Raw genomic sequence first — 72,089 nt, 5'->3', positions numbered from 1 at the left:
AATTTGCAAGATTATACTGCCCCTTTTAAATCAATCACATATTGGTCTATATTTTCCCCGTGTGTTGGACTTCTGGTGAAAAGTTTGTGCCTTTCATACGTGACATTTCCTTGTGACGTTCAACATGCTTCAAAATTATTCTTCAAGATCTGGATTTTTTCTTTATCTGCTGCAGTATCAGACTGAAAAGTATTAAATGCCTCACTTGCTTCCTTACCTGCTACACGAAGAAATAACGCTTGTTTGTGGCCACGCACCCTTTCTGTCTGACCCACTTGCAATGCTGTATAGCTCAAAGCCTTGTTTTCACTTTCTCTTGTTTTCTGCTGTGGTTCCTGCAAACATTAACTTTCCTGGAGACGTTAGTGGGTCTGGTTTTTGTTTGGTGGTGAGTTTTTTATTTTTTGGTGTCAAATAAGGTTGATTTTACTATTATCTTACTTTTAGTTTTATTCTGACACCAAGTAATAGCTGTTCCAACTTGCTATCATAGAATAAAAGATATTGGAGATGTTTTAAATAACAGCGAACACTTTATTTAACTTGGTCCTGAGAACTTGACATTCCTGGCTTGACTGGCTGGCTCCATGAGCCCAGAGCAATCCTTCTTCTGATAAGGTTCACTACATAATAATTCGCCTCATGGGTGGCACGTGACGCCTCCGTTTGGGGAAGGTTGACACACCTAGATTGTGGCCCCCGCCACTGCTTGGCCTCCTCCGACCAAAGCCCTGCCCACGCTCCACCCCGGCCCCGCTCAGACCCTCCCGTCTGCCTCTCATGCCGCTTCCCCCCCAAGGCCTCCCCCACCTGCTGCTCGCACCTCTTCCCCTGAGGGCTCCTCAACAGTTGTGTGCATGCCTCTTTGCCCCTTCCCACACCCTGCCCACCAACCACTTGTGCCTCTCTGCCCTTCCTCTAGCCCCCGCCCCCGCCCCGGGCTACCTGCCTGCCTGCTCACCGCTTGTGCACGTTTCTTCACAGCCTCCCCCGAGGCCGCCATGCACATAAGAACATAAGAAAGGCCATACTGAGTCAGACCAAAGGTCCATCCAGCCCAGTATCCTGTCTACCGACAGTGGCTAATGCCAGGTGCCCCAGAGGGAGTGAACATAACAGGTAATGATCTAGTGATCTCTCTCCTGCCATCCATCTCCACCCTCTGACAAACAGAGGCTAGGGACACCATTCCTTACTCGTCCTGGGTAATAGCCATTAATGGACTTAACCTCCATGAATTTATCCAGTTCTCTTTTAAGCTGGATAAATTGGAGCAGGGATGTGAAGAGGCGGAGGGAGGACGGAGCCTCAGGGGGAAGAGGCTTAGTGGAGGACTCCAAAGGCAGTGGGCCTGTTGTTTGGGGAGGCTTAGCCTCCCCGGGCCTTTTATACCCACTGCCCATGATTCCCCTCCATTCAACACTGTGGGTAACTTTGGTTCCCACTGCAAAGTTCCTACTGTTGATACAGTCCAGTGAAATCTAGTGGCTAGTGCAGGGGATCGCCTCTCACACACTGCACAGTGAGACTTCGAGACAGAAGCCACTGAGCTGAGTATGGGAAGTTATTGGTAACAGGGAGATTTGGTCCCCAAACCTTCTGCAAGTTTTTAGCCATGGGTTGAGTTTTCAGTCCATCTTGACTGACCAAGACACACTCCTCTCCCCTCATTCTTTTCATGCAGTTATGAGAATGCACTAAGAAGGATGATCAGGACAGACAATCTGTCTCTTATGAGTATCTCCCTGAAGAACAAGTATAACATGAATGCCTTTCATGGTATTAAGGTCCTAAGTCAATTCCTTATCGCACTCTCAATTTCTGTTCCCATAATACATCACAGCCTTCAGCTCCAAGATGGAGTTGGCACCTCACAATTATTTGGAGTCCCCAGAATTTATCTGTCATTGCTACATCCCTTTCATTGGCATGGTGAGTAACATCCATTTTTTTCCCCTCTTTTACAGAGCTGTTGCGTGGAGACAGAACGGCCTTCAGCAAACCCTGGAATGAAGGGTGCAATGGAGCTTGAAGGGATGCGGGTAAAAGAATAGAGTTTGCTTTCCTCTATTTTTATGCATGTTTCCTCTGCAAACAGATTTTCTTCCATGCAAAGGAGCAGATGGGAGGACTCTCAGTCCAGGGCAGAGCTGTCTGCAGGCTCACTGAGGCACTCCAAAGCAGCAGCAGGAAGCAAAATCTGCTCCACAGCATAAGCTGCTTTCTCTGCTCTTTCTGGGATTGGGGGAACAGATTTGGAGACAGCCGCTGACTGTCGGAGCTCCTGGCTGCTCATCTGCCCAGTCTCCCAGTTCACCCACACCCCTGCTTTGTAAAAGTCACAAGGGGATGTTTTCAGAATAAATGGACAAACAGAAGCAGGGAGATTGCTCCTACATCAGTATTTTTACAGCTTCCCCAGGAGGCTTCCCAGACACCACGTCTGACAAACAGCACATTTGTTGGCAGTTTTCTGAAAGTAGCTGCATTGTCACAAGGTTTGCTGCTTCATCTGAAATGGATTAATCATGAGGGCGGACCAGGAAGGGGGTGTTATCAGTGACCTGCAGCTACCTCCACTACACTGATTTATTCACTCTTCGGATTTATAAAAGGAGTTCATCAAAGGCCTCTGGACACACAGGCCACTGCAACACACATATCAACTGCAAACCAGCACTGTGCCAGTGTCCAGAATAAGCCTCCCTCAAGAACAAACACAGCTCCTCACCTGCAGCATCTTGCACTGCCCTTGGAAGGCCAACAAACAGAGGTTTGGCAGAGCAGCAGGGAAGTGAATTCCAGCAACAAGGGCTCTCTGCTGAGAGTGCCCAGGCCACAGCCCCCTGACTCCTCTGGGCACAGTCAGCAGAACCCCAGTTGATTTCACTGATGGGAACGTTCATAGAAAAGCAAAAAGAAAAGGAGTATTTGTGGCACCTAGAAAAGCAAGCCACTCCAAGGCCAAGTAGGGCTTCACAGATGAAAGTGAAAACATGGATCCAAATGCCAAGTAGCCTGCAGTTTTATATGCATAGATTCCAAGATGGGAAGGGACCACCATGATAAACTTCTCCCAAATAATTCCTAGAGCAGATCTTTTAGAAAAACATCCAGTCTTGATTTAAAAATTGTTCATGATGGGGAATCCACCACGACTCTTGGTAAGTTGTTCCAATGGTTAATTACCCTCATAGGCAATAAGGCATACATTTTTAACAGTTTGAATTTGTCTAGCTTCATTTTCTACCCATTGGATCATACTATATCTTTCTTTGCTAGATTGTTGAGCCCACTATGAAATATTTGTTCCCCAGGTGGATACATAAAGACTGTAATCAAGTCTTCCCTTTACCTTCTCCTTTTTAGGCTAAATAGATTGAGCTCTTTGTTTGTTTATTATTATTTATTTGTTGTGTGCAATCTGGTCAAGCCAAACCACAGTGTTCTTATCAACGATGTTGAAGGCACAAAGACCTCCAGGAAGTGGAGTCATTTTACAATATGTGTCATGATTTGTGGCTGTATAACATTGACATAGTGCACTGTCTCTAAAACACCACTGAAATTCCGCTGCAGCACAAATTCCATGTCCAGTACAAAACCGGTTCAGAAGCGTAGCAAAGCTCATGATGAAACTGTGATATGCCACATCTACCGTTAATTAAAGACTTGTTTAATCCATCACATAGTCATCTGGCCTCATGGCCCCCATTGTGAATTGAGCTCCTAGTCTATGACTATTAGGCAGGTTTTCTAATCCTTTAATTATTCCTGTGGCTCCTTTCTGACCCCTCTCCAATTTATCAACATTCTTTCCAAGTTGTGGGCCCCAAAATTGGACACAGTATTTCAGCAGTGATTGCACCAGTGCCAAATACAGAAATAAAGTAATCTTCTGTACTCCTACTTGAAATTCCCTGTTCATGTATCCCAGGCTGGCATTAGCTCTTTTGGCCACAGCGTCAAACTGGGAGCTCATTTTTCAGCTAATTATCTGACACGACCCTCAAACTTTTTACAGAGTCCCTGCATTCCAGGACAGAGTCCCCCACCCTGTAAGTATGACCAACACTCTTTGTTCCGTGATGTATAAATTTCCATTGAGCCACATTGTTCGGCTGCACCCTGTTTACCAAGCCATCCGGATCACTCTGTATCAGTGACCTGTCCTTTTCATTATTTACTACTCCCCCAATGTTTGTGCCATCTGCAAACTTTATCTCTGAGCAGCTAGCACCACCCAGTAGGCAAACAGCCACCTTCTGCACTGGCTGGAGCTTCTGGATAGTCTTTGTGTGTAGTCCTAGTGGAACAAAGTCCAGCAATGCAGGCTGGAAGTCACAAAGGTAACTGGCAAGTTCCTTGCATCTACTTGCCAACCAGTGATGAGAAAGACACTCCTGGCTGCAGGAACCACCTGCAATTCCACTTGCCAAATGATATTTAAAGAATCTAAAAATACATTCAATACTTTCCTAACTATCCTTTCCATGTCAGCAATGGCTGCAGCTGCCACAGGGTTGTTATACAACTGTGAATGGTAGGGAATGCACATGACTGTGAATGAGAGAAGTTTTCACGGCATAGTCTCTGCATTAAAATATGGTCCACACGATGAAAGCATTCAAGGATCCCTGCTCTACATGCTTATCTCTGCCAGCCAGCATCAGTGGTAGCTTGTTCAGACTGAGCCTCTGCCAACTTGCTTTCGTTCATGCACCACTACTGGCCAGGCACTAAGAAAGCCTAGCAACCCAAATATGGATACAAGACAAGAAGTGGCATGGTCCAGTGGGTATGACACTGGGTTGGGACTCAGGAGAGCTGGGTTCTCTGCCTTGGGTCATCTGTATGATGTTGGGCAAGTTGCTTCTCTTTTCTGTGCCTCTACTGGTACCTTGGTATTGGTCAATCCAGTCTGAATCCAAAAGCTTTCATCCGAAAGGACAGATGAAGCACTTCTCCCCATGAAAACTTACCAGCTCTCTTGCAAAGCTGGGGCACCCTGGACACAGCAGTTTGTCTATCATGTGGAGCAATTCAACTGGTCAAGTCTTCATGGGATACACCAATGAGAGAGATGCTCCAGGGAGGCGTTAATGGTCAGCTGGTGAGAGAGACATCCCAGGTGAGACACTGTACTCTCTAAGGATGATTGACAGGTCTGCCCCTCTGTGAACCATCCATGATCAGGGGAGAATACGTGTTCCTTTGCCTCTCTGTGTCATTAAGAGTAATCAGTTCTCTTGGATGGCAGCTAATAATGCAGCTGCTCTGGCAAAGCATGTCCCTTATATGTGCGAGATACTGAAATCTCCACCAGATCACACATGAGAGTACACTATAGGAAGCGTATGAAAGGCTTCCAGATATTTTGGTGTGCAATGCTGTTTTGCACCTCTACAGAGCCCTTAACCTCAGGCCTGGGATCAGTCATTATTATTAGCACTGGCTATATCTCCAGAGTGCGCCTCTCCTGAGCATCCCCTCACATTTTCTTCCTTTGTTTGCGAGGCCCCATTATCTCCCTGCTACAGCACAGAGCACAGAGCATGGAGCACAGAGCAGTGGAATGACTGGCCCAAAATCACACAGCAAGAACGTGGCAGAGCCAGGAATAGGACTCTTGACTCCTGCTGTGATTGGTTTGTAATGTCCCCTCCAGGGTGCTGTGCAGGACAGAAGAGCATTGCTAGGCATGAAGCCCCACAGCTGGCAGCACTAGTCTGGTAGTACCATGTGCTGGGCACCAGGCCCCTCACGCTGCTGGGGTCTGAAGTACAGAGCAGCAGATAGGAAAGGCTAGTGATGGGCTACATGGAGCCGTTAGCTCTAAGGAGGCGGGAGGAGTCTCAAAGGCACAAAGGGCAGTTAGGTGCCATGTCCCACTGAAGACAAGGGAGATAGCGCTTGTGTGAATGGCCCCTGCTACTGCCACCCTGTCAGGGTTCCTTCCCCACTCTGAACTCTAGGGTACAGATGTGGGGACCTGCATGAAAGACCCCCTAAGCTTATTCTTACCAGCTTAGGTTAAAAACTTCCCCAAGGTACAAACTTTGCCTTGTCCTTGAACAGTATGCTGCCACCACCAAGCGTTTTAAACAAAGAACAGGGAAAGAGCCCACTTGGAGACGTCTTTCCCCAAAATATCCCCCCAAGCCCTATACCCCCTTTCCTGGGGAAGGCTTGATAAGAATCCTCACCAATTTGTACAGGTGAACACAGACCCAAACCCTTGGATCTTAAGAACAATGAAAAATCAATCAGGTTCTTAAAAGAAGAATTTTAATTAAAGAAAAGGTAAAAGAATCACCTCTGTAAAATCAGGATGGAAAATACTTTACAGGGTATTCAGATTCAAAACGCAGAGGATCCCCCTCTGGGCAAAACCTTAAAGTTACAGAAAACAGGAATAAACCTCCCTCTTAACACAGGGAAAATTCACATAAAACAAAAGATAAACTAATCCACCTTGCCTGGCTTACCTATACTGGTTGCAATATTGGAGACCTGGATTAGGATGGATTAGAGAAGATGGATTTCTGTCTGGCTTCTCTCAGTCCCAAGAGAGAACCACCATGTAAACAAAGAGCACAAACAATAGCCTCCCCCCCACCCCGGCAAGATTTGTTCCCTTATTGGTCCTTTGGGTCAGGTGCCAGCCAGGTTAGCTGAGCTTCTTAACCCTTTACAGGTAACAGGATGTTGCCTCTGGCCAGGAGGAATTTTATAGCACTGTATACAGAAAGGTGGTTACCCTTCCCTTTATATTTATGACACACCCCAAGGAGGGGCTGGGCTATAACATGAGGTCAGGGTCAAAAGGAGCCCATGTGGGGTGTGCTGAGGGCCCCAGTTGCCTTTATCCAGCCCTGCCTGATAGGGAAGTGACCATATCACAGTTAGAAGAAATTAGCAGCCTTTGGAGAGATGTCGAGGATTGAGGAACCCGGAGGCCGAGCTCCCTTCTCCCCTGTGGATGTACCATGAGGTGAGGCACACTGAGCAGGGTCCAGAAGGGAATGCTACAGCTTCTGCTGCCCTTATTGTACCTGGGCTGGAAGATGCTAGTCCCTGGGGCTTACAGAAACCTGCTCAGCTAGCCCTCCCATCCCCAGCACGCATACAGAGGGCAGGTCAGAGAACCCCTGCATGTGTTCTGGGGGTGGGGAATCTGTCCATTGGGCTGCCTAGTTCTCCCTACCCCACAGTACTTTCCTACTTTGCTGTTGTTCTCTGGGCCCTGCTGGAGTTGGCAATGGGGAGGTTTAGGAAGAGATACAGACAGCTTCTAGCATTCTTTCCTTCTCCTTGCTTCCAGGACCTGGGGTCCACTACCTGAGAGCTGCTCTGAAGAGAGGCCCCACTTCCACGGGGATAGTACCACTTAACACTGCTCAATCCTAAGCGATTGCCATGATGTATTAAATGCTTTAAGGAGGTGTCATGGGGTGTTCACCCAACACAAGGCCTGAAGGGGTAAATTAGGCCAATTAGCCTAAAGGCTGCACCTGGTGGAAAGCCAGGGTATGCTAAAACCTAATTTGCTGATGATGTCCAGCTGGGGGAGGCACTGGGCTGAGTTTATAAAGCCAGGAAGTTGACAGCAGAAAGGGGCTGTAGGAGAGTATGCTACAGTCACTCCTTGGGAGTTGGGAGGTGTGTTTTAGGCTATACTCCCTGGGAGGAGGGAGCTTCAGCTGGCACGTGCAGTGAAGGGATGAAGGTAGGAAGGTCACCAGGGAAGGAGCAGAAGGGTCTGAGGGAAAGCAGAATTGACACAGGTACAGGGTCCCTGGACTGGAACCTGGGGGAGTGAGCAGGCCTGGGTTTCCCTACTCACCACTGGGGAAGTGACACCATCTGGATGGTACATGAGAAGACTGCCTGAGACCATTGGCATAGAAAGGCTTTGATACCTTGGAAGGGGAAGATTATAGTGACCTGGCTGGAGGACCAAGCCACAAAAATAGAGTACCCTGAATTGAAAGGAGTGAGAGGGAGGGATGGCAGGGCATGCAGTGAGCAGCAGAATGGGGCATTGGACCTGAGTGGACCTAATCACCAGATGCAGCTACAAGGAGGTGCCCCTAGTAGTGAGTAGAGCACCCCACGATAGGAGGGAAGGGGTGACAGTGCCTTTCACCAGTAGAAAATAAAGCCCCATATGCATGTTTAAATAGCTGAGCCTCCAGACAGGCGGTAATATTTCACAACAAGAGCGGACACTATTTACGGGTTTATGAGGAAGTTTGACATTCTTGTACCGGCACAATGCAATCAGATGAGTTCTCCAGGTTAATGTTCTCGCACTAAATACCTGGAGGATTTATCATGATTGACCACTTAGTGAGAGACTCCACTATCTGAAAAGAATGTGCTCAGCCTGACATGGCTTATAAAATATTCTGTAGGCAAAGAGCAGTCTGATTAGTGGGGCAGATGCTCTATTCCTTGTCCTCAGCTGCCAGACTCTTGGCTGGTCCTCCTGAGACCCTTCCCTCTTGGAAGATGTACTCTGGGTGTTTGGTCACTTGTTTCCATGTGAAAAATGACTTTATTCTCTCTGACATGTAAGCATCCTCTCTCCCTATACCACCTTGCCCCGGCCCCTAAGGGCGTGGCTGTGCAGGAGCTAAAGGTGGAGTCCCCAGCTCAGGCAGACTTACCCACAATAACTCTGGTTGAGTTAACACACTAAATAGCGGTGTAGCCACAGCTGTGAGGGCAGTGGGAGAGGCTAGTGATGCTGAGTGCAAATCTAAGGTCTTGCACAGGATTGTACTCATGGTGAGTAGCCCATGCCACCATGGCTACACTGCTATTTTAGCACATTAGCTCAATCTGACCTATCTCTGATCCACTGCAGCTGGGGCCAGACATTATAATTAAGTCTCGGTGGCAATCGTCTTGGGGGTAGCTGTTTGGTCACAGGCAAGGCTGAGCCTGGTGTGCCTTAAAAGGCAAGCCAGCCTCTGACAGTCCCCCACAGATATTAGGCTATGTTCATGTTCTCCATTAGGCTATGATTTGGGGGTACTATTGGTTAACTGGTAATGTTCTGTACTAAGAACTATAATTAGAATGACCACTAGGGGGCATTTTATACCCATTGTGTGCATAGTTCTGTGTTACAGCCATCATTCCATGATTAGAGAAAGCACTCACTGACAGAGGTGTGTTAGATTACTGCTAGCCTACAGGGATCAACTCTTTGATCTCATATGGCAGGAGGAGGGATACATTTGAGACACTACGAACCAATGATCTGATCCATGTAACAACACCTCTGTTCCTAATGATTCCCATGTGTGCAGACTTTGCCTGTTCACTAAGCTGGTGATTGCCATATGAGTCTCAGTCTTGGAAAGTCATGCTTTGTAGGGATTGTGCATTACCAATATTAGACCTTGTTTCTTCCAGTGATGCAACCTGCAATTTAAAGAGAAAGCAGCCTGGCTCAGTCACTCTCTGTGGTGTAATCTAGATGTATGTTTAGTTAAATACAGTCCTGCCCCAGTGTGATAATGGGCTATGTGACGTTCACACTTTACAGTCTGAGCCATTCAGCAATAGGGATCGAGGAAAACGCAGCAGCTCAGGCAAACTGAGGAAAGAAGAACAACGGCAGGAAATGGATGGAGCCATGATTCTTTGTGTCAGAAAATCAATAAGTCAATGGGTCTTGCACTCCATTCAACATTCTTATTCTACTTACAAATTCAAGTGGAAGCCAGGCAGCTAAGGGAGTAGGTGGTGCTTCAGAGAGATACAAATGCTGCTAGACTATGTAAACATCAAAATACAGAGAGCAATTAAAATATGAATTTGATAACCCCACCTGACCTGGTGGTCATCTTTCTCCTTAAGAGTAAAGAAGAGCTCAGTCTAGCACTGTGCGTCTAACTGCATTGAGCAAGTAGGAGTTGCTAATACTCGTGTGTACACAAGGATCACATGTGCACAGAACAAAGAAAAGTCAATGAGAGCTCTGGGTGCTCAGCATTATTGGAAATGAGGCCATGTAGACACCTAAATATTGCCTTAGATGCGGGGCTTAAATTCAGCTGGAGGTTAGGTCAGCATGCTATGTCTCTCAGGAGTGTGGATTTCACACCCCTGAGAGACATAGCTATGCTGATGTAAGTTTTCAGTGTAGACCAGCCCTTAATCACTACAGGGCAGATACCCACAATAGCTGGAGACATTAAGGTCTTGGCAAGATCTTCAGAGTGTTTTCCTCTTCCTACCAACGTCAGCTCAGTGTTGCCTGGGGTAAGTTTTAGCCAAATGCTTTTCATCCAGGATTTCATGATTGCCAATATTTATGCTGGTCTGCCAATGTAATATTCAGTCACTCAGCCCTGGTTATTGGTAACACTAATAAGAAGTCTCTCTTCACTCCCCATTTTTTATTGTATAAACTGTTCCTTTAATCTTTTTATGGGCAAATCTTTCTAAGATGAAAGCTGATAGTTCTGTATGATTTCCTACTAAGCTCTCAGTAGAAATGTATCTTTTATGACTTCAGTGAGGCTAGATTTTTTTGTTGTCTCTATCTCAAGCGGTGAAGACAACTTAGGAAATGCAGTTGACTCCAGTGATGATTTAATTAGGAATTCTTCTCTTTTTCCCAGCCAACATTACTATAGTCTGCATTTTGATTTCTGGATCAGGCCTTCTTACTGATAGAAGAGCCTTTGACGGTTATTTCTGGAACAAGCATCTGTCAGCCTTCATTAAGGCTTGTTACTGACAAGATGACTTATTATGAAAGCACCGTGCTTACCAAATAGAGATATTGCTATTTTTTCTTTTCCTGGCTATGAATTGCTATCCTGTTATAGTATTCCCTTCCTTATCTGGACTTACTAATTGGTGCTTATCTTTTCTCTCTGTTAGTTTTTGATGGAATGAACACAACATTAAGAATATAAACCTAAATACCAGGTACAAAGCAAGAGCACAAAATGTGTATGTAGTGCCTAGACAAATGCCAGCTATATTCCATATCCCTTCAGCTCATGCAGTGTATGAGTATAATGATGTCTCTTTAATTGTTCCCCCTCTGCATTGTCTCCTAATTAACCAACTGCAAACACTTGACCAGAACAAATCACACCAAACATAGAAGAACTGATTGTTTCCCCAAATACTCAGCCCCTGCTGGAGAAACTGGTCCCTACTGGGTGTGAAGGTTTCAGATCTCTGAAGACATCTAGACAGGCTTATGTGTAGTATGAAGGAGGAGTCAGTGATTGTGATACATGTAGGTACCAGTGACATAGGGAAAAGTGGGAGGCAGATCCTGTAGGCCTAATTTAGGCTGCTAGGTAAGAGATTGAAGTCCAGGACCTCCATGGTAGCATTCTCTGTAATGCTTCAAGTTCCATACTCAGGGCCAGTTAGAAAGGCAGAACTGCAGTGTGTCAATGCGTGGATGAGACGATGGTGTAGGGAGGGGGTTTAGATTTATTAGGAACTGGGGAACCTCTTGGGAAAGGAGGAGCCTATTCAGGAAGGATGAGCTCCACCTAACCCAGAACAGAACCTGATTGCTGGCATATAAAATTAAAAAGGTTGTAGAGGAGTTTTTAAACTAAGGGTTGGGAGAGCCAACAGGGACAGAGGAGCACGTGGTTTGGACAGAGACATCCCTTAAGGGAAAATCTGTTAATGGGGATTCTCTATTTCCTATTAAGGAAGAGAGGATGGAAGATGATAAAGTACAGGTAGGTTTCAGAATAACAGCCGTGTTAGTCTGTATTCGCAAAAAGAAAAGGAGTACTTGTGGCACCTTGGAGACTAACCAATTTATTTGAGCATGAGCTTTCATGAGCTATAGCTCACTTCATCGGATGCATGCCGTGGAAACTGCAGCAGACTTTATTTATACACAGAGAATATGAAAAAATACCTCCTCCCACCCCACTGTCCTGCTGGTAATAGCTTATCTAAAGTGATCATCAGGTGGGCCATTTCCAGCACAAATCCAGGTTTTCTCACCCTCCACCCCCCCACACAAATTCACTCTCCTGCTGGTGATAGCCCATCAGGTACAGGTAGTATCTGAGGAGAAACAGTCAAATGAAAGAGAGTCCTAATCAATTATATCACATAATGGCAGATAGCTAAAAAGTGGCAAATTTGATAAGTGCTTATATACAAATGCTAGACGTCTAAATAATAAGATGGGTGAACTTCAGTGTCTGGTATTAAATGAGGATATTGAAATAATAGACATTCCAGAAACTGACTCTGGTATGTAACCTATCATTTAAATCAGCTTCTGTACCAGATGACTGGAGGATACCTAACATGATGCCAGTTTTTAAAAATGGCTCCAGAGGTGATCCTGGCAATTACAGGTCAGTAAAACTAATTTCAGTACCAGGCAAATTGGTTGAAACTATAGTAAAGGACAGAATTATTACACACACAGATGAACACAATTTGTTGGGGAAGAGCCCACATGGGTTTGGTGACACATCATTTCCCTTTACAAATCTCTTAGAATTCTTTGAGGGTGTCAACAAACACGTGGACAAACGTGATCCCGTGAATATAGCGTACTTAGACTTTCAGCAAGCCTTTGACATGGTCCCTTACCAAAGGCTCTTAAGTGAAATAAGCAGTCATGGGATAAGAGGAAAGAGCCTCTCATGGATCAGTAACTGGTTAAAAGATAGGGGGGAAAGGGTAGGAATACATGGTTAGTTTTCACAATGGAGAGAGGTAAATAGGGGTGTCCCGCAGGGATCTGTACTGGGACCAGTGCTGTTCAACATATTCAGAAATGATTTGGAAAAGGGCTCAACAGTGAGGTGATAAAATCTGTAGATGATACAAAATTGCTCAAGATAGTTATGTCCAAAGCAGACTGTGAAGAGTTACAAAGGGATCTCACAAAACTGGGTGACTAGGCAACAAAATGGCAGATGAAATTCAGTATTGATAAATGCAAAGTAAAGCGCATTGGAAAACATAATCCCAACTATACATACAAAATGATGGGGTCTAAATTAGCTGTTACCACTCAAGAAAGATCTTGGAGTCCTTGTGGATAGTTCTCTGAAAACATCCGCTCAATATGCAGCGGCAGTTAAAAAAGCAAACAGAATGTAAGGAATCATTAGGAAAGGGATAGATAAGACAGCAAATATCATAAAGCCTCTATATAAATCCATGGTATGCCCACACCATGAATACTGCATGCAGATCTGGTCACCCCATCTCAAAAATAGGTGTATTAGAATTGGAAAAGGTACACAAAAGGGCAACAAAAATGATTAGGGCTAGGAATAGCTCCCCATCATTTTCATCCCTCCTCATACGGGACTTTTCAGCTTGGAAAAGAGACTACTAAGGGGGGATATGATCGAGGGCTATAAAATCATGACTGGTGTGGAGAAAGTGAATAAGGAAGTGTTATTTATTCCTTCACATAACACAAGAACGGGGGGGTCACCCAATGACATTAATAGGCAGCAGGTTTAAAATAAACAGAAGTGTCAGCATGGGCTGGAAGTCCTTCCCTTTCAGTCGAATGGCTGCGAATGGCCCACTTCCAGCTTTTGAGGCCCCTAGCCATAGAAAAAAATAAAAAATTATGACACATGGTCTAATCTTCATGCCATCAGAACTGATATATTTTTATTAATATTAATGAACATTTTTAACTCTTTAATATGACAAAAGCTATATCAGTTAACAAAAAAATCATGTCTTTTACCAAATCATATCTCTTATTTGCTTAAATTTGCAGCTCTAAGCTGACAGAATGTGTCACATTTTGTTACAATAGGGATGCACATAAAAACAAGTTGAAAACTTATCAAATGCCAAAAAGTTAACAAGTGTCTAAATGTGAGGCCCCTTTGAGCTTGAGGCCCAGGCCAAATGGTGCTCCTGGCCCCCACTCCGATTGACCCTGAACATAGGTCAGACACACAGAGTTCTCTACACACCACAACCAGAGCCACATCCAGAACAGATTTCACACTCTCTCTTCCACTTCCTTACATAGCATGAATTCATGCACATGCATACACACTGCCTACAGTCCACAGGCTCCGGCTTCCAAGTTTCCCAGGGTGTGCTCAATCTCTGCTCAGCCCCAGGCCTCGCTCCCACTCCACACCTTCCCCCAAGACCCCACCTCTGCCCTGCCTCTTCCCATCCTTTCTCTGCCCCAGACCCTGCCCCCACTCCATCCCTTCCCCAACCTCCCACCCCCATCCTGCCTTGCCTCACCTCTTCCTGCCCAGTTCTCCCCCACCCCTGAGCATGCCCCATCCCCTGTGCCTCCTCCTCCTTCCCAGTGCCTCCTGCAAGCCGCAGAACAGCTGATCTGCAGCAGGCGCTGGGGTGAGTGGGGGAGGAGCTTGGCTGCTGGTGGGTGCTAAGCACCCCCTACATTTTTCCTGTGTCTCTCTCTCTCACACAAACACACACGCCCGCACGCAGAGCCCAGTTTAACTTAGCGAACAGCAACCACCCCCAAGCACCCCTCCCACCCAAACCCCCAACAGCATTTGCATAAGAACAAAGAACAGGCCCTTTGTCGTTTTCTGGGTCTCTGCAAGTGTGGAATAAATAATTATCGATCCCCTCAGGCATCTCCTTCCCTCTCCCCATCTAGCTCAACACCTTGGCTGTGGAATTAATTGAGGTGCAGAATGGATTTCTTCTTGCTATTTCAGTTCCTTTAAAAAATGCCTTTTGATTTATTTTTCCAGTAGTTGAATACAGGCAATTTCTCCCTTATTGAAGGGAAATTAGCCCATCAGAGGTGGCCTTCATTCTAGCCTTTGTGCAGTTCCAGGCTACAGACACAAAGGCAGCCTCTCTGCTTCTTAAAAACAGGGTAGAGAACAGACTGTCCATGTTAGTCTTGGGAAGGGGGGACGGAAGGGTTAGAAAGTGAGGCCAGGGTGGAGAAGCTGTTGGGGTGGTGGTTACCCATGCTGCCTCCCGCCATCTGTCCCCAGCACTCCAGGAGCAGAGTAAGCTGATTCCTGTTTGCAGGTTCCGCTTTGGAAGCAAACTCTAGTCTTTGTGGTGGCAGGTTTCAGAGTAACAGCTGTGTTAGTCTGTATTTGCAAAAAGAAAAGGAGTACTTGTGGCACCTTAGAGACTAACCAATTTATTTGAGCATGAGCTTTCGTGAACTACAGCTCACTTCATCGAAAGCTCATGCTCAAATAAATTGGTTAGTCTCTAAGGTGCCACAAGTACTCCTTTTCTTTTTGTGGTGGCAGTAACTCGGTGGCAGCAACACTGTATTTCAGCAAAAGGGCAGTCAAGGTCAAGAGACTGAAATCAGTTCATCTCCCCCCCCCCGGCCCCCAAGTTTTAAATACATCACCCTGGGGATCACACACCCATGCTTCTAAATTGCCACAAGATAAGAGTTAATTTCCTGGACCACAGGCGAAGCAGTGGAGATACTGTTACGGCAGCAGCTAGATTCATGCTGGACATCAATAAATTATTTCACCCTCCTTGTGCCAGTGTGGTGCCCAGGGTGGAAATGAGCCACTTCCATCTGCTCAGTGGTGTTCAGATCAGCTGTCTGGCCTGCCATGCGAAGAGTTCTTCTTCGGCTTCCTGCTGGGTGCCCTCATTGCCTCCCACCAGTTTGTTTCCACCTGACCGCTTTGTATGGGAGTCTGTGTTGGCACCCGCAGGACGTGCCCCAGATACCACGCCCAGTGCTGCTTAGGGTTGCCAACTCTCATGATTGTGTCCATGAGTCTCATGACAATTCTTGTTTTCCTTAAAGCCCCACCTCCTGGAGCCAAGTGGAGCTGATGATTTCAGCCTTCACACTTAAAGAAAAAGTGAGTCTCTAGCCCTTGTGGCTGTGGAGAAAGCTTCCAGATGTGGCCCCAGGGCACCCTAGGACTCAGAAAGCAGAAGGCAGATGAGAAGAATCCCCCCCATCTGCTATTTTTACCCAATCTTATGATTTTTAAAGCCAATCTCATGACTTTTGATGACGCTGACTCATGATTTTTAACATCTGGGTTTGGCTGTACTGCTTCCTTCTGATTCTGGTGGCAACAAGCTGCTGGTTGATGATTTCATGGATCTCTCTGTTAGCAATGAACTCTTTCCAACCAATGTCCAGAATCTGCTGAAGTCGCTTGTTTTTGAAGGTGTGTAGTCTTCTGTCCAGTGTTTTGGTAGATCTCCAGTTCTTGCAACTTTTTGTTAGCACTGAGATTACATTTGAACTGAAAATTCTCCGTTGTGCTGATGCTCTGTATCTTCTATTTCTATTAAATATAGTAAACTCTATGGATAGCTTTCCTATCTTTGATGCCACTTCTTTCTTGAGGTCGCTATTGGCCAGTATGGTGCTGCCCAGGCAGATGAACTGTTCTACTGACTTGATATTTTTGCCTTCTAATATGATGTTACTGCTTGACTCCTAGGTTTCAAGGATCTTGTTTCAGCATAACTAGGGTGACCAGGTAGCAACTGTGGAAAAAATGGGATGGGGGTGGAGGTAAGTAGGTGCCTATATAAGAAAAAGTCCCCCCAAAACGGGACTGTCCCTTTAAAAATAGGATATCTGGTCACCCTAAGCATAACTAATTTTGAGCCCTGTTTAGCCTGTTGTTTTTGCCAGATTGTCTGTCTATCTTTGTAACTTTTCAGGGGAGTTGCTCAGTAGAGCAATATCATCAGCAAAGTCTTGGTTTTCTTGGCATTTGCCACCTATCCATGCTATACCAGTGTTTGTGTTGCTCATATCCAATCTAGGATAATGCCAAACAGAGGAGATAAAAAGGAAGTGCTGTGTCATGCCATTTATTCCCACTGAACCATTCTGCTGTCTGGTTGTTCACTCTTACAGAACACTTTGCATCCCTGTACATAGCTTTGATGCTGTTGACAGCTTTAGCTGGGATTCTGTAGGACTGGAGAATAGTCCACAATGTATGTCTGTACAGGCTGTCAAATGCCTTTTTGAAATCAATTAAACTGATGAAGAGGGAAGCTTGCCATTCTATACATTCTTCTATGATAGGCCTTAGTGTGCACAACTGGTCCACACAGGCTCTCTTAACAGTCAACGTGTGTACATGTGTTTGTGTCTACATTATCTACACATAGTGTATCACGTACACAGAGAGAGAGAGAGAGAGCTCAAGGCAGCCATCCCCCTGCCCTGACCAGAAGTTCCCATCTGTGAATTATGAGCCTTAGAGCTGAGGCCATCTAGAGTAAGTCTACACTGCAATGTAAGCCTGGGCTCAGACTCAGGTTGAACTCAACCCCCCCTTTCTGTCCATATACAAAACTCTCCGACTTGGATCAGTACGCCTTTAGGACCCACCAAGGGTGTAGGTCCAAGCCCAAGTCCCACTGGGATTTGGGCCAAATGTTATAATTTTGCAGTGTGGATGCAGCTCAAGCCTGGGTCCCCAGACTTGTGTCCTGTGAGTCTGCCCCACTTCTTGGTGAGTGTGTCCTGACACTGAAGGGTCGTGCAAGCTGCTCACAAATCTCCAGAAACGTTGCTTTCTTCATGTGGAAGCTTGGGAATCACTGCTCGTCATCCCAGGTCAGCATGACAATGTGACCCCACGACTCTGCTTGTGGCCCTGCTCCAGAAGCGCCTGTCTACATGCGGGGCATCAGCAGCTATCCTGAGTCAGCTGGAGCCACATCAGCCAGTTGGAGTCTGACATGTCTGTACCATCCTCTTCCTCCTCTGTGATGTGCCTCGGGTAGCACAGAAAACAGAGCCAAAATGTCCACCAGCATCTCATGGATGCTCTGCCTTGCTTATGTAACTCTTCTGCTAGTCAGAGTTGGCAGCAACAAGGGCTGGCTTTAATATCTATGGGTTCCTTTTCAACGATACCACACAAAATTGAATCAAGCCCCCACCCAGTGATCTGGGACAATTACACACCACCCCCTGTGCCCTTCTGAGAGGCAATACTTCCCCTCTCGCAAGCACAGAGTCTGAATGTAGAAAAAAATAAAATAAAAGAAGGGAAGTAACTCTGCATTAATTCATGAAGACACAGCAAACAGGGTTCATAAACATAAACCATGAGCAAAAGACCCATCCCCAAGTAAGTTGGGTAGCATCCTTTTCCCCTTAGGTTCTTACTTCCAGCAACCCAAAAGTCCCTTTAACATGCCCATCCCTTCTTTCCCCCCCCCCCTCACAGCTGCTGTCCTTGGTCAGTGCAGACGCCAGAGTTCAGAGGTGCATCTTCAGAGCTCACCTCCCACCGTGGGTGGAAGGGGGTGGTGGTAAGGAGGCATCTTACTCGCTCCACTGCTCACGCACTTGCACACCACCCCTTTTTGCCAGCTGCCCTGACAGCCAATTGCTATGTCTCTCTGCCAGATACCCTGGAGGCTGCTTACTGAGATATCTTCAGGGCTTACCACTTAACAAACATTCTCAATGATTTCAGCAGGTAGTAGAAAAACCTCACTGTTAGTGCATACTGGGCAGTCTCTTACATCAGAAACATTATCCCAAAACAGATCTAATACTTAGACCTAGACATCACTGATGTCAGCTTGTAATAAGACTCTCAGCTAAGTCTAAATGAGCTCTTTTACAATGCAGTGGAAAGGAATATGTTAAAATAGTATTTACAACCCTTAAGCAGGGCCCATACTACCAGGTACAAATATCTGTCCCTATGCTCTGTCAAGTCACTGGACTTTGGAACCTATGTCCCCTACCTAGCGAGTGTTGTTTAGTTGAGGGTGAGTCCCTCCATCGGGGTATACCAAGTACAGTTCTGCTGCCCTTGACTAACACCACAAGGATAACAATGCTTTATTACTCCTGCCCCAATAACAAGGAGACTGGAGATCCAGCACCAGCCACAAGTGATCATTTGGGCAACCAATCCCATCATGCTGAGCACCTAGGCGGGGTCAGTGAGCCCATGCAAATAAGATCCGCTCCTGAAGTCCTCTTCCACAGCTCATCACTAGCTGTCAGGGGAGAGCTCATTCAAACTCTGCTCACACTTACTGAAATAGGAGGGAAGATGCAAATGGGAGAAGTTCTGCAAATGGTGCCTCATCCATGTTGCTGGGACTGTGCAGACCCAAAGACGCTTGGCTGGATGTGTTGATAGGGTGAGAACTTCTGGTAAAGTGCCATGGGCTTGAGAGTCACATTTTCTCACAGTGCACCATGACCCAAGAGCTAGAGCAACTACATCTGGAGAGGGCACTAGGAAGGCCTAGGCTAGGCTGATTTGATTCTGGGCTGGGTAGTGCAGTAAGGATCTCTAAGCGCAGGTAAGAGACATAGGTCCAGAAATTGGAAACCCAGGTTCACTAATCAGTGTGGATGTTCAATGCTAAGCTTAGAAACCCTAAGTCTCAGACTCAAGTCTTTCAGACTTATGTTGAAGTGTAGACATACCACTAGAGCACTGGTGCCCAAACTTTTCCTGTCATACCCCAACCTTAGTACTCATGGAATCTGTTTGTGCTCCCTCCACTTCTGCACAGTTGGCTTAGCAGAGGAGTTTGGGCTGAAAGTAGAACTGGGGATGGGAGAGGAGCTGGAGCTGGAGCTAGAGACAGAGCTGGCCTGGGGGCAGAGCAGGGGGCAGAGTGTAGCTGTAGCTGGGACTGGAGCTGGGCTGGGGGCAGAGCAGGGCTGGGTGGCACTCCATCCCTGTCCCCCATGGGTCTGGCCTGGTTCCTGCCATGCATCCCCCCGAACATTCCTCCAATTCCCCCTATGGCGGCATGCCCCACAGTTTGGCACTAGAGTAGTGGGTCTCAACCTTTCCAGGCTACTGTACCCCTTTCAGGAGTCTGATTTGTCTTGTGTACCCCCAAGTTTTACTTCACTTAAAAACTACTTGCTTACAAAATCAGACATAAAAATACAAAAGTGTCACAGCACGGTGCTACTGAAAAATTGCTGACTTTCTCATTTTTACCATATAATTATAAAATGAATCAGTTGGAATATAAATCTTGTACTTACATTTCAGTGCATAGTATTCAGAGCAGTATAAACAAATCATTGTCTGTATGAAATTTTAGCTTGTACTGACTTAGCTAGTGCTTCTTATGTAGCCTGTTGTAAAACTAGGCAAATCTCTAGAAGAGTTGATGTGCCCCCTGGAAAACCTCTGCGTACCCCAGGGGTACACGTATCCCTGGTTGAGAACCACTGCCTTAGAGGATGACAATGAAAGAGGCACATGATTTCCTGAGTTTAACAGTCCTCAGCAGAGTTGTACCAGCTCAGAGGAGTCTGTCATATGGTAAAGGATAAGGAATTTTTGAACTAGCACTAATCAGAGCAGAGTCCACACACTGGATTGCAGACCTTCCATACACTCAGCATCTTTGAGGATTTAAAGAAACAAGGCGCTTATCCACAAAGTTAGAAATGCTTTCAAGTCATGTTGCACTTACTCAGTCCATGAGAGATGACAACCAGCAAAAACTCAACTGTAAAGGTTCCTGAGTAGGAACTTTGGGCTTGTCAGTGTGACTTGTTGCAACCCACTTACCCCTGTGTATACTGAAATGTGGCTTCTGGCTAATATACAAATTAAGTAGGGTAGTGCAGATGTCAGTAACCCTGTAGAGTTGTCTGACTGCTGGATCTGCACTGTGCATCGATAGATCACAGACATAAGGCTGAGATGACAAGAGAGCGAGGAATTTCTCTATTAGTCTGTATTGATATGTTTAAACCTGGACTTTTCTCAAGCTCCTCTCTCCTAGAGGGTGGCTCCTAAATCCATTGTACCAGCATAGATGTGTTCAGACCAGACCTTGTCAGAAAGAAATAGGCCCCAGTCACTACTGGCATGATTTGGTTTGACTGCCTTGGAGTTAGTTGAATTGTCCTGTCTCAGATGAGTGGTCAGTTTGACTCAGACTATTAACCTAACTTGTCTATCAGAGCAACATCTGATAAAAGCAATGCTTACCCATGCTCCGAAAGGGTGCCCTGGCCAGAATGTGAAAGGAAGCTTCCTTTCAGCTCATCTGGTAGCACACGAATTAATAATGGCTGCAGTTATGACGTGCAGCAAACTGGGGTGGGGAATATTAAAACTGCTTATAGTGACACCAGCTGGCAGTTCCCACCTGCAGCTCCAAAGGGGAATGGGATTTGCGAATAGGCTGGGGTGTATGAATTCAACCCACAGTGAAGATAGGTTTGTGGACCCAGATTTAGACTGGCCCTGGCTTTGGATCCAGGTTCTTTTTCGGCCTGTCCACGACACTCAGTGTCACACCAGCCCCTTGCCAACAGGCAAAATCCCCTGCTTGCCAAAATCAGGCAGAAGTTTTATTGAGCATGCAAATTCTGCATTCCTTTGTCCTCCCACCCCAAAGCCCAGCCTTGCACACTGCAGACCTTGGGAAAGGGCAGCACCCAGCAGTGCTGGAGTAGATTGAACCTTCTACGGCATCTTTCTCCCTGAGACAGATAATGACAGTGTCAGGAGAACCTACCGCATGTGTTAAATATGGAAAAGAGCCCCTGGCCATGCCATGCCATGCCCTCCCTGCAACCCTCTTCCTCAGGACAATGATTCAACGAAAGGTACAAAAGCATCATCTGCTTATCCAGCCCCTTATCACCTTGGGCACCATCCTCTCCTGGCGTAGTGACTCACCCAGGTAACTATGGCACAGGAAGAAGCCCAGGGAGTGGGGTAGGCTCTGCTCCAGCTCGTGGTGCCTCCATTTGTGAACAGAGCATATCTCCATGGCAGGACAGCAGGAGAGCTCTGGTCAGGAAGGGTCCAGCCCTGCATCACTGAAGACAATGGGAGTTCAATCGGGGCAGGACTGGGTCCTAGTTCACCATGAGTGAGAGTATGCCTTGGGCCAGGCTGCCATGCAGAGGACTAAAGACCCTTGTTATGACCCTGCATGGCCATGACAGCCTTGCCCAGATTGTGGCTCCAGGCATTAGGAGGGGGGAGGCAGAGCAGTGGAGCCAGGGGGCAGGGCAGGAGCAGGGAGGTTTACGGAGTGGTGGAGCCAGGGCTCTGCCCCTCCCCCACCCCCGAGTGATGCTTTCTGCATGCGAGCAGCCCAGTATGCTGCACCCTGAAAAGGGATGTGGCCAAGTACACCCCTTGGAGCAAGAGGGAATAGGGTGGGGCATCAGACCTTCCACAGCGCCTCTGACTCTGAGCTGAGCCTAATGGCTCTGCTAGCCCTGAGAGTATCTGTACATATGAAACTCAGACGCACCTGCTGGAGCCAGAAATGATGCTTGCTAAGTTCACCCTGCCCCGCAACCTGCTGTGGGAGGTGAGGAATAGCAGCTGATCCCTTAATTGCTCCAGCTGCCTTTGTTAAGGAGTTTGGAGGGGGACACTGACTGCTCAGCCAGTGCAGAAAACAATCACCCTGCCCACCCACACGCCCGCCAGCCTCGGCTAAGCACGGCCTGTTCATGTGTAGCATGTGGTAATGACTGCACAAATCAACCCGGCTCAATATCCTGAAGCTCTGCCTAAAAGCCAGCTTGGCAGAATTAATGGGCTTTCAGTTTAGCCTTGGGCTCTTAAAAATCTGCTCCTGCCTACTGGTTATAACTAATTTGGAAGATGTTATTGAATTAATAATATTGATGTCCCCTCCTGAAGGTTGGGCTGGGAATAAAGTCACATGATGATATTAATGTTAATACTAAAATTAATTACCCGTCGTTTTTATGTGTTTAGTGATTTGATTATATTACTCTTTATAACTGTAATGGAAGGCCAGTGATTGATATATTCCTATTCTTTATGAATGTAATTAAAAAGAAGGCATTTTCAGGTATTTGTTCACAAATAACACACACCAAAATCCAATCCACCTCTGCTGTGCACAATCTGCACTCTTTAGCAAGCCTCGTATTTGAAATTATAGTCTCCTGCCTGAAGTAAATCAGGCCACAAGAATGTCTTGTGATCTAGCAGCAAGTGCTTGTTGCAGTTACAGTGTACCACAGCTAGGCAGAGTGTGTAGCAAAAATAGGGTGCCAGATAGCAAACATTTGTGTTATAGGCTTTTCCCCTGCTTCCTCCTGTCCGCGCCAAACCCGAAAGGCACAAAAAGACTTTACCTGTGAACTGCCTTTAATGAAGCCCTGGACACTTCTGTGCTGGACACCACCCAGCAACATAACAGTCTGCGTTGTGTGATTCTGAGGACAGGTGATGGCATCCCTGCTGTGGGAAATGTGTGGGTTTGTGAGAGAGGATCAGCAAGAACAGGGAGGTGTGTGTATGTGTGTGTCTTAGCAGGCGCTGGGAGGGATGTGTCTGTGTGTGCAAGCTGGAGGGTGATGGCGCTGGCTCTTGCAGAGAACTCCACATCCGTTGGTTGACATTGTGTGTATTGTTGTGTACTGTGTACACTGTCACCAATCCTAAATGTTCAAAAATCAAGAGTCAGCTCCCGCCCCCAGTCATGAATTTAAAAAGCAAGAGTGTGATGCTCTCTTTATTTACCTCAGGGTTGCACACGGGTCATATAGCAATTCTGGCAGCCATTGTGAGGAGGGGGAGGGCAGGCTCCTTCCCCCAGGGCTGGCCTTAGAGAAAATGGTACTGTGGGCAAACACATATTTTGGTGCCCCTGCTCCAGGACAAATTAAGCACTGGCTGGGTGGCCAGAGAGAGGCGGCTGCTGGCCAGGTGCCTGCTCTGAAGTCTGTGCTGCCTTCAAGGGTGGCTTGGTATAATATTGACACCTTTACTTCTGCACTGCTGCTGGCGGTAGCTCTGCCTTCAGAGCTGGGTGGCCAGAGAGTGACAGCTGCTGGCCGGGAGCCCAGAGGTGCTGGGGTTACGAACTGCCAAATCTTGGCACAAATTAAGCACTGCCTCCCCCTCTTCTCCCTCACTGGCCTGAGCTCCCTTCTGCAGCCTTGCACACCATGCCTGCCCCCGTCCCTGCCTCTTGATCACAGCGCCCCCCTGACTATGGCACCCTGGGCAGTCACCCACCCCTAAGACCAGTGCTGCTCCCTCCCTGTGCTGCATGGTCCCACCGCAACCATGTCAAGGTTCCTTCCCCACTCTGAACTCTAGGGTACAGATGTGGGGACCTGCATGAAAACCTCCTAAGCTTACTTTTACCAGCTTAGGTTAAAACTTCCCCAGGGTACAAACTATTTTACCTTTTGCCCTTGGACTTTCGCTGCCACCACCAAACGTCTAACCAGGATATATTATTGGGAAAGAGTACGTTTGGAAACGTCTTTCCCCCCAAAATCCTCACCAAAACCTTGCACCCCCCCCCTTCGTGGGGAAGGTTTGATAAAAATCCTCACCAATTTGCATAGGTGACTACAGACCCAAACCCTTGGATCTTAAAAACAATGAAAAAGCATTCAGTTTTTTAAAAGAAGAATTTTAATAGAAGAAAAAGTAAAAAGAATTACCTCTGTAAAATCAGGATGGTAAATACCTTACAGGATAATTAGTTTCAAAACATAGAGAATCCCTCTAGGCAAAACCTTAAGTTACAAAAAGACACAAAGACAGGAATATCCATTCCATTCAGTACAGCTTATTTTCTCAGCCATTTAAACAAACAGAATCTAATGCATATCTAGCTAGATTACTTATTAAGTTCTAAGACTCCATTCCTGTTCTGTCCCTGGCAAAAGCATCACACAGACAGACCCAGACCCTTTGTTTCTCCCCCTCCAGCTTAGAAAGTCTCTTGTCTCCTCATTGGTCATTGTGATCAGGTGCCAGCGAGGTTATCCTAGCTTCTTAACCGTTTACAGTGAAAGGGTTTTTCCTCTGGCCAGGAGGGATTGTAAAGGTGTTTACCCTTCCGTTTATATTTATGACAAACCATAAGTGCCCCCTCTGACTGCTGGCAGGTGGTATACTGCTCCACCAGGACCCCACTGGCAAAGGCAACTTTAACTGTGATTCCAGGGGTCATGTAGGCACCTGAAAACTCTGGGTTTTTTTTAAGATAACTTAGAAATTAGCTGAGAGGAGCACTGTGTCTAATTCCTATATAAAGAAAGAAAAATATATACAAACACAAATTAAAGCCATATTTTAAGTTTATATGTAAATTTAGAGCAATCAGGAGATAATACAGCAGGATATTTTCAATCTCAAGCCTTGAGGTATCAGTTTTGGAGCCTTAACACAGGTATCAGAAACACAAGTTTGGCACCTTGTACATTATCTTTAGTAGAGATAAATAAAATCTGCCTAAAACCTGCGTACTTTCTCTGACACACTCCGTGTTACTGCCCTTATCTACTCTCTTTTAGTCAATTGTTTTTCACTCCACTAAAAACGTATTTACTTAATTTTAACATAAGTGATTACATTTTTTTCTCTTTTATTAAGAACAGGGATTTATTTGACTCTGTCATTGTGTCAAGTCAGAAAAATGATTTGCCCAGTACCACGGAAGTTGCATTTGTAGTAGTAGCTGACGATATTTACAGAAAAACTTTGCTTGAAACCAGCACAACTGAAGACCCTGTGACAAAATACAAACCAACAAAGGCAAAGATCCATAGATGATATTAAAACCAAAAATCCCAAAGACGCTGTAGATGCGCAGGTCAACAATGAAGCAGGTCAAAGTTGTGTTCCTTCTGAAATGAATTTAATGTCCATCTGATAAACCTGAATCTTGAAAAAAACTTTTATCACTTGAACAATTGCTTATGCTTTTGGGATGTATTAGCACGAGTGTTGTAAGCAAGACACAAGAAGTAATTCTTCTGCTCTAGTCTGTGCTGCTAAGACCTCAGCTGCAGTATTGTGTGCAGTTCTGGGCACCACACTTTGGGAAGGACATGGACAAATTGGAGAAAGTCCAGAGAAGAGCAACAAAAATGATGAAAGGTCTAGAAAACATGACCTATGAAGACAGATTGAAAAAACTGGGTTTGTTTAGTCTGGAGAAGAGAGGCCTGATGGGGAGATATGATAACAGTCTTCTACTGCATAAAGGGTTGTTATAAAGAGGAGGGTGATAAATTGCTGTACTTAACCACTGAGAATAGAACAGGAAGTAATGGGATTAAATTGCAGCAAGGGAGATTTAGGTAGATATTAGGAAAATCTTCCTAACTGTAAGAATAGTTAAGTGCTTCAACAAATTGTCTAGGGAGGTTGTGGAATCTCCATTATTGGAGATTTTTAAGAACAGGTTAAACAAACACCTGTCAGGGATCCTCTAGTTAGTTCTTGGTCCTGCCTCAGTGCAGAAGACTGGACTCGATGACCTATTGAGGGTCCTTCCAGTCCTACATTTCCATGATTCTATGTTTGCACAGATTGGTCCTTGTCAGCCCCTTGAAAGTGATATGCCAAATGGACAATTTCCTTGTCTTCCTATGTGTCATCATTTTTCATCTTCATTTTACAGAGTGAAAAATATACCACATGAAGATTTGCATGTCAAGTTTCTAGCATAATCCTATCTTTCAGATTTTGCCTACTGGCTCATTTGTTGGTTGTTCGGGCCTACAAAACTCAAAAATCAACATGGTTCACAGTGATTGGAAGAATATGCTAAAGTAAATGTCTGTTCATGGAGGAGCAAATAACATGTGCAGTCACATATGGAAGCTCTGTTGTTCACAACGGGTCATAGTATCAATGCATTTTTGATCATCAAGCATCTCAAAATATTAGGTAGTGGCAAGAAGTGTTATAAATATTGGTTATAAATATTACTTGACACACTTAAAAACTTTATCTAGTTTAGGTTTCCTCGTCCATGGCCACCGTGAAGTGCTGGAGAGCAACCATTGTGGTATTTAATTTAGCATCATTAAACTACTTGCCAGACATAATACAACTTTTGCCAAACATATCAGTGACACCAAGAGAATCAAATACTTTAGCAAGATCATAGTTTCAGAGTAGCAGCCGTGTTAGTCTGTATTCGCAAAAAGAAAAGGAGGACTTGTGGCACCTTAGAGACTAACCAATTTATTTGAGCATAAGCTTTCATGAGCTACAAATGCATTTGTTAGTCTCTAAGATGCCACAAGAACTCCTTTTCTTTTAGCAAGACGTTTACTGATGAACTTAAGCCTTTTTAGCTGCAAAGAAGCTGAGTTTTTTATTGTCTTTGCAGATGCAACCACAGATATTAGCCATGTTGATAAAATGGCCATTTTGCTTTGCCTTAATATTGGTCATATCCAAGGAAAAGTAGATATAAGAGCATTTTATAAACTTTGTGGCCGTAAGTGAGGCAGAGGCTGCATCCTTGTGTGACCAGTTAACTCATGTTTTATTCTGCAAGTATATATTAGACTCAAATACATGTCTGGACAGGGATATGAAAAGACCAGTGTTATGGCCAGAGCTTGTAAAGGTTTGCAAGCAAAAATGAGAGAATATCTCAGGCACGGGAGACAAAATGTATGTACCATACATCCATTGCCCAGCACATCAAAATAATCTAGTTTTAGTGCATGCTGCTTAAGATAAGGCCAGTCCAGACCTGCAGCTTTGCAGGAAATGCATAAATATTTTTCAGACTGTAACAATTGATAGGAAAAACTAATGATCAAGTCTAAATAATCCTTATGTTCAAATTCTTGCTCGAGAGAGTACTGTTTTGCAAGGGGAAGAGGAACTTGATGATGCACTTCAGACCCCTGAAGAAGCTGACAGGATTGATGCAGCAGATGAAATTGAACAGGCTTCTGAAGAAGGAAGGAGACCTATACATCATTCTAAAGGCACTCTGCACGACTAGATGGGCAGCTCAAATGAAAGCCACTGAGGCAATGATAGTAAATTTCAGAGTATAATTGAATGCCTAGAAGATGAAACTGTTGCTGAATGTAGGAGTAGTGCAGACATACATTGGACAAAAAGCAACCTGTCTTTGGTGGCTTGGATGTTCTGCCCCAATCTGTTATGGTGGCATAGGACCTTAGTGATCTTGGCTGATGCCTCTGGAATCCTTCAGTCAAAGAAAATTGACCTGTTCCAAGTTCTCCAGACATTTGAGAGCACTGTGAATGAGCTCAGCAAACTCATTTAGAAATGGGTTTTGAAAATACAAACTATCCAAGCCACAGGAAGAGATGTACATGCCACAAGGATGATGAATTTGCACATGGTTCTGTGTTATAAAGGAAGAAACACCATCAAAGGAAATATTTTGAGATCTTAGACAATACGACTGGGGAACTAAAATATCCACATGAGAGATTTCAAGAGGTAGCTACTCTATTTGGTTTCCTCCATCCCAGGCAACTTCAAAATATAATTTTAGAAGAGTCAAAAGAGGAAGTTCTTAAACTCATGAGATTATACTCATATTTTCTTTAGGTTTGGTTCACAAGATTATGTCTTTCAAGATGTGTTATTTTATAAAGGATAGAGAGGTGTTCATTTTGTCACTTGGAGTCTGGAGTTACTTGAATTTTATAGTGTCAAGTTCTCTTGATGTGTTACCAGAAATAGAAATGTTATGTTGACTCTTTCTCACCAACTGAAGTGGTTAGTGCTGAACGCGCAATGAGCACATTAAGATGTGTCAAAAACTACATGTGTTCAACTCTGTCACAGACACGTCTGAATGACCTTGCTCTCCTTGCAGTTGAGAAAGACAAGACAGAAAGGTTGGAACTGAACAGCATCACAGAACAATTTGCCAAGGAAACATGTTGCTGCAAGGCAAGGTTCCAATAATTGGAAATACACAAGCCAACACAATTTGGGTGAGATTCCACTTTTGTTTAGGCCTGGGATCTTTTAAAATTTACTTTTAACTTTTTATGTTTAAAAAAGCTGAAGGTGATGTGACCACTGGGACCCGTGCTGCATGTGTCCTGACTATGGTCTGACCCTTAAATCTGCTCCTGCCCCTCACCATAGCAACCCAAAACCATTCTTACAGGGCGGGTAGGGGAGAGAGCAAAGAGCCCAGCAGCTCAGGGCAGCTCTGCCCCCTCCTCCCCTCTCACCTTTTCCTCTCCGTGAGCAATGGGGATGAGAGGGCTCATCTGCTCCCCCACCCTCCCTCCCTGAAGCACCCATCTGGGATCCCCACCACCCAACCTGGAAGGGGGAGAGGAGGCCCTACTGCAGTGCCCCATCCCCAGGTCTCAGGAGGAGCAGAGGTAAGGCTGGGGGAGGGGTGGTGAGGGGCGCTGACCTAATGGGGGGTTGGGGGGTAAGTCAGATGGGGATCTGGGGGGACAGGATTGATTTGGAAGTGTGTGTGTGGGGGGGCAGAATGAATTGCTGACAGAGGATGGGCAGATGTTGGGTGAGAGCTCCTGCAGCAGGACCAGAATCCCCTTACCCATTCTGTGTGAGAGAGTGCGCAGTACTGACTGGCACCCAGATGCGTGGTTTGCGGAGAGGGGAGGCAGAGGGAATTCAACAATCAAATAACAGAGTGAAAAAATGCACTATCGACTTTAAAAAAGTCTCATGATTTTGGGGGCCTGCCTCAGGAGTTTTGATTCCTTGAGGTTTGTAATACTGTGGGTAAGGGAGGGTGGGAAGTTAAGGCACTAAAGTTAGGTTGGTGTATTCCAGTATCAGAGCGTTGTCAGGGGGAGTTAGACAGCATAACTATAGTGGTGTAAATGGAAAAATCTCCCCTGTTAACAAGCCTGAAGTGTAAATGAAAATCATACCAATTGACTCCTACCTGACATATGGGGCTTAACTACCTCTCCCCGGCCTGGGTTTAGCTGTTGAGTTGTGACCCATGTGAGTTACAACGTTGGTTGTTGTCTCCCAAATGAACATTGTCAGGCCATTCGCATCTCTGCTATTGCAGGGTGACCTGTGCAGAGTGAAGGCTCTGTCATTGAGCCCTTGGTCTTGTCTAAACACAGTCTTGCTCAGGCTTGTTTTTAAACCAATACGGTTAAATTGGCACAAGTTTGTGCATGACCATTTACTGCTGCTTAAGAGAGGCTTATTTTGGGTGAGTTTAAATCAATTGGAAACAGGATTAATCTAAACTGAAAGAAGCCACCTTAATTCCAAATTGGTGTGTCCATGCAGGTTTGCCCTGGTTTAACTAAATTGGTTTAAAAAATGATTTAACTTACACTGGTGCAACTTTCCCACATAGGCAGGGCCAAGGTCTTAGAAGTGACAAGACTTGTGTTCACTCAAAACCCTAAAGAGTTGGGGTGCTGGTTCTCGGAGTCTGGTTCAGACACATGGCTAATGTGTTTGGCTTCCCCATCATGCCTTTGCAATAAAAATAAACATAGCAGTAGAGAAACCACAAACCACAGCAAAACCTGGAATTTCAAGAACAGAATTTGGTCCTTCTCTTGCCTTGTATTTACATGGAGCCCCAGCTTCTCAGTGTTAATGGCAGTTTCTTGCACATCCACACCACAGCAGAGAAAAGTCCCTGCTGCCTGGAACAGTTGCCTGCTGTATCAACAAGTTCTCTCTAACTCCTGGACGTTGTTTTATAATTGCCACAGAATAATTCCTACCCACTTCACTCCTGCCATATATTTATTCTTCACTAGCTGTCACCCCTTGCAAATTCCATTCCCCACCCAACCTTAACTCTCCTTCTTATAATTTACATGGAAAGTTAGGAAGAGCGTGATTACGGCACTGGGAGATTGTAAACTCCCATTTCCTTATCAGAGGGCCTATTCCCAATGTGTTATAACTTCAGCATATTCTATGTTATTATTTAAAAAGAACTAGTACAAATGTTTGCTGGTAAACATTACAGGGAAGTGTGCCTATTAGCATATCCACATATGCATACAGAAATGTAAAACATCCTATATTTAGCACGCCCACATGGCTAAGATTATAATGTTTTTCCTTTTATACATAAAAAACATTTTACTAATTAATCATCATGTCACAGTAGCCAAAAATTATGCAGCTCTGGCATATGCTAATGCACCCTGGGATTATACTAGCTGTGAAATTTTTAATTCTAATTAAACACAGAGCGTATTGGTTCATCTGTAGCTATCCAGCAATATATGATTATTTCAGAATATAAGGCTGAGCTTGAGGGGGTGGGGGGCATTCTCTCCCCGCCCACTCTTTGGTCTGTCTGCCTCTGTAAACTCTTTGGGGCAGGGGCTGTCTCACTATGAATGAGTGCAGCACGCAGCATAGTGGGAACCTGATCTTGGTTGAGGCTTTTAGGTGCTACACAAATTAATAACAATGACAACAACAATAATAACACTAATTAATAACACAGGTGGGATGATAAGTGAAAAAGGAATCTGTGTCATGGCTGTGGCTAAGACCATTAACTGCTTATTTCCAGCCTTTCATACATGTATAGGTTTTTGGAGGTAGAAGAAGTATTTTAAGGAAGTTATCATACACTGTAATTATTATAACCGCTCAGTGTTGGAATACAACAAACCCCGAGGGTGCCAGCCACATACCAGGTGCACTATGACTGGTTGTCATAAATATAAAGGGAAGGGTAAACCCCTTTGAAATCCCTCCTGGCCAGGGGAAAGCTCCTCTCACCTGTAAAGGGTTAAGAAGCTAAAGGTAACCTCGCTGGCACCTGACCAAAATGACCAATGAGGAGACAAGATACTTTCAAAAGCTGGGAGGAGGGAGAGTAACAAAGGGTCTGTGTCTGTCTGTAGTCGTCTTGGCCAGGGACAGAACAGGAATGGAGTCTTAGAACTTTTAGTAAGTAATCTAGCTAGGTATGTGTTAGATTATGATTTCTTTAAATGGCTGAGAAAAGAATTGTGCTGAATAGAATAACTATTTCTGTCTGTGTATCTTTTTTGTAACTTAAGGTTTTGCCTAGAGGGTTCTCTATGTTTTTGAATCTAATTACCCTGTAAGATATCTACCATCCTGATTTTACAGGGGGGATTTCTTTATTTCTATTTACTTCTATTTTTTATTAAAAGTCTTCTTGTAAAACACTGAATGCTTTTTCATTGTTCTCAGATCCAAGGGTTTGGGTCTGTGGTCACCTATGCAAATTGGTGAGGCTTTTTATCCAACATTTCCCAGGAAAGGGGGGGTGCAAGTGTTGGGAGGATTGTTCATTGTTCTTAAGATCCAAGGGTCTGGGTCTGTAGTCACCTAGGCAAATTGGTGAGGCTTTTTACCAAACCTTGTCCAGGAAGTGGGGTGCAAGGTTTTGGGAAGTATTTTGGGGGGAAGGACGCGTCCAAACAGCTCTTCCCCAGTAACCAGTATTAGTTTGGTGGTGGTAGCGGCCAGTCCAAGGTGTAATATTTTGTACCTTGGGGAAGTTTTGACCTAAACTGGTAAAGATAAGCTTAGGAGGTTTTTCATGCAGGTCCCCACATCTGTACCCTAGAGTTCAGAGTGGGGGAGGAACCTTGACATGGTGGCACAGTGGTGGGATTAACCTGAAATCATTTTGAGATCCAGTTGAGATTTTTTGAACTAGAAATACAGATTTTAAAAAAGAATTTTTTTTTCCTTTGGAAAGGAAACAGTTGAAACTGAAAGCAGATTGTTTTTTCTCTGCTTTGTGGCCAAGCAGAGACAAAAGGGGATTATCTTGTGAATTGCAGGTCTTCTTTGCCTGGAGGCAGGGTACTTAACTCCTGCAGGGAAATTCACAGTCTTCCAACCCAGAGGTTTTTTTTTCTTTTCTTCCTAAAAGTAAATAGGGGGTGTGTGCTCTACCCATTTGCCTGGAGACAAAAGTGGCAGGGTTTTTTTTAGGATTTTGATTTTTTTTTTGTTTTACAAGGAGCACAGGTTTGAAAAGAAATTTTTTTTTCTTTGGGCTGGGTAAGCAGGTTTCCAAGTAGTTGGAGGTTTTTTGCTTTAATTTGGGCCCAGAGCAGAGACAAGGGAATTGTCTTTTTCTGTAGGCTGACAATCACTATCAGAGAATAGGTATTCTATTCCAGCACAGCAAAATTTTACAGCCAAGTTTTGTTTGTTTATTTCTAAACCTTGGGTGTAAAGTTAGTTAAAAACAGAGAGGTTAGAATGGCCAAATCCTCGGCTCGACTACAGCTGGAATTAGCCAAATTTCAGGCTGAGGAAAAACAAAGGGAACATGAAAGACAGATAGAACTCATGCGGCTGGAGAAGGAGGTACAGGAGGCTGCCCACAAGAGGGAAATGGAGGCAAGGAAGCATGTGGAGGAGATGGAGAGGATAAAGGCCCAGCAGAATATACCAACAAACCCTAGCAATCCTTCTCCAGGTACCACTTCCCATCCCAGAAAGTTCCCCACCTACAAGGCAGGTGATGATACTGAGGCCTTCTTAGAAAACTTCGAAAGGGCCTGCCTTGGGTACAACATCTCTACTGACCAATACATGGTAGAGCTGAGGCCGCAGCTCAGTGGACCCTTAGCTGAGGTGGCAGCTGAAATGCCTAAAGAACACATGAACAAGTATGAACTGTTTAAATCCAAGGCGAGAGTCAGAATGGGGATAACACCCGAGCAGTCTCGTCGGAGGTTCAGAGCCCTAAGGTGGAAACCAGACATGTCATTTACCCGACATGCCTACCACATTGTAAAACATTGGGATGCCTGGATATCAGGAGCAAGTGTTGAATCTCCAGTAAATTTGCCCTTCCTAATGCAAATGGAACAATTCTTAGAGGGTGTTCCTGAGGAAATAGAAAGATACATCCTAGATGGGAAACCCAAAACTGTAATTGAGGCAGGAGAGATTGGAGCCAGATGGGTGGAGGTGGCAGAGAAGAAGAAAACTGGTCGCAGTTGGAGCGGAGACCAGAAGGGACCACCCCAGACCACACCCTATTACCGGGGGCCGCCCAAAGCCCCACCTACCTCCCAAAGAACCCTCCAGACCCCTTATCGTCCCACCACCCCGTTCTCCAGCAACCCTCCTCGCCCCAGTGACCCGTCAGCTGGACGATGTTTTAAGTGTAACGAGCTGGGGCATGTAAAGGCCAACTGCCCCAAGAACCCCAACAGATTACAGTTCATTGCACCGGAATCACACCAGAGGTCCACAGGCCCAGATACCTCCCAGATACCCTTGGAGCGGAGGGAAACTGTGAGTGTGGGTGGGAAGAAGGTCACCGCGTGGAGGGACACCGGAGCACAAGTGTCAGCTATCCATGCTTCCTTAGTGGACCCCAATTTAATCAACCCAGAGATCCAAGTGACGATTCAACCCTTCAAGTCCAACTCTTTCAATTTGCCTACAGCCAAGTTGCCTGTCCAGTACAAGGGCTGGTCAGGAATGTGGACTTTTGCAGTCTATGATGATTATCCCATCCCCATGCTGTTGGGGGAAGACTTGGCCAATCATGTGAAGCAGGCCAAGAGGGTGGGAATGGTCACCCGCAACCAGGCTAAACAAGCCGTGAGGCCTAGCTCTGTTCCGGAAACTTCTATCAGGACCCAGTCAGAGGTGATGGACCTGGACCCCAGGCCAATGTCTGCAACAGCAGTAGTGGATCCAGTCCCAGAGACCCAGACGGAACCAGTCCCAGAACCGGAACCAGCCAAACAACCAACACCAGACCCCGTGTCAGCACTGAATCCAGTACTTGCAACCTCAACACCAGAGGGCCCCACCGAACCTGAACTGGCAGCAGCCGATAACCCTACACAAGAGGCTCAGCCGGAGCCTGAATCCCAACCTAGTGCACCAGCGGAGAGCGGTTCACAGTCAACAGAAACAGCTCCATCCCCTATATCGCTTCCAGAGGGACCAAGCCTAGGTCCACAATCCCATGAGGAACTGATGTCTCCAGCATCAAGGGAACAGTTCCAGACCGAACAGGAAGCAGATGAAAGCCTCCAGAGAGCTTGGACGGCGGCACGGAGCAACCCACCGCCTCTCAGCTCTTCTAATCGATCCAGGTTTGTTGTAGAAAGAGGACTTTTATACAAGGAAACTCTTTCTGGGGGACACCAGGAAGACTGGCATCCTCAGAGACAGTTGGTAGTTCCAACTAAATACCGGGCCAAGCTCTTGAGCTTAGCCCATGATCACCCTAGTGGCCATGCTGGGGTGAACAGGACCAAAGACCGTTTGGGGGGGTCATTCCACTGGGAGGGAATGGGCAAGGATGTTTCTACCTATGTCCAGTCTTGTGAGGTGTGCCAAAGAGTGGGAAAACCCCAAGACCAGGTCAAAGCTCCTCTCCAGCCACTCCCCATCATTGAAGTTCCATTTCAGCGAGTAGCTGTGGATATTCTGGGTCCTTTTCCGAAAAAGACACCCAGAGGAAAGCAGTACATACTGACTTTCATGGATTTTGCCACCCGATGGCCGGAAGCAGTAGCTCTAAGCAACACCAGGGCTAAAAGTGTGTGCCAGGCACTAGCAGACATTTTTGCCAGGGTAGGTTGGCCCTCCGACATCCTCACAGATGCAGGGACTAATTTCCTGGCAGGAACTATGAAAAACCTTTGGGAAGCTCATGGGGTAAATCACTTGGTTGCCACTCCTTACCATCATCAAACAAATGGCATGGTGGAGAAGTTTAATGGAACTTTGGGGGCCATGATACGTAAATTCGTAAATGAGCACTCCAATGATTGGGACCTAGTATTGCAGCAGTTGCTCTTTGCCTACAGAGCTGTACCACATCCCAGTTTAGGGTTTTCCCCATTTGAACTTGTATATGGCCGTGAGGTTAAGGGGCCATTGCAGTTGGTGAAGCAGCAATGGGAGGGATTTACACCTTCTCCAGGAACTAACATTCTGGACTTTGTAACCAACCTACAAAACACCCTCCGAACCTCTTTAGCCCTTGCTAGAGAAAACTTACAGGATGCTCAAAAAGAGCAAAAAGCCTGGTATGATAAACATGCCAGAGAGCGTTCCTTCAAAGTAGGAGACCAGGTCATGGTCTTAAAGGCGCTCCAGGCCCATAAAATGGAAGCATCGTGGGAAGGGCCATTCGTGGTCCAGGAGCGCCTGGGAGCTGTTAATTATCTCATAGCATTCCCCACCTCCAACCGAAAGCCTAAGGTGTATCATATTAATTCTCTAAAGCCCTTTTATTCCAGAGAATTAAAGGTTTGTCAGTTTACAGCCCAGGGAGGAGACGACGCTGAGTGGCCTGAAGGTGTCTACTACGAAGGGAAATGTGCTGGTGGTGTGGAAGAGGTGAACCTCTCCATGACCCTTGGGCGTATGCAGCGACAGCAGATCCAGGAGCTGTGCACTAGCTACGCGCCAACGTTCTCAGCCACCCCAGGACTGACTGAACGGGCATACCACTCCATTGACACAGGTAATGCTCACCCAATTAGGGTCCAACCTTACCGGGTGTCTCCTCAAGCTAAAACTGCTATAGAACGGGAGATCCAGGATATGTTACAGATGGGTGTAATCCGCCCCTCTGAAAGTGCATGGGCATCTCCAGTGGTTCTAGTTCCCAAACCAGATGGGGAAATACGTTTTTGCGTGGACTACCGTAAGCTAAATGCTGTAACTCGCCCAGACAACTATCCCATGCCACGCACAGATGAACTATTAGAGAAACTGGGAAGGGCCCAGTTCATCTCTACCTTGGACTTAACCAAGGGGTACTGGCAGGTACCGCTAGATGAATCTGCCAAGGAAAGGTCAGCCTTCATCACACATCTCGGGCTGTATGAATTTAATGTACTCCCTTTCGGGCTGCGAAATGCACCCGCCACTTTCCAAAGACTTGTAGATGGTCTCCTAGCGGGATTAGGAGAATATGCAGTCGCCTACCTTGACGATGTGGCCATATTTTCGGATTCCTGGGCAGACCACCTGGAACATCTACAAAAAGTCCTTGAGCGCATAAGGGAGGCAGGACTAACTGTTAAGGCTAAGAAGTGTCAAATAGGCCTAAACAGAGTGACTTACCTTGGACACCAGGTGGGTCAAGGAACTATCAGCCCCCTACAGGCCAAAGTGGATGCTATCCAAAAGTGGCCTGTCCCAAAGTCAAAGAAACAGGTTCAATCCTTCTTAGGCTTGGCCGGTTATTACAGACGATTTGTACCGCACTACAGCCAAATCGCTGCCCCACTGACAGACCTAACCAAAAAGAAACAGCCAAATGCTGTTCAGTGGACCGGAAAGTGTCAGAAGGCCTTTAACAAGCTTAAAGCGACACTCATGTCTGACCCTGTACTAAGGGCCCCAGACTTTGACAAACCGTTCCTAGTAACCACAGATGCATCCGAGCGTGGTGTGGGAGCAGTTTTAATGCAGAAAGGACCTGATCAAGAATTCCACCCTGTAGTGTTTCTCAGCAAAAAACTGTCTGAGAGGGAAAGCAACTGGTCAGTCACTGAAAAAGAATGTTATGCCATTGTCTACGCTCTGGAAAAGCTACGCCCATATGTTTGGGGACGGCGTTTCCACCTGCAAACCGACCATGCTGCACTAAAGTGGCTTCACACCGTCAAAGAAACTAACAAAAAACTTCTTCGGTGGAGTTTAGCTCTCCAAGATTTTGATTTCGACATCCAACACATCTCAGGAGCTTCTAACAAAGTGGCTGATGCACTCTCCCGTGAAAGTTTCCCAGAATCAACTGGTTAAAATCGTCCTTGAGATGTGGAAAATATTGTTAGTCTTTATGTACTTGGTAGTATATTTAGAGATGCATGTGTCTTATTAACTCTGTTTTCCTAGAGCTCCAGGAAGAAATCCCAGCCAGTGTTTCACCCTAGCTGAGATTTGGGGGGCGTGTCATAAATATAAAGGGAAGGGTAAACCCCTTTGAAATCCCTCCTGGCCAGGGGAAAGCTCCTCTCACCTGTAAAGGGTTAAGAAGCTAAAGGTAACCTCGCTGGCACCTGACCAAAATGACCAATGAGGAGACAAGATACTTTCAAAAGCTGGGAGGAGGGAGAGTAACAAAGGGTCTGTGTCTGTCTGTAGTCGTCTTGGCCAGGGACAGAACAGGAATGGAGTCTTAGAACTTTTAGTAAGTAATCTAGCTAGGTATGTGTTAGATTATGATTTCTTTAAATGGCTGAGAAAAGAATTGTGCTGAATAGAATAACTATTTCTGTCTGTGTATCTTTTTTGTAACTTAAGGTTTTGCCTAGAGGGTTCTCTATGTTTTTGAATCTAATTACCCTGTAAGATATCTACCATCCTGATTTTACAGGGGGGATTTCTTTATTTCTATTTACTTCTATTTTTTATTAAAAGTCTTCTTGTAAAACACTGAATGCTTTTTCATTGTTCTCAGATCCAAGGGTTTGGGTCTGTGGTCACCTATGCAAATTGGTGAGGCTTTTTATCCAACATTTCCCAGGAAAGGGGGGGTGCAAGTGTTGGGAGGATTGTTCATTGTTCTTAAGATCCAAGGGTCTGGGTCTGTAGTCACCTAGGCAAATTGGTGAGGCTTTTTACCAAACCTTGTCCAGGAAGTGGGGTGCAAGGTTTTGGGAAGTATTTTGGGGGGAAGGACGCGTCCAAACAGCTCTTCCCCAGTAACCAGTATTAGTTTGGTGGTGGTAGCGGCCAGTCCAAGGTGTAATATTTTGTACCTTGGGGAAGTTTTGACCTAAGCTGGTAAAGATAAGCTTAGGAGGTTTTTCATGCAGGTCCCCACATCTGTACCCTAGAGTTCAGAGTGGGGGAGGAACCGTGACACTGGTGGAGCCCAATAACCACTCAGACACATGGCAAAGGGAAAGGCTGATTTACTAGGGCTGTCAGGAAAGGGGAAGGCTGTAGATATTCTCGATAATGTGCAAAGTGAGTAATAGCGGTAAATGTTTGGGTCCCTGGGGCCATCCAATCGAGAGTCAGAGTTCCTCAGGCCACTCTCTGTTTCATCAAACAGGCACTTGCAGGTTTCCAGGCCAGGCTCAGTTAGTGTCTTTCACTGGGGCCCCTCAGCACTGACTCCCTCCCCAGATGATGATGCTCCCCTAGAAGCCCCATGCAGACCTGGACCCAGCGATAAAGTCTGATACACACAGCCTGTTTCACACGTGGCTCTGCGTACAGTTCCTGGGGATTCCTCTCTGCATTCAGCTTCTCTGCAGCTCCTGGCTCACCATGTGGCTGTTGCTTCCCAAAAGTGCCCAGTCCTTTCTCCATACCCAGCTAGGAGAAAGGGTGTTGCGGTCCAAATACAAGACAGCACAAAGCTTTAAGCAAGCAAGCAGGCTGGTCTGCCAATGGGCTGCTCCCATCAGCTTTCCACCCTCTTCTTTATTCTTTCTCTCCCCCCGCGCATTACATTCTCCAACAGATAAAAGAAATACACTGGCTTTGTTTAACATTCTTATTTACCAATTTCTATCTACCGCATTCCTTGCTCTCGGGCCTTGAGCCCAGTCCTGGGAGGCTTCCCACGGTTCATGTCATCTGGGTGAGATTCCAAGGTTCATGCCCTTGAGAGGAGCCATGTGTGCACTGCTCCTACACAACACTCCGGGTGTGCCCTGAATGTTGCCAAGTGCATGAACCTTGTATGAATCCTACATCCCCTCCTTTTTTGTTTATTTGTGCTCGGCCATCTCATAGCCATCAATTTGCTTTTGCAAGTCAATTAACTCCCGAACAGACAAGGTCATAACTCGTGGAGCCTGCCAGGGCGGTTCTCGACAAAGCCTTAACAAAAAGGAAATACACTGCACACAGCAACAGCAAGAAATAAGCCCAAGAAGGTAAAGTGTAATTGTCCGGGCCCCAATTAGCCATGCTAGAGTACTGGGAAGAGAGGTTCGCGTAAGCAGCGAGCATCATTTCATTCCCTATTTCCTCAGGGTGATGACATACTGAATAAGGCACGTACCTAACAATTCTTCAGCTGCTACAAAATCAAATAAGCAAAAGTGGGTAACATTTACTATTAAAGCCAATCTTTCCCATAGGTTATATGTCATTCGGGCCCGTAACGGAGGAGACGCTCCCGAGTCAACCCCTACAGGAAATAGCAGGCACATAAGGCACACAATCAATACAGAATTAGCAGTGATTTGGGCGAGAATAGCCACAAACAGAGTCTCAGGAGTCTCTGGCTGTTGGTTTGCTGCCAGTCTTCATTGAGCCGCAGCGACCAATGCTTTCATTGCTCCCCATGTCAAGGGCTGGCTTGGGACGCTACGTCCCCTCCGTCTCTGTCCCGCCATTGTTGACCCGGGAGGCACCGCGTTCTTCTCCAAGATCAGCTGAAACTCCGGTATGGGGTTCGATAGCCCCCGATGCCACGCCATGCTGTTTCAATGCCGGTCGCACACACCGGGCCGGAACCCACAATGGTCCTGCAGGGAAAGACACAGCAGCATATCCCCACCCCCAAGTAATTAAAGGTACTGGGCCCAACCATTGCGGATCGGGCAGCTGATGGTAATAGACACGCGGTCTTTCCAGTACCTCGGATTTATGAAAATGCCAATCCGTGGGGGTCTGCTGATCTGTATTCAGTGTTAAATTATTTAAAGTAAACGAAAGGACATGCAATTGTTGCTGAATGTCTCCTAAGGTTCGGAGACGCAGCTCCCCTTGTTTTAATTGTTTGTCAAGCAAGGTTTTTAGCGTGCTATTTGCACGTTCAACAATAGCTTGGCCTGTAGAATTATAAGGGATCCCGTGTTTGAGATGGATGTCCCATTGGGCACAAAAGGTGGAGAGGGCTGTGGAGCAATAGGCTGGGGCATTATCCGTTTTTATCTGGCTCGGGTGACCCATAACAGCAAAACAGGCTAGCAAATGGTGAATAACTTTGGGAGTGGCTTCCCCACTCTGTGGGGTCGCCCAGAGGAATCCCGAATAGGTATCAATGGAAACATGTAAAAACGAATAGGGGCGGAATTGTGGCATGTGAGTGACATCCATTTGCCACAGCTGATTCGCTGCGGTACCTCTGGGGTTAATGGCATAAGAAAAGGTAGGGGCAGCAGCGGCACAGTGGGGGCAGGAACGAACAATAAAACGTGCATGATCAGCAGGAATGTGAAACTGTCGGGCCAAAACAGAGGCAGACTGATGAAAAAAAGAATGGCTTTCAGTGGGGTCAAGAAAAGAGGGAATTTACCTGACCACGTAATGCGCGATCAGCGCGCGCATTGCCCTCAGTGAGCAGCCCAGGCAGAGGGGTATGACTGCGAATATGAGCAACAAAATAAGGGAAATTACGAGTGGTGATGAGATATTGTAAGGACAAAAACAGGCGAAGAAGGTCTGCATCGACCTGAGGGGTAATGAGGGCAAGGGGTAAATAATCAATTACCTGATAAACATAATGGGTGTCCACAATTAAATTAAAGGAACAATCAGCAAAAAGTTGAAAGGCCAAAATAACAGCAGCCAGTTCTGAGCGCTGCGCGGAATGCTGAGGCAGCGTAAAACGAGAATGCCAATGAGGGGGGTCACCTAATTGATAGGTGACAACACTGTGATGTGGAGAACCATCAGTAAAAAGAGTGATAGCTGAAACAATAGGTCGAGAGCGGCTAAGACGATGTACGATTAGTGGCACCTTTTGTGTAATCACCAACCGAGGATCTTTCGGGGGATTATAAGAGATCTCTCCCACATAATCACAAAGAGCAACCTGCCAGGCCAAGGAGGTGTGATACAAGGAATCAAATTCACTACGTGATAAGGGAAAAACAATGGCAGCTAAATCAGTGCCCGTGAGTTGCACTGCGCGGTGGCGGGCTTTACGAACAAGGTCAGAGAGGGCGTCTAAATAACGATAAATGTTCCGAGGAGGAGTGGAAGACAAATATATCCACTCTATAATAGAGACGGCTGTGTCTGTACGAGGTACAAACAGAGCTGCAGTAGGTGTATGAGGGGTGGCAAGGAGAACTAACCGCAGGGGACGAACCTCAATGAGTCTATCCACAAACTGCTGACTCAACACTGCATTGATCTGTCGAATGCAGGCAATGTGCTCCTCACTGATGGCAATAACTGCGCCCAGTGCCCGAGCTCCACGTAGGAGCTCGAACAACAGCTGCAGCATCGATGTGGGGAGACGGAAGTAGGGTCGAATCCAATTTAAATGACCCAAAGTTTGTTGTAATTTAAAGACGGTTAGGGGTTGGGGTAGGACCACTTCCGGGCTAACAGGGGTAGCATAGGTTTGTAAAACCTTATGCCCGAGATATTGGTAGGGATAAGAGCATTGGATTTTTTCTGGTGCCACTAACAGGCCATTTTGGCCAAGAATCTGAGACAAATATTCAAGCTGTTGTGCCGTGACCTGGGGACCGCTACGCAAAATATCATCCATATAATGGTAGACCTTTAGTGTGGGGTATCGGGCACGAAAAGGGGCGAGGGCCCGATCCACAAAAAATTGACACAAGGTTGGACTATTTTGCATTCCCTGGGGCAAGACCTTCCACTGATACCTTTGAGAGGGTCGCTGATTATTATATTCTGGCACCGTAAACGCGAATTTTTTGCAATCTTGTGGGCAAAGGGGGATTGTGAAAAAACAATCTTTTAAATCTAACACACAAAGCTGATCGGTTTGAGGAATTAAATTCGGGTTTGGCAACCCAAACTGCAAGGGGCCCATGGGTTGGATGTGTTTATTTATTTCCCTTAAATCATGTAACAGCCGCCATGCACCAGATTTTTTCTTAATAACGAACACTGGGGTGTTCCAGGGACTAGTGGAGCTCTCCAAGTGCTGTGCATGCAAATGTTGTTGCACAAGCGAATGAAGCGCTTTCAGCTTTTCTAGGGGGAGGGGCCACTGGTCAATCCACACAGGCTCTAAGGATTGCCATACCAATGGTAATGCGGAGGGCAAGGTGGGTGGGGGAGGGTTTTGGGCCATTATATATTAATATCGAGGGTGGTGTCCAGCTTTACAAGTAAGTCACGGCCCCAAATATTGAGGTGGACAGGGAGCACAAAAGGGTGGATTGTAGCAAGGGCACGGCCTCCTGGTTCAGAGACCGTGACCCAAGACAAACTTTGGCGCCCGGGTTTGCTACCCCCGATCCCCCACAACTCTTTAGAAGGAACTGTTGGCCAACTGACCGGCCAGTCCTGATCACGAATCACCGTAACGTCAGCTCCAGTGTCCACCAGCCCTGTAAAAGGAACATTATTTAAGAGAAGTGTTAACTGAGGCTTCGAGGGGCGGAGCGACATTGTTAGAGCAACAAGTGGAGAGGACATGTTGTGAGGCGGCGACTGAGACAGCGTCGATCCAAAGCCGCTTCCGCCCCGTGCTCGATCCTCTGTGGCTGGCACCTGATAGGGGACTAAAATCAATTGTGCAATTGACCATCCACGCGGGAGCGACTGTGGAAGATGGGTCCACACCTGAACCTTAATAACGCCAGTGTAATCGGCATCAATGACCCCTGGGATGACAAAAAAACCCCTGTTTCCCAGCGTGTGAGTGAGGGAGAACCAGACCCACAAAGCCGGCAGGGAGAGGTCCCGTCACCTGTGTAGGTATGGCGCAAACCTCCCCCGGCAACCGAAAATCAGCGTCCTCCTGCATAATCAAATCAAGCCCTGCACTTCCGGCAGTCACCGCCCTCATGGAGTCTATGGATTTTAAGGCAGAGGAACAGTTGTCTGAGTGGGGAACAGCCCCGTTTGGTCCTGGGTTTGGGGGGGGACCTGTCGTGCGGTTTCCCGACCCGCTACGACACTGATTAGCCCAGTGATCGCCCTTCCGACACGTGGGGCACTTCTTTGAGGGGCGGGCGGGCGCCGTCGATGAGCGGCACTCCCGCTGAAAGTGACCCTCCTTACCACAACAGTAACAATGCTTCCCCTCCTTCCCGCTCCTCTGCAGGGTGGTGGCCAGAACTCCAGCTTTATGTGCTTGTGTGCCGATGTTTTGGCATGCCCGCAGCATGTCCGACAGCTCTAGAATGCCAGCGGCTTGGGCCGCCTGGAGAGCACGGCGGCAATCCTCGTTCGCATTTTCAACCGCCATTTTTAACAGAATCTCCTGAGCTGCCGCAGGGTTATCCTCCTGTCGGAGGATAGCCTCCTGCAATCTGTTGGTAAAATCCATAAAGGACTCTGATGCACCCTGATGGATACTGGCAAAGCTTTTGGTAGGCTTGCCTGAATCCGGGACCTTCCGGAAAGCATGCTGGGCACAGGCGGAAATAATGGGGAAGATGGCCTGAGGGAGTTGAGACTGCATCTGAACGGTAGCAAATGGGTCCTCCCCTGCTAACTGCTCATATGTGACATCTTGCGCTATATGTACCTGGGCTTGGCGTTCCGCCATCTGCCGATACTCACTAAGCCAAATAACATACTGACTGGGCATCAGCATCATGCGCAACGGCGCCTTGCAATCTTCAGGGACCAGGGTGTACCCAGTACCTAGCCCTTCAAGGAGACCACGTACATACGTGCTAGTGAGGCCGAACTCACGAATCGCTTTCTTTACGTCTCTGATCACCGAGTAAGGCAAACTGACCCAGTTTGCAAGCTGGTTGCCCTGGCCATCATCCTGCGAGGTCACTGGGCAAACTGAGACCAGATCAGCTAATTCCTCTGCTATAAGATCTGGGCGAGTCCTCGCTGCATGAACCATTTGTTGCACCAGCGAAAGCCCCTGAGCAGACGCGGATGATCCCCGGGGGGCCCCGGAGCATGGTGCCCCATGGGGGGACAGTGACCACTCACCGGCTCCAGAGGGGAAGACAAAGGAGGCGGCAGTAATTGAGGCACTGGGGGTAAAGCAGGGGGAGGGATGGCTGCAGGAGCGGACGGGGGTGGCGAGATTGGCAGCCCCTCTATTGGCGCGGGAGAGGGTCTTTCCGGGGTGACACGCTGTGTCGCATCGCCAGGAGGGGGGATGGCTGCAGGAGCGGACGGGAGTGGCGAGATCACCAGCCTCTCTATTGGCGCGAGGGAAGGCCTTTCTGAGGCAACACGCTGTATCGCATCGCAGCAGAGGTGCCAGGCATGTAAAGCCTGCACGGGCGCCCGAGGCTCTTTGTGCAATGTCTGGCCCAACCGTTCTCAGTCCGCTAGCTTAAGGGTTCCGGCTTCAGGGTACCACGGGCATTGGGCACTCACCTCCTGTAGCAGGAGAGTGAGTTCTTGAGTGGGGCAATCGTGCTGAGCCTTACGCAGAAAATACTGTAGCTCATTGCGGTGTTGCACTTGCAAAGCAGAGAGGGAGCTTCCCATACTTACCACAACGAAAAATACTCACTGGGATCTGCGAAGCGGATGAGTGATGCGTCTGAAACCCTTGCCGGGCGAGGTGAGTGCTGAGGGCCCCACGTTTGGGCACCAGTTGTTGCGGTCCAAATACAAGACAGCACAAAGCTTTAAGCAAGCAAGCAGGCTGGTCTGCCAATGGGCTGCTCCCGTCAGCTTTCCACCCTCTCCTTTATTCTTTCTCTCCCCCCGTGCATTACATTCTCCAACAGATAAAAGAAATACACTGGCTTTGTTTAACATTCTTATTTACCAATTTCTATCTACCGCATTCCTTGCTCTCGGGCCTTGAGCCCAGTCCTGGGAGGCTTCCCACGGTTCATGTCATCTGGGCGACATTCCAAGGTTCATGCCCTTGAGAGGAGCCATGTGTGCACTGCTCCTACACAACACTCCGGGTGTGCCCTGAATGTTGTCAAGTGCATGAACCTTGTATGAATCCTACAGAAGGGGATGTGCAGTGGGGAGAGGGCTGATGGGTGTTGTAGACAACACCCACTGGGTATTAGGGAGACTCCATTGGTACATACATTCAACTATAACTACTTCCTAACAAAGAGATAGATTCTGCCACCCTTCCTCATGCTGAGTAGTGCCTTACTCTGCAGGGAGTCCTGTTGCAGTTGATGAGAGTAGCAGAGTCAGGCACTACTCAAAGTGAAAAGATGGTGGTAGGGGGAGAGGGCTGGGGTGGAACCTGGTTCATTGCATCTAGGTGCTACTTATTGTAGGAGAAGCAGTGATCTGTATGCTATGTATAACCTGTATGCTCAAAAGGTCTGTTACGCTTTCCCCCCATTTTGTCTCCTCTCCCTCTTTGAATACCTGTGAAGTGGCTTTCCCCCTCCCCCTCCCTCCTGGAATGCTTGTGGGATGAATGGGCTGCTTGAACAGCTGGAAGATCAGAAGAGCTCCAAGGTAGACAAGGCGTCTGGCACTCTAATTAGGCGTGATCACACACCCAACGCATGGACACTGCATGGACACTGCCCAAAGTGGAGTGTGACCAACCAGATGTGGCCAAGTCATCTCTAGTCACAGGCCACGAGGAGCAGGTCCTCAAAAGGGGAAGGGGCCATGTGCTCAGGAGTGCACTCACAAGCTTGTACCTCCTATGAAGGCCCTTCGCCCGGACCGCCTGGCCAGTGGTTCACCGCATTGCATTCCATCGTGCCTTAGGAAGAACTACCTTCATCACACCATCCATCGCTGCACTGCACTTGAAGGATCCTGACCTCTCCAGTGCTGTGCCTATCCTGGGAGTGTGAGTATGTGAGTGTGAGTGTGACACCCCCATCTTCTTCTGAGCTTAGCTATCAGTATAATAAATGTGCTGCTTTCTGCCAGACTCTGGTGGGTCATTAATCCTCCCTAAGCTTACTAGCTGGCCCAATTTCAGGTAACATTAATGGTGGAGAATGTGGGCAGCTTAGTGAAGGATTTGACCCAAGAGTAGGGGTCTCCTGGTGTCCCCCAGTGCTCTCTTGAGCGGATCCAGCTCGAGCCTGAGTGAAAATGTGGTAGGCTAGCAACCCACTGCAGGGAGAAAAGGACGCCACTGTTGAGTGCCAGTGTAGGGCAAGGGAGAGAATTAGGTGCAAATCCCCTGGTCCCCCTAATAGCTTCTTGAGTGAGTCCGGCTCGAGCCTGCATGGAAAAGTGGTAGGATAGCAACCCACTGCAGGGAGAAAAGGGCGCCGCTGCTAAGTATGCCACTGTGGGGCAAGGGGAAGGAAAAGGCGAAGCAGCCCGAGCGAGAAAACACCCCCTTGGGGAGAGTTGCTGCCGCTCAGCGTGATCAGGACCCTGGGTGGCTGGACCCCAGACACTGTGTTGCGGCGGTCCAGAAGGTGGTCCAAAACTATGGGCCTGGGCCCTGTTAGGGGCTTATTCCTTTACCTGCTTACTTCTCTGGTCCTTCTCGCATGAACAGAGAGCAACAATACCCAAAGTCCAAATGTGCAAACAATTCAATGTTTATTGGGGTGAACTTCCAGCAAGCATGATTCCAGTTTCCTTCCTTAGTGTCCCCCTTCCCAGCTCTGACACCACAGAGCCTTACCTGTGTTCCTTTTCCTATTTCCCCCCTTTAGCAAAACATGATTCCGATTCCCCACCCCCAATCCCTGTTCCCATTTCCCACCCCCCTTACTTCCTGATTGACTACAGACTATATAGTAAAACTTGAGTTCTGTTTAGCTATACCTTAACCAATCATTTTCCTGAAATCCTAACCAATCCTAACCTAACTAACCAATCCTAACATATTGTAACATGATTATTGAACCAATTATATCCCACCACCTTAATTAGTTCATACCCAGCAAAATTAATTATACAGCAGACAGAAACAATCACAGAATCAGACAGAGACCATGCAAATAAACAATAGCTAAGTGGGAACTATAATGACAAAACAATACAGAAGTGAGGATTTCACATCCCAGCTATTGATAAGTGAGTTCTTGCCAGACAGGATGCTATCAAACTAAGTTTCCCTTTACATTTTCTAGGCACTTCCCTTTCTCTGGAGGCGACAGGCGTTATCAGGACAGGATTGTATTCCTAACAGACAATAGCACCTTATTTCAATGTGACTAGTTTGGAATGTGAGGATGTGACCGGTCTCTTCCCAACTTATGGCTGCCTCTGCTGCCTTGCCAAAGATCTTAGCCTAAGAACAGGGCCTCAGACTGTCACAGTGAGAAAAGGCCTTATATAGTCAGACAGTGATTTTGATTCTCTCTTTTATACCTCTATAACTAGCTAAGTGATAAGAATACACCTAAATTATAGTATAGGCCTTTACAGACAGGCCTGAATATCTATATCCTAACACGTCCCGTGGGGGTGGGGCAGCCCCAAGTATTGGACACACTGTGGCAGAGACCAAGTTGACTCCCGCGCAAGAAATAAAGTTAGCAAAAACCCTGGGTGGCATAGATAAAACCTCGGAGGGAAAATGGGTACACCGCGGACAGCTCAAATGAACAGGGTCTGCTGCGGTGGGAGCACTGTGGTAATTTGTTTCTAAGGTTCTATCTTTCAGCCTCCGAATTGGAACATCAGGAGAGCTGGTACCAGCTGAAGAGTTATAAAAATACCATGGTTATCTGTGTTCAGTGTTCTGTGTTGCATGTTCTGTGTCTGTCTCTGGTGGGTGTCCTGTGCTAGCATTGGGTCCAGAGAGAGAGAAGGGATACTACACTAGACAGGGTAAATGCCTTTTCCTCTCTTTACTTCCCCCGTCTCCAACCAAATTATCAATCACATCCACCTCTGTCCAAAAGACTTTGGTCCCCAATGCATCAGGTTTATTTTTTGTTAGGTTCTCTAATAATCATTTTGTTGTTGAGTTTTGTTATTGATACATTTGTATTGTTAGTTACATTTTCTTGTATTGTTAATTCCACACTTTCCTCTGTGCACCCTGGTTCTACTTCCCCAAGTCCTGAAGCGTAGTTCATGGGCCCCCATAACCTGTAACATGCATTATCACCCCCTAGTGGGATTTTTGACTTTGGCCTCTGATTGTAGGGCCCCATCTTTCAGGTCTTGGATTTGTTTCCTCCTCCTCCCCCCTACACCTCTTGAGAACAACTGTTAGTAATAGGGGATTCTGCAACATTTTAGCAACTAAATGTTACTTTAAGTATCAGCAATTTCATCAAGTTCTCTGTTACTACGTATCTTCCAAATCAGTTTAACCTTGCATCACAACTGTGGTACTCCTACAAATCTCATTTGTTGTGTGTACTTAAGGGTTGGGGTTGACTTTTATTGTTTGATGGCTATTGCAGCATCAAACTTGGGCCTCATTTTGTTTCTCAATGTACGCAATTATTGTAATTGTAATGGTTTTAGTTATATTCACCTGGTTATGATTGTTTGGTTTGTTTGCAAGAGATCACCTGTGCCCTACAACAACAACAACTAGTGTAATGATCATAGATCAAGGCGGGGAGTGTTGTAGGAGTAGAAGTGATCTGTATGCTCTGTATAACCTGTATGCTCAAAAGGTCTGTTAAACCTCCCCCCCACCTTTTGTCTCCTCTCCCTCTTTGAATACTGGTGAAGTATTTCCCCTTCCCCCTTCCTACTCCCTCCTGGAATGCTTGTGGGATGAATGGGCTGCTTGAGCAGCTGGAAGATCAGAAGAGCTCCCAGGTAGACAAGGCGTCTGGCACTCTAATTAGGCTGCACTCACACACCCAATGCATGGACTCTGCATGGACACTGCCCAACGTGGAGTGTGACCAACCAGATGTGGCCAAGTCATCTCTAGTCACAGGCCACGAGGAGCAGGTCCTCAAAAGGGGAAGGGACCATGTGCTCAGGAGTGCACTCACAAGCTTGTACCTCCCGTGAAGGCCCTTCGCCCGGACCGCCTGGCCAGTGGTTCACTGAGTTGCACTCCATCATGCCTTGGGAAGACTTACCTTCATCACACCATCCATCGCTGCCAAGCATGCATCCTCACCATGCATCCTTACCTTGAAGGATCCTGACATCTCCAGTGCTGTGCCTGTCCTGGGAGTGTGAGTATGTGAGTGTGAGTATGACCCCCCCTCACCTTCTTTTGAGCTTAGTTATCAGTATAATAAATGTGCTGCTTTCTGCCAAACTCTGGTGGGTCATTAGTCCTCCCTAAGCTTACTAGCTAGTCCAATTTTGGGTAATACTACTAAACCAGAAGGAGGGTATCAGAACCTGTCCTCAGTATTCTCACTCACCTTATGGGTGAAAATCTGCACAGCAACAGCATGCCACTCTCCCAGAGAGAAGCAAAGGAGAATACAGTGCCCAACTGGGAGAATTTAAGGGAGCAGAATGGAATTACTGATGCTGGAATTTGGACAGGACCCTGTGGTGTAATTTAGGATCCATACTGACTGCCTAGTTCCATACAGAATACACCAAATCATGCACTTGCAGTCTACCATGCCTTTTATTTCAGATTAAAGGAAATGACAGTAAGAAAGAACCAAAGTAAAGTCTCCATGAGAGAGAGCGCAGTGTGGGTCTCAACAACATGCTAAGGCAACTCTGAGAGCAGCATGGCTGCTGAAATCTGCACACAGCAGGGGGTTTTCACCTTCCTCTGCAGCCTGGGGCACGGGTCACTTGCAGGTTTAAACTAGTGTCAGTGGTGGAGTCTCTGTAACTTGAAGTCTTTAAACCATGATTTGAGAACATCAGTAACTGAGCCAGAGGTTCAGGAGTGGGTGGGTGAGGTTCTGTGATCTGCAATGTGCAGGAGGTCAGACTAGATGATCACAATGGTCCCTTCTGACCTTAAGGTCCATGAGTCTGTGAGTTCTTTGCAATTTAAAGGTGCAGTGCACAGTAGATGAAAGGCACCATTAAACTTTCATTGTCATATATGCCACATTGACCACTGATTGCTTAATAGGTTTAAACCCTAGCATAGTTTAGTGGTCAATGTCTAGAACTGGCCAAGTGCCCCAGTGCCAGGATACAACTGGAGTAGGAGGGAGAAGGGGTGTTGTTAGCATGGGAGAGCACCTCGTGTAATGTGGGGAGAACCCTGATCTAAGCGAGTGAGCAATTTGCCCCTCTCTCTTTGCTCTTCTCACCAGGAGACCGGCAGCCTTGGGGGAATCCCATTAAATCTGAAAAACCCACTCAGTCTCCTTCTTGCCTTGTCCAAAGCAGCATCAATATGAACTTGAGAGCTGCGCGAGGAGGCAGATGCCATGCTTTCCTGCAGAGTGCCAGGCCTCGTAATACAGGCTTCATTCCTCCCTGGAGTGGTTTCCACGTGAGTAATGCACTGATCATAGCCCACAGGCCCAGGCTTGCTCACCAACATCAGCATGGGAGCTGGGTCTGCCCTTGGCTTCCCGCCAGGCAGAGGCAGAGGCAGAGGCATTAGGTCCTGGGAAATCTGTGGTTTTCCAATGGAGCTTTATGGGGCTGGCTGTTAGGGCAGTGTGCAGAGTGGTCTGACACAGCTGCCAGTGTGGGGTGACCAGAGTGTGTGTGTGTGTGGGGGGGGGAAGCTGAGGTAGGGGGGAGGCAAAGGGGAGAACTGGGAAGAGTAAGCTATGTGTAGATGGGGAAGGCAGTCGGTTGGGGGAAAGGGAGAGCAGCTGGTGGGTTTTGTGGGGAAAGGGAGACAAAGTTAGTGGGGGAGCAGATGCGTGGGTGTGGGGAGAGGGGAAAGTTGTGTGTGTGTTGGAGGAGAGTGAGAGAGGCTGTGTGTTTTGGGGAGAGGAGGTGTGGAGGAAGTGGGGAGAGGGGTTGGTAGAGGAGGGGTAGGAGAGGGAGAGGAGAGGGATGTGTGGGGAGAGAGGCAGGACAGTGAGGAAGTATAGAGAAGAGATGTGGGGTAGAGGAAGCATGTGGGGAGGTGAAAGCAGGGACAGGAAGTGCAGAAGGAGAGGTGTGCTGGGGAGGGCTGAGGGGGCATGTAGGTGGGAGTGTCCAGGGGAAAGATGGTGTGTAGCAGCAGCCAGCGGAGACCCTGGACACTGAGCCCACCATGCAACAGGGGTATTAATCTTTAGTATCTCTGACTGATGTCATGTGACTGGGCTAGGCCTGGCATAAAATTCCTCTCTTCCCAGTGCTCCTGGCTGTCAGACCCTCATGTTAAACACATGTAAGCAGACTCTGAATGAGCTCTCCCCTGACATCTAGCGATACCTAGGTCTAAGTATTAGACCTACTTTGGGACAGTGTCTTTTTGCAAGAGATTGCCCAGTGTGCACCAGCTAACAGCTGAAATCACTGAGAGTTGAAATCACTGAGAGCTGTGTTAAGTGGTGAGCCCTGAAGATACCTTGGTTGACTGGTGGAGAGGCATGGCACATAGCCAGCAGGGCGGCTGGCGGAGAGGTGCGGCGGGTGGCAAGCAGAGAGGTGGTGGAGAGGGCCAGAGCAAAGCCCCACAGAGAGGTGCAGCAATTGGCCACTGGGGCAACGAGCGAGTGCCCGAGCAGTGGAGCGAGTAAGGTGCCTCCTTCCCCCGGCCCAGGGTGGGAGGTGATCTCTGTGGATGAATCTCTGAAATCTGGGGCTGCACTAGCCAAGGACAGAAACTGTGAGTGGAGTGCAGAGAGGGGACGGGCATATTAAAGGGACTTTGGGGTTCCTGGGCTTAAGAACGTGAGGGGAAAAGGACGCTGCCCAACTTACTTGGGGGTGGGTCTTTTGCTCATGGTTTATGTTTATGAACCCTGTTTGCGGTGTTTTCCCAAATTAATGCTGACTTACTTCTCTCCCTCTATTAAAAGTTTTTTGCTACATTCAGACTCTGTGTTTGCGAGAGGGGACATATTACCTCTTAAAGGCACCCAGGGGGGTGATGTGTAATTGTCCCAGGTCACTGGGTGGGGGCTTGAGTCAGTTTTGTGTTGTATTGGTGAAAAGGAACCCCTAGATATTAAACCCAGCCCTTGTTGCTGCTGGCTCCACTTGGCAGAAGGGTTACACACATAAGGAGTTCACTTCGGATAAGCAGCCCAAAGCACCTGTGTCCTCAGATTTCCCATCTAGCCTGGGTTTGATCAGGCCAGATCTCTCTAGCTTACGGCCAATGGTTCACCACTGAGTTTTGGAAGAAGGTTCAGGCTGGGTCAGATTTTCTCAGAACTGGCTCACCAGAATCTAGCAATAACAGAGATGAAAATACAAAGAATAGAGCCAACTGGAAACCGGAATTTCCGTGCAGCAGAATTTCAGGTTGTCAGCATTTGTCTGCATCCCAAATCAGACCAAAAGTCAAAATATTGGATTTTTTCACAGAAGGAAAAATTCCAGAAGTTTGGATTTGGGAATGTTTTGTTTCTGGTGCTGAACCTTCACCAAGGGAAGGTCATGCCTGACTAATCTAATCGCCTTTTATGATGAGATTACTGGTTCTGTGGATGAAGGGAAAGCAGTGGATGTATTGTTTCTTGACTTTAGCAAAGCTTTTGACATGGTCTCCCATAGTATTCTTGTCAGCAAGTTAAGGAAGTATGGGCTGGATGAATGCACTATAAGGTGGGTAGAAAGCTGGCTAAATTGTCGGGCTCAACGGGTAGTGATCAATGGCTCCATGTCTAGTTGGCAGCCGGTATCAAGTGGAGTGCCCCAAGGGTCGGTCCTGGGGCCGGTTTTATTCAATATCTTCATAAATGATCTGGAGGATGGTGTGGATTGCACTCTCAGCAAATTTGCGGATGATACTAAACTGGGAGGAGTGGTAGATACGCTGGAGGGGAGGGATAGGATACAGAAGGACCTAGACCAATTGGAAGATTGGGCCAAAAGGAATCTGATGAGGTTCAATAAGGATAAGTGCAGGGTCCTGCACTTAGGATGGAAGAACCCAATGCACAGCTACAGACTAGGGACCGAATGGCTAGGCAGCAGTTCTGCAGAAAAGGACCTAGGGGTGACAGTGGACGAGAAGCTGGATATGAGTCAGCAGTGTGCCCTTGTTGCCAAGAAGGCCAATGGCATTTTGGGATGTATAAGTAGGGGCATAGCGAGCAGATCGAGGGACGTGATCGTTCCCCTCTATTCAACATTGGTGAGGCCTCATCTGGAGTACTGTGTCCAGTTTTGGGCCCCACACTTCAAGAAGGATGTGGATAAATTGGAGAGAGTCCAGCGAAGGGCAACAAAAATGATTAGGGGACTGGAACACATGAGTTATGAGGAGAGGCTGAGGGAGCTGGGATTGTTTAGCCTGCAGAAGAGAAGAATGAGGGGGGATTTGATAGCTGCTTTCAACTACCTGAAAGGGGGTTCCAAAGAGGATGGCTCTAGACTGTTCTCAATGGTAGCAGATGACAGAACGAGGAGTAATGGTCTCAAGTTGCAGTGGGGGAGGTTTAGATTGGATATTAGGAAAAACTTTTTCACTAAGAGGGTGGTGAAACACTGGAATGCGTTACCTAGGGAGGTGGTAGAATCTCCTTCCTTAGAAGTTTTTAAGGTCAGGCTTGACAAAGCCCTGTCTGGGATGATTTAACTGGGAATTGGTCCTGCTTTGAGCAGGGGGTTGGACTAGATGACCTTCTGGGGTCCCTTCCAACCCTGATATTCTATGATTCTATGGTCAGTTTGATACTAAACTGTGTCTGCCTGAACTGCTGTGGTGACTCATGGGAGTTGTAACTGGGTGCTTTGTGCCCCTATTCTCCCCTGCGGGCTGGGCTCCTCAGCTGGACTACATCTCCCAGGAAGCACCATGGTGATTCAGCCAGTGGGTCACATCATGGGAAATGTAGTTTGGCCAGGGAGCCCATCCCACAGAGCAGACTACAACTCCTTTGAGGCATTGTGGTAGTTCACGCAGATAAAGACAAACCAAAATGTTTCGATTTGGAACATTCTGATCCAAAACTAAATATTTTGTTTCAATTCTTCCAATAGAAAATCAACTGGATTTTTTGGTAAATGTGGTAAAATTGACCTTTCTCTGCAGAATAGTGTGATTTTTGTGGAAGATGTATTTTCTGTCAAAAAAACATTTAAATAGAAAATTCCTGATTGGCTCCACTAATCAAACCCGTAAGTACAATGGCAGTCACGGGACTCACATCACATGAATGGCAACCGTCTGGCGATTGTTGGGACTCTCTACACAAAGAGAGTCCCATAAAGCAAGAGGATCTAAAATGGAATGCTTGTTCCTCAAGCTCTCTGTGCAAAGGGAGGTAGTCCTGAGCTGAGCTTCAAAAAGGCTTGAATTTAAATTCACTTCAGCAGCCTGTATGCTTACAAATATGCCACTCCATTCCATCAGCACAGATCTATCCATCCTTTTACAGTTTACTGCACAATCCCATTGCTGAGATTCCCCTTTGTGCAGCTCTCTTCTCACCCTACCATGTCCTCAAACTCCCCATGAATCTAGCACGTCCCTGGGTGCAGGCATTTCTCTTTGTACGCTTCTTTCTTGCTGTGTAAATGCTGACAAATCGGGTCACATGGAGCTAAACTGAACGTTAATGAAAAGAAGTACTTGTGGCACCTTAGAGACTAACCAATTTCTTTGAGCATAAGTTAATGGTTCACCCTATAGAAACCACAGGTGTGGCCTCACTGGGTGAGATAGAAATTGTTTTATAAAAGTGATTGAAATCAAATTGCTGTCTCTTGAGCCAACTATTATTGGGAGAAAGTTGCTTTACAAGAGGGGGTGCTTCTAGGAGATAGAGAGAAAAAAGTTGCACAAGTAGTAACATCACGTACCTTCATTCTGGTCTGCAAACTCCCTGCTATTTCAGTCCCACCTCAACTTTTAGCTAGAGCACCCCCTGCTATTCCAGGCCTGGGCTCCCCACAGCCACACACAGTTCTTCGGGTGCCACTTCATTCCACAGTCCTCCTGCTCTTCCAGCCCCGGGCTTCCCCCTCCCGCAGCTCCGCTCACATCCCTCAATATTGATCTGCAGCCCCCTGCTACTGAGGTGGCACAAAGAAAACTGCTGGATCTGGCCACCTGAGAATTCCCTCATTTTATCTGTGCCGCTGTCCCTCTCAGTCCTCATGCAGAGAATCTGTTGGGGACTCGGCAAGGTGAGACGTAGGTATGGCTGAAGTGTGCTGTACTCAGCTGACATATCAACTCTTAGGAACCAAAGTCAGCTGATAATCATTAGAGCAGCTCCCAGGCTGCTCTAACCTATGCCAGGGCTCAGGGTGATATAACCTAACAGCCCCTCCAGAATCTGGGCCAATCATTTTATAAGGAGATGTTTGTGAGGTAGCTAGTTGAGTCCACCTGGGAGTAGGCTGAACCACCTTGTCCCCAACCCACAAGAACCCGTTCCACTAGCGACATGGCTGAACTCAGTTTTCCATACTTAAAGACTAGCACTAAAACCTGCAGTGTCACACCAATCCCCGGATAGGTGCTCGGGTGAGATTCTGGGTTAGCGCCTAGCCAGGCTGCCCTGCTGGATACCTGGTGGCATGCAGGAGCAGCAGTGGGCCCCCAGGAGTTCTTGTAAAGAGCCTAGGCTCTGGCCTTGCTCAATGTCCTTCTGGTGGAACAGATTTGGAAGCACTTCTTAGGCGGAAAGTGCATCTGGCTCAGCCAGCACTGGCTGGGCTGCAAGTGCCACGTGAAACGGCACCAAGTGCTCCTGCAGACCCGGAAATTAGTTACAGGTGGAGCAATTAGTTATGTCATTTGGTTTCTTCCAAGCAGCCTAATTGGCTCAGTATGATCGGTGAAATCAGATTAAGGAGGGCAAGCTGTTTTAGCAGTGAAAGCTCCATCAGAACAAAAGAGGGTAGGTCTCCAAGGGTCTCTGAGATAATCACAAACAAGAGGATTTCCAGGCTGTGTTGGCTTCAAATGGGTTATTTCTTCCAGATTAAGCAGACTAAGTATTTTGGCAGCAAATTTCCACCAACTCTGAGTGGGAGAAGCATCTGCTAAATGAGAAACATGCAAAACCTTCCATGTGTCAGCTATTTGATTCAAAATTTAACACAAACATATGCATTTGAGCATATTTAGGTAGCATATGTGCATGTGTGTAAATGCAATTCCTCTTCATTGTGTGGACTAAGCACCTCACTAATGACAGCAGTTATGTCTGGTGGTGTGTGGAGAGGAATCCTTTCCCTCCTATGCCCCCCAGCCACCTGGCTTGTTTCTGACAAAGCCTTCTCCTGGAGAAACCCGAGCCTGCTCAGTGTTACAGGTAAAGTCATTATGTGGTAAAAACTATCTGGAGTCAGAAAACAGAGACAAATAGGATGGACTTTCAGTATGTCCCACATATGTCCCAGCTGGCATCTGGGATTTGAGACAGGACTCTGGAAAATTCAGCTGTCATCATTGCTGTGGTTTATTTCAAGGTGGGGTGCTAGGAAGGGTCTTTCCAGGGTTCCCACAGGTTGTAGGGATTCCTGTCAGAAGAAGGTAGGAGAGCTGCCTAGGATTGTCCAAGTGGGTAAAACAAAGGCTAACATGGTGTTCAGTGCTTAAGGAGCTTGCAAGAGAGCTGATTTGTTCACTGTCCAGTTCCAAGTGGCTGTGCCTTGCCCAGACATTCTCTGTCTGACTTTCTCTGTCTGGGAAGCTCAGCCCTTAAAGGTGCAGTTCCCAATACCAAGTTAAATTAGGCGGAACACCAGGGAACATTTCCAGAGGACAAAGTCTGACTATGGAATCATCTCCCACGAGACCTTAGAACTGGATTAGACAAAGTCTGGACAATACACTGTAGAGAGCAATCCTGAGCCTCCTGCGATAACACTTGTCCTAGAAAAAGCTGGAGGACAGAAGGAGAGAAACAGGGTTTAAAATAGGGCCTGTATTATGTAGGAAGAGACCTCCTCAGCTCAGTTAGATTAGTTTCAGAGTAGCAGCCATGTTAGTCTGTATCCTCAAAAAGAACAGGAGTACTTGTGGCACCTTAGAGACTAACAAATTTATTAAAGCAAACTAGACACCTTTAACTTGGGTTTGAATAGAGACTGGGAGTGGCTGGATCATTACACATATTGAATCTATTTCCCTATGTTAAGTATCCTCACACCTTCTTGTCAACTGTCTAAATGGGCCATCTTGATTATCACTACAAAAGTTTTTTTCTTGTGCTGATTATAGCTCATCTTAATTAATTAGCCTCTTACAGTTTGTATGGCAACTTCCACCTTCTGTCTGTGTGTGTGTGTGTGTATCTATCTATCTATCTATCTATCTATCTATCTATCTATCTATCTATCTATCTATCTTCTTACTATATGTTCCATTCTATGCAGCCGATGAAGTGAGCTGTAGCTCACGAAAGCTTATGCTCTAATAAATGTTAGTCTCTAAGGTGCCACAAGTACTCCTGTTCTTTTTTCAGTTAGATTAGTGACTTGCGTTGTGTTTATTTCTGTTCCTCCATTGTACTGCACCTCTGTCAAAGCACTCCATCTCTGTACAAGCTTGTCTGCACTCAGAAACTGCACCAATTTAACTTGAAACCAGTTTAGGGCTTGTCTACACTGGCAATTAATAGCGCTGCAACTTTCTCGCTCGTGTGTGTATGTGTGTGTGTGAAAAAACACCCCCCTGAGAGCAGTAAGTTGCAGTGCTGTAATGCGCCAGTTTAGACAGTGCTGGGAGCTATGCTCCTCATTGAGATGGTTTTTTAAAGTGCTGCGACCACACAAGGCACGTTAAAGCACTGCCATGGCCACGCTTTAGCATTGCCAGTGTAGACTAGCCCAGATATGTGACCCCCCCCCACACCCCCCAAAGTTGATTCGGTTTAACTAACTCAATATAAAATCACACCTTTAGCTAACCCACTCTAACTTCGTGCATAGATCAGGCCAGATTTTGGGGCAAAGGGATGTGGTGTTGAGCACGCACCTTGCATTCATTTTGCAGCAATCTGGGTTTCCACAGATAACTGACAGAAAGAACCTAAAAGCTCGGTTGTTCACGGGGGTGGCCAGAGGTCTAGAAGCTCTGTAACACCCACCTTGCATAGGAAATGGACTCTTGACAACCATGCATAAGGATCTGGGCCCAGTTGCTCCTGCAGCAGAGGTGATAAGTGGCAGTGCCAAGTGCTGGAGAGGGCACAGACCATCATACCGCTGATCTGTTCCTAAATTCTAAGATTGGGCCTGTGCATATGGGTGTGAAGGCAGGGGTGGTTCAGATGACCAATAGTATCACAGGTATCCCTCACAATCCCTCACAGGTATCCCTCATGCTGAGGCTAGATCTGAGCCCCAAGAAATACACAGCCAGCCATTGTATACAGTAGCTCTCCTCCAAGGCAGCTTACTGCACCAATACCCAGAAATCTGATCATGGTTGTCATGCCATGTTATCCTCCAGAAAAGTGCTGTAACCATCCCATTTACTATTTGCTGAAAAGATTTTGCCCAGCAATAAGCCCCTAGTAACATGCTGTCTCTCAGGCTGCATATCTCCCCTGAGTTTAACTATAATCTCCCTGCAATACAGTGATTTGTAATGTCTAGTGGCAAATAATTTACTATCCTAGTGTTTATCGCCCTAGGGAATTACCCAGATTAATCATAACTGCTCCTACCATCTTGTGTAATAAAAAAAACAACCCATAAATGAAATAAAGACTCCAGAAGGGATTCATTGACAGTGAATTACTTCCTTTTCCCAATGAAAGATCTTTCTGTTATCCTGATAGCATTGTTTCCTTTTGGCACTTGGAGTTTAGTGTGTAAAACTGTCAGTGTTCAGGGATGTGTTGTGGCTTTCAGGGGTGGGAGGGCCTGTGAAAGGGAAAATTGGTGGTGTTATTAAAGCCAGTGAACTCTCCAGAGCTCTGGCAGAGTTTATGAAAGCTGCTTGCATGAGGTACCAAGAGTCACAGAAGTTATTTAGTTACTCAGTGGAACAATGGAAAAAGTTGAAATTTCCACCTTATTCATAAAAGCTACAACTCATGTAGTGAATATATGGAGGAGAGGACAGTCATGAGCATAGGTGGTGGAACTAGGGGTCCTGGGTTGAACCCCCTGGCTTGAAGTGGTTTCTATCACATACAGCATTTACAGTTTGGTTCAACGGCTCTCAGCACCCCACTATACACATTGTTCCAGCACCCCTAGTCATGAGCCTCTCAAGGAGACAAGTCCAACAGGTAAAGGGCCACTGGAGAATGGCACATGTTCTAGGCCTACATGAATTAAAAGTGAGAAGAGGATTTTCCTCATGGCTCAGGAGGAGCCAAAATGTAAACCTGGATTTCTGATTCCCCCTCTGCCCATGTTCAGGGCGTTTAGGGAAGCAGCTTGGTTCAACCCATTTTTTTTGGGGGGGGGGAGATTTGGGAAATTCAGACCCAGATCAGGGAATTAGGTTGAAAATAGCCTCACTTTTTTTGGTGTTTGGGATTTGAGCATTATTTTCAGGCCCATCTCTGTTCACCCCAGCCCCAGCTCGATGAGCCAACTCCGTTGGATCCACTTGTGTTGGTATTTACACTGTGCCCTTCACCGTGCCTCAGCTGTGATGGGAAAGGAGGTTATTAACATGGACAAGTGAACCACACTGGGGAAAAGAAAAGGAGTACTTGTGGCACCTTAGAGACTAACCAATTTATTTGAGCATGAGCTTTCGTGAGCTACAGCTCACTTCATCGGATGCATACCGTGGAAACTGCAGCAGACTTTATATACACACAGAGAATATGAAACAATACCTCCTCCCACCCCACTGTCCTGCTGGTAATAGCTTATCTAAAGTGATCATCAGGTTGGGCCATTTCCAGCACAAATCCAGGTTTTCTCACCCTCCACCCCCCACACAAATTTTTTAGAACAACGCTTCCTCAGCTCTCGTCCCCTAAAGCCCCTACTCTACTTGCGCTATATTGATGACATCTTCATCATCTGGACCCATGGAAAAGAAGCCCTTGAGGAATTCCACCATGATTTCAACAATTTCCATCCCACCACCAACCTCAGCCTGGTCCAGTCCACACAAGAGATCCACTTCCTGGACACTACAGTGCTAATAAACAATGGTCACATAAACACCACCCTATACCGGAAACCTACTGACGGCTATTCCTACCTGCATGCCTCCAGCTTTCACCCTGACCACACCACACGATCCATCGTCTACAGCCAAGCTCTGCGATACAACCGCATTTGCTCCAACCCCTCAGACAGAGACAAACACCTACAAGATCTCTGTCAAGCTTTCTTACAACTACAATACCCACCTGCGGAAGTAAAGAAACAGATTGATAGAGCCAGAAGAGTTCCCAGAAGTTACCTACTACAGGACAGGCCTAAAAAAGAAAATAACAGAACGCCGCTAGCCGTCACCTTCAGCCCCCAACTAAAACCCCTCCAACGCATTATTAAGGATCTACAACCTATCCTAAAGGATGACCCAACACTCTCACAAATCTTGGGAGACAGGCCAGTCCTTGCCTACAGACAGCCCCGCAACCTGAAGCAAATACTCACCAACAACCACATACCACACAACAGAACCACTAACCCAGGAACTTATCCTTGCAACAAAGCCCATTGCCAATTGTGCCCACATATCTATTCAGGGGACACCATCACAGGGCCTAATAACATCAGCCACACTATCAGAGGCTCGTATACCTGCACATCCACCAATGTGATATATGCCATCATGTGCCAGCAATGCCCCTCTGCCATGTACATTGGTCAAACTGGACAGTCTCTACGTAAAAGAATAAATGGACACAAATCAGATGTCAAGAATTATAACATTCATAAACCAGTCGGAGAACACTTCAATCTCTCTGGTCACGCAATCACAGACATGACGGTCGCTATCTTAAAACAAAAAAACTTCAAATCCAGACTCCAGCGAGAAACTGCTGAATTGGAATTCATTTGCAAATTGGATACTATTAATTTAGGCTTAAATAGAGACTGGGAGTGGCTAAGTCATTATGCAAGGTAGCCTATTTCCCCTTGTTTTTTCCTACCCCTCCCCCCCAGATGTTCTGGTTTAACTTGGATTTAAACTTGGAGAGTGGTCAGTTTGGATGAGCTATTACCAGCAGGAGAGTGAGTTTGTGTGTGTATGGGGGTGGGGGTGAGAAAACCTGGATTTGTGCTGGAAATGGCCCACCTTGATTATCATGCACATTGTAGGGAGAGTGGTCACTTTGGATGCGCTATTACCAGCAGGATAGTGAGTCTGTGTGTGTGGTTTTTGGGAGGGGGGTGAGGGGGTGAGAGAACCTGGATTTGTGCAGGAAATGGCCCAACTTGATTATCATGCACATTGTGTAAAGAGTTGTCACTTTGGATGGGCTATCACCAGCAGGAGAGTGAATTTGTGTGGCGGGGTAGAGGGTGAGAAAACCTGGATTTGTGCTGGAAATGGCCCAACCTGATGATCACTTTAGATAAGCTATTACCAGCAGGACAGTGGGGTGGGAGGAGGTATTGTTTCATATTCTCTGTGTGTATATAAAGTCTGCTGCAGTTTCCACGGTATGCATCCGATGAAGTGAGCTGTAGCTCACGAAAGCTCATGCTCAAATAAATTGGTTAGTCTCTAAGGTGCCACAAGTACTCCTTTTCTTTTTGCGAATACAGACTAACACGGCTGTTACTCTGAAACTGGGGAAAAGAAGACTCTTCCTCAATCTTCGCTGAGCAGGCATTACTGTACTCCCTGAGATTGAGGCAGTCTTGGCTGTTAAAGAGGAGTGAATAGGGCAAAGCCCCACTGTGACTGTCCTAGGACAGAATTCTGTTCCTGCTACCACCGATGTTTTCTTCAGACACCGTGGAGCTGCCTGGTCCCCTCTCCAGCAGTCCCCTGGCCAGGCATTTCATTTTGTTGCTCTCCTTGTGTGCAGCTGCACACAATCTCGTAGAACATGAGGAGTCTGATAGATTTTCAGCAGGGATTTCCTGGTTCTGTCTTGGCTAGCCACCGGAGTTGCCAGAACGAATGCTTCACAGCTGCCCAGCGGATTTCCAGCCTGGATTTGCTGTCCTAGGAGTTTGGATAAGACTTGGAAAAGCATCTAGAGACTGTTTGCATTCTCTGGAATGTGTGAATTGCACCCCTACCACCTCCTGTCCCCACTCCTCTCATTCTTTCTCACTCATTCCTCTGTTTGGTGTTAAGGTGGTGATTAATGCTGAGGCCAGCAGTCCTGTCCCCCACATTGTCACCTCAGAGAGGCCTCTCTGCAGGGCCAGACACCAGCTTGTGGCACTTGGTAGACTCTGGGTTGAGGGGGGGAAAGGCAGAGTTTTGGGGAGGGCTCTCCTTCAGCAGATGATGATTACATAGCCATTTAATGTGTGTTAAAAAACCTTCTCGTGGGGTGCTGAAAAACATCTGGCATCTTTGATTTATCACACCCACTATTTGCCTGTATCCCTAGTAATATTCCTCATCTGTGAGTGTCAGGGCCACTTTAACAGCTCTCTTTTCCCATCAGTCCTGGCACATGCTAGGTGCTGGGTGTGTGTTTTCATGTTCCCATTAGGGATCTCCGTGAACGATCTGGTGGAACAGAAAATTAGACCCATGTGAGCTATGGCCTGAGCATGCAGAAAGCTCCTGCTGATTTCTTTTTTTAATCTTTGGCAGAGTTTCGGAACAAAAGCAAGCTCTTGTGCCTTTGAGCTATTCCATGCACTCAGTAGATTCTGAGGCGGGGTGAGATGGAACCATTGGCGTACTGGCCCAGCTATTCCAGCCCATTGAAATCTCTCTCCTGATTGACTGCTAGAAGAACTCTGCTCCAATTTGGTTCCTGGATTCACAAACTGTTTGCTAGTAACAAACATGGCACCTTAGCTTCTCTCACTTTGAAAATAAGAAATGCACAGTTACACTCGGGTGAAGGGAAAAAATACCAAAACCCAAAGAAAAAGGGGCTAGGACACTGCTAAAAGGGAAATACTTAGAAAAAATATTGAATCCCTTTTGGTTCATTTTACTCCTTCCCTGCCTCACCCTATATTTGTATAAAAGGCATAGCAAAAAGGAATAGCATTTGTTATGCACCCACCCTTTCTTTTATCCCACTTTCACATCATCACTCTATAATTGAGTATCACAGGGTGAGCTGATCCTTTAAGGGCAGGCTGGGGCTCTGCCTCACCTGTGCCAAGTTTAGTCTGTCTCCCAGGTGGAGGGAAGGAGGGATACAAGGGTCATGTGACAGCAGCAGCATGTGACTAAGAACCAGTCCTGCTGGGAGACATAAGGGCAGCCTGTGGCTAGTCAGGGGAAACTTCAGGGAGAACCACCCTATGAGGGAGTACTCTGGTCAGTAGTGGAAGACCAGCCAGGAAAAGGGCTAGTGAGGAGCTCAAGGCTGGGTGCAAAGGAAGAGGCCCTGGAAGGAAAGACAGGGAGCTGAGTTATGGTGCAGACAATCCAATTGTTTAGGGTTCCAGGGCTGGTACCCAGTAGACGGTGGGAGCAGGTGCTATCATGGGAGGGGATGCATCCACCCTGTTAACAAAGAGAAGAAGGGACTGACTGGAGTCCAGGAGGGCTGGAAGCTGAGCACAAGAGACTGTAGACTGTTGAGGAATCGGACCAGCCCAGAGAGGCAGGGCTTTGCTCAGCAATAGTTTGGGGTGGAAGAGTGGGTTTGTGTTTCCTTTTGCTCTTTGCTTTAACTCCAGAAGTGGTGGAGTCCTGTGACATAGCCAGAGGTCTACAACAACCTCACAGTGACACTGGAAGTAGGTGTCAGAGTAGCAGCCTGTTAGTCTGTATTCGCAAAATGAAAAGGAGTACTAGTGGCACCTTGGAGACTAACCAATTTATTTGAGCATAAGCTTTTGTGAGCTACAGCTCACTTCATTGGATGCATTCATTGGAATTTTCCACTGTAACTCATGAAAGCTTATGCTCAAATAAATTGGTTAGTCTATAAGGTGCCACTAGTGGAAACGCCAAGGAGGCCCCCCTATGCCATGGGGACTTTTTGATTGTGAGTAACGCCTATTGCTGCCTCAGAGATGTTGGTCCCCTGGGCAATTCGGTGCCATCATCACCTCACCACACTCAATCAGCTCCAGGCCTGCAACAATTCATCAAGGTATGTGGGTTCCCCCACATTACAGGGCCCAATAGTGTGGAATAAATTGAGCTTGTGCATCTAGGGAAATCCAGCTTTCGGCCATAGGCGCCGACTCCGTGGGTGCTTTGGAGCTGGAGCATCGATGGGGAAAAATTAGTGGGTGCTCTGAACGCACTAGCAGCCAAGCTCCTCGCCTCCTCCCAGCACACCACGTCTCCACTCCTCCCTCCCTCCCAGCGCTTACTGCTGCCAAACAGCTGTAGCAAGCTCCGGGGGGGGGGGGAGGAGCGGGAACGTGGTGTGCTCAGGGGAGGAGGTAGGGAAGGGGTGGGGTCGGGGCAGGGATTTGGGGAAGGAGTCGAATAGCAGCAGGGAGGGGGTGGAGTTGGGGCGGGGACTTTGGGGAAGGGTTTGGGAGGGGGCAGGGCAGAGGTGGAGTCAGGGCAGGGCCGGGGGCAGAAGGGGATTGAGCACCCACCGGCACCAGAAGAAGTTGGTGCTAAACTAGGAGGAGTGGTAGATACACTGGAGGGCAGGGATAGGATACAGAGGGACCTAGACAAATTGGAGGATTGGGCCAAAAGAAATCTGATGAGGTTCAATAAGGATAAGTGCAGGGTCCTGCACTTAGGACGGAAGAACCCAATGCACAGCTACAGACTAGGGACCGAATGGCTAGGCAGCAGTTCTGCGGAAAAGGACCTAGGGGTGACAGTGGACGAGAAGCTGGATATGAGTCAGCAGTGTGCCCCTGTTGCCAAGAAGGCCAATGGCATTTTGGGATGTATAAGTAGGGGCAAAGCGAGCAGATCGAGGGACGTGATCGTTCCCCTCTATTCGACATTGGTGAGGCCTCATCTGGAGTACTGTGTCTAGTTTTGGGCCCCACACTACAAGAAGGATGTGGATAAATTGGAGAGAATCCAGCGAAGGGTAACAAAAATGATTAGGGGTCTGGAACACATGACTTATGAGGAGAGGCTGAGGGAACTGGGATTGTTTAGTCTGCAGAAGAGAAGAATGAGGGGGGATTTGATTGCTGCTTTCAACTACCTGAGAGGTGGTTCCAGAGAGGATGGTTCTAGACTATTCTCAGTGGTAGAAGAGGACAGGACAAGGAGTAATGGTCTCAAGTTGCAGTGGGGGAGGTTTAGGTTGGATATTAGGAAAAACTTTTTCACTAGGAGGGTGGTGAAACACTGGAATGCGTTACCTAGGGAGGTGGTGGAATCTCCTTCCTTAGAGGTTTTTAAGGTCAGGCTTGACAAAGCCCTGGCTGGGATGATTTAGTTGGGGATTGGTCCTGCTTTGAGCAGGGGTTGGACTAGATGACCTCCTGAGGTCCCTTCCAACCCTGATATTCTATGATGATTAGCTGCCTTTAGGGGAACAACCAACCATAAAACCTCCTTACATTCAAACATACTGCGTCAGACCAATGGTCCATCTAGCCCAGTACCCTGTCTGACAGTGACTGGTGCCAGGTGTTTCGGAGGGAATGAACAGAATAGCGCAATTTATCAAGTCATCCAGTCCCTGGCAGTTAGAGGTTTAGTGACACCCAGAGCAAGGGTTTGCATCCCTGACCATCTAGGCTAATCGGCATTGATGGACCTATCCTCTAGGAACTTACTAATTCTTTTTTGAATCCAGCTATACTTTTGGCCTTCACAACAGCCCATGGCAATGAGTTCCACACTTTAACTGTGCATTGTGTGAAGAAGTACTTTTTTATGTTTGTTTTAAACCTACTGCCTGTTAATTTCCTTGGGTGGCCCCTTGTTCTAGTATTATGTGAACCAGAAAAAAAACAACACTTCCTTATTCATTTTCTCCACCCCAGTCATAATTTTATAGACCTCGGTCATATCCCCCCTGACTCCTTTCTTTTCTAAGCTGAACAGTCCTTTTTTTAAATCTCTCCTCACACGGAAGCTGTTCCATACCCCTAATCATTTTTGTTGCCCTTCTCTGTACTTTTTTCAACTCTGATATATATATTTTTGAGATGTGGCGACCACATCTGCACATAGTATTCAAGGGGTGGGCATACCATGGATTTATATAGCGGCATTATGATATTTTTTGTTTTATTATCTATCCCTTTCTTAATGATTCCCAACATTCTGTTCGCTTTTTCGACTGCCACTGAGTGGATGTTTTCAGAGAACTCTCACAATGACTCCAAGATCTTTCTTGAGTGGTAACAGCTAATTTAGACCCCATCATTTTGTATATATAATTGGGATTGTGTTTTCCAATGTGCATCACTTTGCACTTATCAATGTTGAATTTCATCTGCCATTTTGTTGCCTAGACAGCCATGTCAAGCTGTCTTGCAGTGTCTTGAGAGTGTGGGCGCCAAGCTCAGGGCAGACTGTTAAAGAGCAGGACACAAACCCCAAATTGTTTGTTAGTTCTATACTTAGATTTCACTAACCAGTTATCCAATGTAAACTCCTCAGGCACTATATCGGCCTTAACATGGAGTCACAGACAACCCTTTTGCGTACTCTGATCTGTCTTGCCACCCAGCTAAGTTTGCCTTTGGGACAAATAGACCTTAACACCAAAAATCACAACAATATTCAGATAATTCCCAGTCCCAAAGGACCAGTCATTTATCCCAGGCCAGTTGCACCTTAGATCTCACACCAAAGACCATGCCTGTAGCCTATCTAAATATTTATTAACTAGGAAAAGGAAATAAAAGGATTATTTACAAGGTAAAAGCAGGTAAACATTCATTTCTGTGTATTACAGTCTTAAGTTTCAAAAGGTAATAGAAACTTCTACAATAAGAGAGCTTTATATATTCCTTAGGGCTAACCCAGACTAAACACCAGGGATCTCTTGCTTATGCCTAGAAAACCTTGCCCCTGAGAGTCCATGCAGCAGAGAGAGTTTCTTCTTGTCAGGGACTTTTATTCCCTTTCCCCATTCTCTGAGCTGCCAGTTCAGCTAATGAGAGGAATTGACTTGCACTTCCTCTTCATGGCAGGCAGGGGGTGGTGGTGGAAGGGAGAAATCAACAAAATCTTTTGTCTTCTGATGGTTCCACAATAGTTCATCCAATGTTGATGGGCTTTCTTTGTTGGGCAGGACATAACACCTCCTGTTGGAGTATTTCACACCTGTTAATGCTTCTCTCCTGTCTGGTGATTTACAGTTACAGAGCAAGCACATAAATATCACCTCATCACATGGGACACAGGTGTTATAAGTGAGCTTAATGCACGTAGCAATTTTCAAGCATTTCATAAAGTATAAACACTGAGCTGGAGCACCCAAGGGGAAAATTTGGTGGGAAAATTTGCAGAGCACCCACCGGGAGCTCCCCGGCCCCAGCTCACCTCCGCTCCGCCTCCTCCCCCTCCCCTGAACGCACCACCCTGCTCTGCTTCTCTGCCCCCACCCCCTCGCTTCCCGCGAATCAGCTGTTCACACGGGAAGCCGGGGCGGGCTGACAAGCAAGTGGCGGCTTCCTGCTCAGGCCCAGGGAGGCGGAGGTGAGCTGGGGTTTGTGTGTGGAGGGGGGGGGCAAGGAGGGCCGCCCGCGCTACAGCAGATAACCCGGGGGGGGGTGTGTGTGCAGGGGAAATGCTCCCCGTCCCAGCTCACCCTCCGCCACCCTCGGCCTGAATGGGAAGTCGCCGCCTGCTTCTCAGCCCTCCCCGGCTTCCTGCCGAACAGCTGATTCGCGGGAAGCCGGCGGGGTGGCGGGGGGCACAGGGAAGCAGAGCAGGGTGGTGCGTTCAGGGGTGGAGGCGGAGCGGAGGTGAGCTGGGGCTGGGCGCGGGACGGGGAGCTGCCGCTGGGTGCTCTGCACCCACCAAATTTTCCCTGTAGGTGCTTCAGCCCCGGAGCACCCAGGGAGTCGGCACCTAAGGTGCCACTTTTGATATGATCAGTGGGGGAGTGGCCGCTCCCCCGCTCCCCCCCAGCTATGCTCCCCTGCCCCTAGGAGCCAGAGGGACCTGCTGGATGCTTCCTGGGAGCTACCCCAGGTAAGCACCTCCAGGACTCCCCACCTCACCCCCCGGCAGGTGCCTCTGGCTCTTAGGGGTGGGGTGGGCACCCACTATGGTGGCCCACGAAACCCTCCTGCCCGGTTCTGGGGGCAGTCAGGGGACGGGGGTGGATGGGGCAGGGGTCGGGGGGGGCATCAAGGAACGCGGGGGGGTTGGATGGGGCAGGAGTCCCGGGGGGCGGGGGTGGGCAACGAACCCCTCGTGGGGTGAGGAGGGAACCTGTTGTTAAGATTTTGGCAGCTCATCACTGGATGAAAGATAAGATACTTTACCTCAACCTTCATTTCCATAACGTGCAAGGTGATTTGCTAAAAATGGATTGAATTCTGCGACAAGCTCAAGGGCCATCATATAATTGCCATTATAAGGTGTTCCAAATTTTTCCACTTTACCTCTAAATGCAAGTCCTCTGCTTGAAAATTTCTTTGCCACTGGTACAATCCTCTTCAACACATTTCTCCAATAAATAATGTCTTCTTCCATTTGAAAATTTAAATTCGTATCAATTCTTCTGGATATCTCACCTCTCTTCACCATTGTCAGTACACATGTTTTATGGTCAGTCGAATTTTCATGTTCACGTAGTCGAGCTGGTATGTTTTTTCCAGTCATGGTATCCACTCGTTGCCAGACTAGAGATCCCTCCGAATAAGCGACATGGGGCACAAAACACGCCTCCTTTGCTCTCCGAATATACAAGATATTGCTGTGGCTTTACTTCACTGTTTAAAAGATGTCATTCAAACACATTTTTAGTTGCTGGTTTGATATATCCTATGGGAGAACCACCACCAGTTTTGGGGTGTGTCTGCCCTATTTCTTAGCACTTTGTCCTGAATCTGGTATTCTCAGTGTGACCCACTGAGGCACGGTGACAGTGTAGTCAAGTGCTTTCTGATGTGTATGAATTCTAATCCATGGAGGTCCTTCAAGATCAATACTAGGGCCTTGCACTGGCCCTGGAAGCAGGATCCTAAGGAGCACTAGTGTGTGGTGTACACTTGTTTGCTTGTTCTGCTCAGGGTGTGGGCTGTGCTCCCTCCTCTTCTAGCTCTAGGTGCAGGGAATTGCAATAATCCAGTCAAGAGGTGGCAAATGCCTGCACCTCTGGGGGTCGATCCTCATCCAAGAAGACCACCACTTCTTATCAAGCCACAGTGGAAGCAGGTGGCTCTTATTTCTGTTGCCTGGGTACTAGGGTTAGTGATTGGTCCAATAGGACTCTAAGGATTTGTACTACTTTGCTGAAGGGTATGAAGATCAGTGTCTTGTTTAGCTCCTCATGGAGTTTTCCCTTCCATCAGCAGCACTCTGCTTTTCCTCAGGCTCATTAGGAGGAATCTGCTGCGGCACCTTTGCAGTACCTTTGTGACAGTAAAAAGAAAAGGAGGACTTGTGGCACCTTAGAGACTAACCAATTTATTTGAGCATGAGCTTTCGTGAGCTACTGACCACACTGTAAAGCGATGTGTCATCGATGTTCTGCTGACAACTATCTCAGAAGAATGCCACACGATCTCATGTCAATACTAAGGACTGCACTGAGCCCTGTGGTACTCTCCATCTGAGGTTGGTGGGCATGAGAAGAAGCTGCCCATTGTTATTCTCTGCATCTCATCTGAGAGGAATTGCTGGGTCCAGGGTCGTGCTCTGCTAGTCGCTTCAACCTGGTCTTGTATGCAGGTTTGCAACTCTCTGTGGCAGACTGTGATATCAAATTTAAAAGTGGGAGAGTACTTATTATAACCCTAAGGTCTCTGAAGGCGTTAAAGGATTCTCTTGTCAGAATCTTTTAGTCCCTGGCAAAGTGTCACAAATATGTCAAGTATTGGGGCTTTGTGACAGTACATCACAGTATGAAGATGCAAATCACCAATCCCAGTTAGAGTCCTCTTAATCCATCTTGCAGGACAAATCCTACTATTAGGGATCCTCTGGGTGACATTCCCAGGATAATTCCAGTCTTGAAGCAGGGTCTGGTTTGTAGTTAGGGGCATTTTTCTCACTTGTTCTTACAGCAGTCTGAAATATCCAATATGGTGCTTGATGGTCACTGGTCTATGTTTTGACCATGACCAGAATGATCATTCATTTCCATTGTCCACCTTGATTGTCTTCTTCAGTCCAGTCACCCTCTTGTGTGGGATGTTCTGTACTCTGTGTGGCTGAGACATGTTAAAGGGACATCTCTGCCCCATTATTTCATATATAAACCTCTCTCTAAAGGGGATGTCTTCCCCCCTCCCCCCCACCCTTTGCAGGGATCATAGTGCACTGCATTGTCTCCTTGTGGAATGGATGCATTTTCTTTTAAAGAGGTGTAAGATAAGGGTCTCTGAAACAGTGATTAATCACTAGGAAAGCAACATACGATCTGTCAGATTGTGATGACAGTCAGCTAAATAACAGATTAGAGTTGGCTGAAGATTTGACAATATCCCTCTTCAATGGAAGGGAAAAACAAAGAGGATCCAGTACATAATAGGAACAGGAAGGCAACAAAGTGGAATGAAGCATGGGCCCAGAAAGACCCAAGCTAAGAGATGAAGCAGTAAATTAAACGAAGACATAGTGGGGTTCTGGAGTTAAGCCACCACTAAGACTAAGGGTTACCTGAACTTCTGGAAGACCATCAGAGGCTTCCTGTTCCCCACCTGAAGCTGAACATCTCCTTACATCTGGGTTCTAGTCAACGTTGTTCACATGTCATATTAGTTGACAATGGTTTTGTTCCAAAATTTGGAATCTTGCATGACTGGCAATCTCCCTCTGAGGAAGATCCCAGGCTAGAATAGCAGGGGGCTGCAGGTCAGCACTGAGGAACATGGCACAGCTTTGTGTGGGGCCTGCACTGGAGCAGCAGCGGATGCTGCAAGTTAGGAGCAAAGTGCACAGCAGAGCTGTGGAGGAGACCAAGGCTAGAATAGCAAGGGGAAGGACGGAAATGTTTCTGTTCAGGATAGCTGTTGTTTGCCAGGCCACTGGGGACCTCAAGCTAGAACAGCAAGAGGAGCTGCAGTTGAGGACTGAATTGAATTGTTGAGCTATTTGAGACCCTAGGACTGGAAGAGGCAGCAAGACGGAGGTGTATTAGCATAGCTGTCTGGGAAAATCTTGCACAGCACTTGCCTTCACTGGGTGTGATTTATTCTTATTATTGTATGTTCAACATAAACCTTACTACGATCACCTAACGGGTCTCTTAAATTAGGAAGACGGTGGGGAACAAAATCCCAAATCACTACTGTTATTTAAAAATCCAGTGCAAAGGATAGTTTAAGGAATAAATACAAACATCTGCCATTTAGCTTGTCTTTAACTTGAGCCAGCAGAAAGAACAGCTTGAGGGAGTGATAGAAAGAACTCGATGGAAAAATCCTGCTTGACTAGTGTCAAGGTTCCTTCCCCACTCTGAACTCTAGGGTACAGATGTGGGGACCTGCATGAAAACC

The sequence above is a fragment of the Lepidochelys kempii genome, chromosome 9 (genome assembly GCF_965140285.1).
Source record: "Lepidochelys kempii isolate rLepKem1 chromosome 9, rLepKem1.hap1, whole genome shotgun sequence".
NCBI lineage: Eukaryota > Metazoa > Chordata > Testudines > Cheloniidae > Lepidochelys > Lepidochelys kempii.
This window is presented reverse-complemented; position numbering follows the sequence as displayed.